Consider the following 65937-nt stretch of genomic DNA (forward strand, 5'->3'; position numbering starts at 1 on the left):
TTTCAGGTGAAGCACATTTTTCTTTCATTTTAATGATATTAAATCATTTGGCAGCTTGCATACAGAAAAAATGTTGAACAAGTACTGATTTAAAAAATTATCTTTATTTATTGTATTGCCATGCTGTACATTTTATTTGTTATGAAAGGCCAAAGGCATACTACTTTATTTATTAGTTCAAGAGAGAAAGGGGTTTACCAGGTAAATAAATTAAAGAAGAGGCTTTGGCAGACAATGTGTTACCAACTTTGAAATTCGAAGAATGATAACCAATCCATTTTTCTTATATTGGAAGAATGAGCCGGTCCCTGAAGATTTTACTCAGTCAAGTTATGCTCTGTCCAAAATTTATAAAAAAAGAATATTCGTTGAATAAAACGTTGCTTTTTTTATTTTTGCTGTTTTTTTACTACGTCATGTTCAAATAAAATTAAATACAAGTGGTAACTTTTCTCTATATTTCTCAACGCGACAATTGTTCCTGAACCGGAACTTTATAAATCGGTTTTGAAATTAAATTTAGTCGAACCGGAGCTTAACTTTTGAATCGCTCGAAACCGGAACTGAACCGGATTTCGAAGAAATTCTTGAACCCGAGCCAAACCTGAACCAAAAAAGTGAAACGGTTCGACCCCCGGATATTGAATCTTTTATTTACTTACTTTTCTCCGTTAGTATAAAACTCCTCTGCTGTCTTTAATGTGACATGGCTACACTTCTAAAATTTAACTATACAACAAGCAATTGTATGTTTGTAAACAAATCTCAAAACACTATGTTTTGCGATATCGGTGTGCTTGTTGGTATCATGTTTCTTGTTTAATTAGGAAGCCATTTTATGTCATATAATTTAATTATTTTTTTAACTCTAATATAAGGATTTTAATATGTGGTCTCTATACAGGGGGTAGAGGGTGGGCGCTAAATAAGTTTTTATATAGATTTTAATTGTCTTATGAAATCATTAAGTCTAACTCTATGCAGTCCTATGCTTTAAAAAATACGTATGACGTAGTTCATTAACTCAAGGAAGTGAAGTTACTGTTAAAGGATTTGAGTGTTTGGGTCACTTTAAATTATATTTTTTATTGTTACGCTTAGTTTGGGCTGTGTTTATCCAGAACAATCTGGTAGACGTATACGTTGTGCACAGCAGTCTGAGCCTCTGAGGTATGGCAGCCGGTTCGGGACTCGAGTAAGACTACTCCTGTCGTAGCTAATAATGTTAACGATTACGTGTTATTTAGGACTGTTAATAGAAACCAGAAACAGATTCATTTTTGTTTTAAAGTTGCAACTGTGAAGCGCAGTTGGAAAATGTTAAAGAACCTAATTTTATCTTATTTTACGTTGCAGGTTTGTGTAATATGAACGAAACCTACACTGTTTTATAGTTTTTGTTGTTTAGCTGGCGTTGAATAAGTATTCGAATAGGCCTAAATCACCACCTATTTCGCAAAAAGTATTTCATGATTGGATTCGATCCAGTTGCTAGTTTGTAAACAGCGTAAAACGCCAACAAAGACACAATGCTAACTGTGGTCAACGCTTCACGTTTTATGCGTCGGAAATCTGGATCGTTTTTGTAAGCTTCTTCCATTATGTTTCCCCCGACGTTTCTGTGCGGATACGGTTTGTCAGGAACTTCTTTGTTCAAGAACTTGCACAAACTTTCCCATCCGTCCTTTGGTGAGTGAATCAACAGCTTGTCTTTTGGTGCGTTCTGCAATTGGTAGTTGCACAAGTGGAGTAGGATTAACCATTAGGCTACTAAGGCGATAGTCTTGGGCCCTGGGAAAATTCGGCCTTCAATTCAATGTTATACACTATAAGGCTATGACACTATGTCATGTTTATGGTATTTTACAGTAAATAATTAAAAATTTTATGTAGGTATTTTTATTACTTTTTGTAGCTTGGTTTGAAAAATTAGGCTCTTCTCTAGTAAACGCCTTTGGCCTACAGTAGCTTACCCTTAATCCGGCCCTTAAGCACCACACTTAAAAATCAGGTAACAACAAGTAGTTCGTTATCTGATATTAGCTAAGGTAAACTAATAAAACTATAGTAACATTTTTCACAGCACAAAATATGAGCCTATAAGAATATAGCGCAGGGGAGAGCAACCTTCATCCAGTGGCGGACCAAATTTAAACTCAAAATATTCTCGACGGGTCGTAATAAATTTTAATCGTCAATCTTGTTGTTAATTTTTTTACACTTAATTCTATAACTGTTGATCAGAGTCGGGCCTAGGTTTTCCTGCGAATGAGAATGGGTCTAGTTATATTTAAGAAAATGGCGGTAATGCGCTCCAAAAAGGTTTTCTTTGTTTGGTGCGTATTTCGAGTCCACAGGACGTAATCTATGACCAATGAAAAAGTGTAATAAAAGTATTTACGATAAATTGAATCGATAATCAAATTTATGGTGTAAGCCTAATGTGAAAAATACCTTTAAACTCTCAATGTTATATGTTCATAATTAAAAGCCACAATGAATTCATGTGAAGCGCAATAAAATGCATTCAGATATACTACGTTGGCGAAACTTGCATTGCTATTTATTTCCAGGTTAAGTAGCCTACGGCGACTTTAGAATCTCTCAAAACGAAAACTGGCGAGATGAGTAAATGAGAGGTCCCCTGGTATAGAGGGTACTTGTAGACTAAAAGCGGGGCATATAGGCCTAAAGATTATACCTGTATCACGTTTGCGTTGTGCCTTCTGTAGGCCATTCTCAAGAGCAGTGATGGTATTGGCTGAATTTGGAACAAGTTTTGCCTGCACTTGAATCCGAAGATTGCGGTTACTAAAACAAAAATGGTGTTTTAGTATAACAGAGGTACAGCTATAGCGACACTTGATTAGAATACATTTCTTCAATTTTACCGAAATATTTTAAAATATAGCTGTTATTTAGTTTAAGATGACAAAGTCGTTAAATAAAATTAGGCAATAAATAATCATTGGTAAAAAAGAAAGAAGTTCGATAAAATTACATTTATTTATGTGTTAACATATACTACTAACAAGGCACCGAAATAGAGCCGAATAGCCATGGAGGAAGTACGTAATTGATAGCTTTGACAAAAAAACAATTCTTACGATATTATGACCTTTATCAAAAAAATTGCACTAACTGGATTATGTTTACAGATTTATATTTGACGAGAGTCAACATCACTACGTTTTAAGGCCGTGGGTCCTTTGTCTTTCATGATATGTTTGAAAAAGACATGAAAGAAAATGACACTCTTTTCTAGGTTTTAGAAAGACATATGTGTCACGAGGCTATGAAATCGTGTCCCATTGATCCGCCCCTATAGTTGCTGATTAAAATGTTTGAAACGTATATGGAACCAAATCCATATTAGACAAAGCTTTATTCTTACGAGTGTTTTGCGACCTTTGAAGTCTTCGATAGCTGTACGGCGATAAGTAGGGCAATAATCGAAAATGCCACTTGTTTTCAGCCTCCAGCTGCTTTTCCATGCTCTTTAGCCAAGTGTCTTCATCTTTTCTCGTTGTAAACACAATCTTGGCATACACAAGGTAAATGTTTAGACCAAGTGTAACCTTATTGTTTGCATCGTAGAATACCTTACCACCCCGGCTTCTTTTTAGATTTGCAGCCAAGTTTGTACGAAATTACTTACATATATCGATAAAAAATCACTTACATTTTTTAATTATTTTTTTCCTTTTATGAAAGGAGAACAAATTAAAAAAACTTCGTGACAAGCAGTTATACTCCAAGTTTAGCTTATCCAAATTGTGCTGTAGTTATCTAACTATTTCTAATTTAGCTCATGTTGTAGTTATCTAAAGTTATTTTAACATACGAGAGTTACTAATGTACCTTGGCATCAGGAAAGGATTCGTGTATTTCGTCCCAAAAATAGCAGGCGGGAATGTCTGTCACTGCGTCCACGTTTTCAAACATTCGACGAAAGTCGTCAGTAGTGGCTCCATGCAACACAATGTTGTTCCATTCCTGGCCGTGATGTTCAAAGTGTTCAGGCCAGTCGTACACACTGTAACCTAATTCTCGTAAGGCTGCCGCCATCGACTTAGTACCAGTTTTGCAAAATCCGGCAAAAATAACTTTCATTTTACAGATTGGCTTATTTTGAGCGACTGACCTATTTGTCTGATTTCACAATTGAAGTTTGCAAAGGCCGCTTCAGTCAAATGCAACTTTTACCATAAGGTTGCTTCGCCTAATGCTCAACAACGCTGCTGGACGTTTTTATCAACTAGTAACACTGATCGTTTGTCGCCAAACACTAATCAATATGTATTGTATATAGGACTACTTTAGCCTAGAGCGCTGAACACCACGCATTGTTTGTTTAACCCTGAACTGTGTTGGCTGTTGTAATGTATATAGAGCGTGGCGTTGACAACTGTTTGCTGGATTTATGGGAAACCTGACTCATGCACTAGCGGAAGTTAGGCTTACTGGTTCTGGGAATTTATAATGCGAGACATTATATTTCATTATTTGAAGTTGCCGACACTTTGCATTTTGGTTTAACTGTAGAACGTTACCTGTTATATATTGACAGTGACACTCATATTTGAAGGTGTGGGCCCCAAACAGAGGCTTTACCTCGCATTTTAACAACTTTTCAGTTATCAATCTTTACGCTTAAAACAATGGCGGACCATATAACACCTTTATGTCGACATTGTAGCCTATTGCTGCGGAGACACCCGATCCGTTAGAAATCAGTGCATTTCTAAGCAAAAAGGTCTACGACAATCAGGGCATCCAATGGCAGAAAAGTCTAGACTTTTAGACCTTGAGGTCCTGGCAATGCACTGATTTGGACCTTTAGGTAAACTCCCGGCGAAGATAAATGAAAAATATTCATTAAAAGTTCAGAAAAGATAACAAAAAATATGAGATAGGATTAATAACACTTGACCCACCTAAACCCTAACGCTAACTCGAATCCTAACCCAAATAATGTGCGTTATTTTAATAATTCTTTAAATGCTGGGGAAAAAAGCCCAAACTCGGATGGTTTCTCGTCCATTGTATTTAAGATTATTACGTCACAAATTGAGGTATTGGGACCAGAACCGTTATAATTATTAAATTATCGCAAATTATTTGGGTTAGGGCGCTGGTTAGCGTTTGGGTTTGGTTGGGTCAAGTATTGTTAAACTTAATCTTCTTATGCACATTTGTTAATGCAAATTAGTGCATTGTCCAAGACCTCAAAGTCTAAAAGTCGGACTTTTTGATCCTTTGAATGCACTGATTGTCGTAGACCTTTTTGCTTAGAACTGCACTGATTTCTGACGGATGGGGTGGCGGAGATATACACAATAAATCAGTTTCTTAATGATTCATTTCTGTTGGTGTGAATGTGTACTGTAGATTTTAGAACAAGGCACCACAGATTTCTCGGTTTGCGAAAGCATAATAACTCGAACTCAATTGGACGACTATTCCTAATGATTCATTTGTGTTGTGTCGCAGGTACAGGGTTGCCAGACTATGAATATGTCTTAAGGCCAAATTAATACAAAAAAAGGCCAAATTGATAATTACCTGTTTCTATGAAAAAAAAATAAAATATACACACATTCATATTTATCAAATTTACTTGTATTATTATTAGTTTTTAAAGAATTTCTTCTAAATAGTGGGTTTCTTCATTTTCTAATGAAATATACAAATTCTCACTGTTGTGCAATTTAACCATATTTGGAGTACACTTGAAGTCTTTACAACACATTTTTTGATCCAATAGGTGAGAACGAATTCTTATTATAGCTTCCAATAGTTGAATTTGTGTTCTGTTTCTAGGCTTTGTTTTCACAGCTGTAACCAGTGAAAATATTCTTTCAACACCTGCATCACTTGCAGGTGTTATCAGAGATGTTAAAGCATATTTGGAAAGTTCTTTAAAGTTATTGTGTTTAAACACACCTTGCCAGAATGAAAGAGAGTCTTTTGGAATGCCACTTTCTGAAAAATATTTTTCTTCACACCATTCAACAAGACTGACTTTTCTGTATTGAGATTCAATCAAACTAATATTACCTTCCATGTGATGCAAAAATGGCAAATCTTCAAAATTTCCTTTTAATGTCTGACTAAGAATTGTGCAAGGATTTAGCAATGTAAGACCTTTGAATATGTTGGCAGATTCTGGAAGCCTCTTCTCTACCTGAGTTAATGCTTCTTGAAGTATAGATTGACATCTTATTTTAACCTGCATTACTTTTTGCTTTTCTATATCTTTGCAGCTATTTGGTACTTTAGTCAAGTAAGTGCTAATTTCTTGATTGAATTTACAACCAAAGTCAACATTGTTTAAAATTTTACTAGTCTCATCTTTGTTATAAAGCCTGCTGTATAAGCTCTCATGGTGCATAAACAATTGTTTTGAAAGTTCATATGGGTCACCATTAGTTTGTTGGAATATTGAGTTTATCATTTCAAACTCTTGAACAATTGGAGTGGCAAACACAAAATATAAATAATTCATTCTATCTGCAAACATTTCTTTTAATAATCTACATTTATACTTGGCATTCAAACCTAATTTAGCTTCACAACTGCTGAAGTAAGCTAATAATTCTTCCCAATTCATCAAAATATTATATAGGACTTTTCCTCTGACTAACCATCTAGTCTTAGACAATTTTTGAAATGGAAGTGGGGCTTTTCTTTGACTGCCTTCACTTTCTGCAGTATTCATAACCTCAAATAGTGTTTTGAAATCTTCTCTTCTCAGAATACTATGTGAAAACCACAATGGCACTTCAGTGAGAATAAATCCAACATTATATGGAAATTTCGAAAATGCATGTTCAATGCAGAGACTTAAGGAATGGCATATACATTTCATTCGAACACAGTTTGGTGATTCATTCTTGATCCTGCTCCAAACTGAATTGTTGACTCCAACCATGGTCGCAGCTCCATCACTTGCAAACCCTATACAATTTTTTAGAGTTTGACCAAATAATGTTATTTCCTCTACTATTTTTTTAAACAAACATTGTGCCATTGTGTCAACAACAGGAACAAGAGACATAAAAGCTGTTTGGATTCTTTCGCAGTAATATCGCACAACTATGCAAAGGGGCTTTTGCACCGCTATATCTGTAGACTCATCCACAAGCAAAACATACTTTTTTCCTAGCATTTTTAAGTTCTGTTTTAAGTGATTTTGAAATAATATTTTTGATGATTGCGGTGCATTTGGTTCTATGCAGGTTTATATTTCCAAGAATACTTTTTTCACCATGATACTTCACCACTTCACCAATATGATCAACTGAGCTAATAGATGCATGACACGCTATTGTTAAATTTAAATCTATTTCTGCTATTTTTTCCGAATCAGAGGCTTTATGGAAAAATTTTGTAAGAGAACTTCGAGAGGAGTTTGGTATTTTATTTAGGTGTTTCTTGTTTTTTTCATGTGTAGAAATGTTGATAAGCTTTGGCAGTATATTCACTTTGCACATTACACAGTATCCACTTTGCCCGTCATCTGCACATTTTAACCACGTGTAAGATTTTTTCCAAGCTTTATTGTATTTTCGTCCAACTTCATAACTATTCTTCCACTTAGGCATTGTAAAAGGATAAAAGTATAAATCTAAAACACATTGACACCAGCTGCAGTTACAGTAAATACTTGCAGTCAACTTGGATAACCACAACAATAAATGGCGCTTGTCTCGAATTTTACCATAACGCAATTATTTGGGTTAGGGTGGGTTAAACAATATCATTAAATAAAGAATATATAAATACTTGACCCACCCACACCCAAACTCTAACTCGCGCCTTAACCCAATATTACGCGTGATTTAATATTTGTTTCAACGCTGTGGTAGGATTTTAGACCCACGCCGGTTCGGTTAATATAATCTATTATTTATTTTGAAGAGTAAATTAAAAAAAGCCAAATTTAAGGCCAAATCTAGAAAAAGGCCAAATGCATAATTTCTAAGGCCAACAGACTTAAAAAAAGGCCAATCTGGCAACCCTGCGCAGGTATGATTTAGATTTAGAACAATGTACTGAGCAGATTTCTCGGTTTGCGAAAGCATTGTAACGCGAACTCAATTGGATTTGAACCAGTCGCAAGTTTGTATCCGAAGTAAAGTGTCAGGGCTGTTACTACGCTAACGGTGAACAGCGCTTCGCGTTTTACGCGTTGGAAAGTCGGATCCTTGTAGTAAAGTTCTTCCATAACTTCTCCACCCACATTTTCGTGCGGATACGGTGTGTCTGGAACATCTTCGCCGATAAATTCGCACAACCTTTTCCAGCCATCTCTCGGCGAGTGAATTAGCAGCTTGTCCTTCGGTGCGTTCTGCAAGTTTTGTAGGGCAAATGGTGAAATTTAATTGACCTATGAAACAACGTGTTCCCCTGCTGCCTTTGTTACCGTAATAAATGAGGCTCTACAGGCCTGCCCAGTTAACCATATTTGGCTAATGCCTTCTGGCCCAACGTCATTCTAGTACCCTCAAACAAGTCATTATCACATAATTTACATTAAGTCTCATTCAAGTTACAGTATTTGTAAAACTTGTGTTTAAGTCTAATCTTTTTGAATAAATAACCCCAGTCAAGTCGTAATTAGAGCAAGTCAGTTCTAATTCAAGTCCTTGGTATATTGAACGTTAAACTATCAAAATTGGTAAACTCGTCCGATTATAAGCAATACCTCAAATTAAAAAAAACACAGAAAGTAACTTTTTGCAAGCAAATTGTTTTATGGGCAAATATTATTATCAATAACCATTTTTTACCAAAAACTGCGAAAACACTTCATTTCTACCCAAGTCATTTGTCAAAAGACTTAAGTCAAATAATTTAAAAACAGTGATTGAAATCACTGTTTTAAAAGTCATAACACAACTATGCATAAGTAGCTAAATGTTTTAGCTCTCCAAGGTTTAATACAAACACCAACAGAGCTCTGTATACCGTCACATCTTAACTAATATTATTTACCTGAATCACATCGGCGTTATGCCTTCTGTAAGTCTTTCTCATTAGAAGCTCCGGTAGCGGCTTAAGGCTAAACACGCTTTCGTTGAACTTACAGCCAAAAATTGCGTTCACTATTAAGATCAAATAAGGCTGTATAATCAAAAGAAGCTATTTTTGCTCTGCAAAGATAAACATTGGACGCAGCAACAGCGTAATAAATAAAGACTTGATTGCCATTTGATGGTGAGGGTTAAATAATATCAACGTAGCAAGTATATCTTACTGTCTTCAACGTCCAGTTGTTTTTTACAAAGTTGCTCATTAAATTGGAAATGCCTCGGACTGCATCGTGAATTACTTCTAGTAGCCTATAGGTCTTTTATACGTGTTAAGTATAACCAAGGGAATTCAAGGTATTTCGAATATGAGTTTTAAAACTGAGGCCTTTAGTTAATTTAAAGCCAATTGCTAACAACACATATAGGTGAGAGCAATTCAAAATTGAGTCACTTTATTTAAATTAACAATCATTATTTTTTAAGCCATTCTACCGTTGATTTGCGATCTCTTTCGTCTTCGGTAGCTGGTAGGCGACAAGTAGGGAAACAACCGAAAATACCACTTGTTCTCCGCCTCTGTTTGTTTCTGCATACTCCTTACCCACGTGTCCTCATCTTCTCGCATTGATAGCACGATCTTAACAAAGTAAAACCAAGTTTGGAAAGCCTTAGTTTAGGCCAGTGTTTCGCAACCTTTTTGGCTTGCGGTACCCTACAGAAATTATAAATAGTTCGCGGCACCCTTGCCCGCATTGTTTGCTGAATGGTTAACTGTAACGTTGCAATAAACAAGTTTGAAACAGCACATTAGCTGTGCAACACGGTTTAAAAAACGTTTTAAGTTTTTGCACATTTATCGTTACACACAAAAAAAAAAAACAATAGAGCACAAATTGAAATCCTAAAAAAACTTAGAATATCTCTCGTCACCCTTGAGCGTTAAAAATGGCACCCCAGAGTGCCGCGGCACCCCGGTTTAGAACCACTGGTTTAGGCACTAAGAAGTCGAAGGTTGCTTTTCCCAAAAGGTAAATTTGCATTAGACGAAGGTTATAAAACTAACTCACTTGAATTACCCGACCTTAACGAATTTATTGTTAAAATGTATAGGTGTAGCATTTTTTACAAATCACTCAAGTTGAAATATATGTGATTTGTCAAGGTTTTAGTTTTAGAGTATAAGACTCAGAGCCAATTAATTTATCGTACAGAGCCTACGATCATGAAAAAAGGAACACATTTTGACTTTTACAAAAAAGTACTCGTTGGAAAAATGCAACCACAGTCTTGTTTAGAAATGCAACTTTAGTCTTGTTTATTTAAGTGAACGAAGCGGCTGTGGTACACCCCACCCCCTCCCCTAGTTTTGGTAGGAAGTTAAATAGAGCGAAGATGTTTGCAGTCTGTGATTTGTTGAATTTTACCTTGTTTGTTGTAATGAAAAACCGTGACTGTAAATAAAATCAAGGATGAAGCTTGGGTAATGCACTCTACGTTACTGATTATATTGCGCAGTAGTTGTACTAAATTTGTTCATTATGTAACTTTCATTGTTTCATTGTATTAAAACGCCTAGAATACCTTTGCGTCGGGAAATGCCTTGAGAATTTCCTCCCAAAAATAACAGGCTGGAATATCAGTCACAGCGTCAACGTTTTCGTACATCCGTCGAAAATCGTCGGTGGTCGCTCCGTGCAGCATAATTCTCGTCCATTCCTCTCCATGATTCTCAAAGTGCTCAGGCCAATCGTACACTGTGTAACCCAGCTGTCTCAGAGCTGCCGCATTGGACTTGGTTCCAGTTTTGCATAGGCCCGCAAAAATAACCTTCATATTGTTGACAGGTTTAGCCTATAGTAAATGGACTGCCACAATCGCATATAAATCGTGGCGCCACGTACAGCCTAAAGGTTGCGCTTTGTTAAGCCTAATGTTTGCATACAGCTGCTGTACAAACAGCGCTGCAGTCATCCATTAAAGTTTCGCGTTCATGTTAACCAAAGTTCTATCATTGAGTCTTTGTTTATTGCTTGCTGAAATGATTGGTTCTTCACGTGCATTAAAAACGTAGTACGACAAAACATTTCGTCTTACTTTCACCCAGTGTTGTAAACAAGTCATATTTCAAAATGACTTAAGTCCTAGTCAAGTCAATGTAAAATACCTTAAATCTAAGTCATTTTTCTAATAAAGAACCAGTCAAGTCATCAGTTGCCCAAGTCAAGTCATACTTAGAGCAACTCAACTTCAAGCATTTGCCATAACAATAAAACGTTTATCTATTAGAATCGGTCGTAGGCCTACGATTAGGGCAATACCTGAACTAAAAAAATAATAAAAAGGCAGCATGAGGCAAGCAAAATGGTTTACGTGCAAAGATAAATATCTCAGTTTTATATTAAAAATGAAAACACTTATTTCCACCCAAGTCATGAATTGGTCTCAGGTGATCGTGGTTTATTGCCGTCTAATGCTATACATTTCCTCAGTGTTGCAATGTCTTATATCTGAAATTAAGTGAGGTTAAGTCGCTTTTATTAGGTGACTTAACTTTGCAAAATTTCATAACTTGACTAACTGACTTACACTAATCTTAAGTGTTAGAAAAGTAGTTTTTTTTGTTGTTGTATAAATTGAATATTTACCTTAATTTTAGACGTAAAAGAAATCGCTGCTTGTTTGTTTTTTCGTTTTAGCTTCGAAAATATTTAAAAGAATGCTACGATACACACTTAGTAAACTTACAATTCGGCGCTTGACGAAACAGCCCATGGGTATTATCAGCGAGAATGTTTTTGATTGTTATGACACAAACGGTTAATAGATTGTAATTTTTTTCATTATTAATCATTCTCAGATTAAACTACTCACACGGTGGCGCTAAAGTATTGCCCAAGCTGGACAACACTTGTCAGACCTCCAATATAGTTGAAAGTGTATGGCATGTAATCGATGCGAGTTTCAACTTTGTTTTTAGCGATTCATATACAGGACTTAACAGAATGGTAATATTGTCAATTGATCTGAAAATGTACAAAATGAGCGCTTTTTCTTAAATAACTAGGCGAAACAAAGTTCTTTAAATTAAAACGTTTCGTAGTGTACCAAAGAACAAATTGCAAATAAAAAAACATGCTTTTGAAACATTGGTTTCCTATGGCCCATAACGCCTATGATTTTCAAAAAAAAGATCTAATCAGGTTTAAAAGCAGCTGGAACTTTTTGATAAGTTGATATACTTTGAGCTGTAGGCAGAAATTCGTGGGTCGCAAAGCTATTTCATGTGGTTCGCAAAGCATTTCTAAACGTTACAGTTTTCTATTAGATAGGAAAGTTATTGCATTATCATTACGTAAAATTTAGGCAACAATGTAAGAAATACGTTACAATTAGATGTGTTGTGTCGCATTAACTATTTCAGTAGGTACGTCAGTAGTAAAGATGCAGGCTTTACGTAACTGTTAATTTTAATTTAAATTAGTTGCATTTTAAATATTGCTAAATAAGGTTTATTGTAATTTATTTTGAACTCTCTTGAACAATATCTTATTGTGCGCAAACGCGCCTTGAGGTAAAATTATCTTGTGTGTTGACGTGTTTTAGGTGGAATTTTAATAATTGCCTACATAAGTATTTTACGCTGAATATGTCTTATATCAATGTGTCACTGAAGGGTGACATAGCACATACAAAGAAATACCGAGCGCTATACTTTTTAGAGAAATATTTTGCCTTTTTCGCAAAGGGTTCTTTATAGTCGCCCCTTTTAGCGTAGCAGTCAAATATGTCTGCTGAACATTCGGCAAACGAATTAGGCCTTAACACATCATAATTAGGCAGTGCAGGCGATTTTAATGTGGCTAAGTGTCTGTTTACTGCACTACTGCAGTTTATCGGGATAATACTTGACACAGGAAGTACAACCAGCGTATAAGTACTTAAAATTAGTAGTTTGATCGCACTTAGCGTACGTGAGAATCTGGCGAAAGCATCAGCTAACAGTTAATAAGCTAATTAGGTGTAAAAGTTCAAGAGTCTAATTTTGTTTCGGTATTTTTACCCTCCGGCATCAATTATTACGAATTGGTACCTATTGAGTGCAATGCATTGTAACTTTAACATATTGCCTATCACAGTGCTGGTAATATTAGCTCCTGCGGCCATTTAGCATTCTACATATAAATCTCAAATTTCGGGCTGCTGCAGGACAATTGCATGGGCAGGGTTATTGGTTTCCGCCTCTCGCTTACTTATCGTAAGCATTTTGAAACAATAGTCCTGCGCCTATTCGAGTCAAGTAATTTAGAAACAATTCGGAATATTCAAACAGAGCCGAAAGTAGTAGTGTAAGGATGTGGTATTTTGGTGTCCCATTGCGTTGGGTTGGTTGGTCATTTAACTTGATTTTAGTGAAATTCAAACCGAAATTTAACCAGTAGACCCATGTTAGCTGTCAGTCTTATTTATTGTTAATATGTTAAAACATGGTAGGAACATTATGTAAAAATTTAATTATGCTTTAAATTATGTGTTCATGTGGAGTTATTGTTAAAATACCATATTTTTAACAAACGTTTTGCAGCATAGGCACAAATGACCACAAACGCCCACTAGTTTACCACTAAACTGTTTTGTTTACAAAACCTTCCGCAACTACGTAACGACCAGAGACGCGCTGCGTTTGAAATTAAAAATACCAGAGTTTAGTGTAGGAATTATAAATTGCGTCACGTTAAGGACAATGCTTGGTTGACTGTGAATCGTTACTTGTTACTTCCGTTCGTGAAATGTTTGGCGGTCACCCTAGTGCCAATGCACTTAAAATAGTTCCAGCAGTTGAGGATAAAGTTTGCCCGGGTCATGCTTTGCTAAACGAAATTTAAAATACCGGATTGCGAATAAACTCAGCAGTAGTCGGTAACATGTGGGCATTGGTTTGTGAATTTGACCTACATGTGACGCTGATATAGAATCCTACCACATTTTCGTCCGCGGGTTTATATTGCTAACATTATTTGAGTAAGAGTATGAGAGTGTGAGTCAAGTATTATTATTATATTTATTCTTACATACTTGTGCCTTATTTAAATTTCCAATTTAACAACGTGTTTTTGTTACTGTTAAAATAAATGTGGTAGGATTCTAGACCAGCGCCCTACATGTTAATTATCCCATTTCTTTATAACTACAGACTTATTTTTTTAAATCCGATAGGTGAATGTAGTTATAATACATGGAATCTGTTTTTTGTTTTGAAATTGCAGTCGACGTTTTGAGACTCAGGAAAAAGGTAAAATGCGGTTTGCCTTACATAGCTGTGGCATTTCTCGATTTTCCGACCATTGTAATTCATTTGAACACAAGCAACCCTTCAAAGTGCAACGAGTACGCTTTTCAGAAAGGCAAGTCATGTCTGTTTAAAATTAGTCCTACTGAACTCTATCAGCGTTTAAGATCTACAGAAATTTACCTAATTGTGCTTGACAAAGATGCGGATAAATCATGTGTGGGTTCTAGTTCGTTTAATCTGAGTACAACTATAAAGGAAATAATTGGAGATTTGCAAACAAATGGAATCCACAAAACGTCGTGTCATGGTGCCACAGGGATTCTTTGCGTAACCAATTTCATGCATGTAGTTGTTGGACATGTTGACATATCTTACAAACTAACAAGCCTCGGACACTCAATCTTACCCCACCTTAATGCTGTGGCCGTGGCCGAAAAAGAAAATCATATTAGTTACAGTGAAAGCTATAAAAATGTCGACACCACTCCCTTGGACAATGTTTTCTGCCCTCCACCTTTACTTTATGTTGCTGAAAGTGAAAAAAATGATGTGAAGTCTGAAGAAAAGGTGATGAGCACTGTCAAACCGACAAGCAAAAGCAAACCAACAGCTTCATCAATTAAAAAAAAGCCAAGTAGTGATGATACAACTATTCCAGAGGAAGGCAAACCCAAGAAATTTATGTCTGTTCGTACAACTGCTGACCAAACCAATGAAACCACTCAAACTGACGTGAAATCTTTAGATCAATATCCAATTTTACAAGGTTTAATTGAGGAAGTAATGCAACTGGGTCTGCAAAGGCCTTCATCTGCTCCTGAACCTAGGAAAAAAATCAGCAAAGTTCTTATTGAGGAAGCCCTCGAAAAAAACAAAGCACGTCCGAGCACAGCCAAAACACAACAGCAAAAGCCAGAGGCAAGAAATGCAACTATAGTGTTAAAACAATCCAAAGGCAAACAGCAAACACCTGCTAAAAAACCATTAAAATATCCCTTGCAGTATGGCCTCACCAACACTGTGCGATTAAGAATGGCTGTAAATGCCCATCCTGAGTCTACAATAACTCTTTCTAAAAAAACTAAAAAGAAGAAACACAAGCCTTTAAAAAAGAAGACAGCACCACAGAAGTCGTATCCGTCTATGGAAGACACCTATGTCGGCACAAAAAGCAAACTGGTCAAAATACCTCGCCACGAATTCATTTCTGAGCCTTCCTATGATGATGAGTTTGGAAGCGAGCATCTTTCGACGGACGATTTGCGACAAACTAGCACTGATGAGGTCATTACAGTACGAGACACAGGCTCGCCAAGGGCACTAAGCCGCCAAAGCATTGAAATAAGGGTTCCGACAGCTCAATCCTCTTATGCTGATAAAAGTCCAGACAAATTGAGTGAGGAACACAGCTACAAGTACTCTGATGATTTTGACGATGATCAGCTTTCTCCAGAACGATCCACTTCAGCTTACACCAACCTCGAGACTTCACCGCAAAACACAGCAGTTGAGTATTCTACAGACTTTACGGGTCACGATACTGCTGCTCCCCAGCTATCATTGGACTTATCACCGCAGCCAACTGCTTCAGAGCTTTCTGTAAGTCCTACAATTGGCGGAACTTACATCAAAACAGGCCCCAAAGATGTGTCAACAGAAAGCATATCGCCCCCTACAAGTTATCGTCCAGTAGACAGCAGTGAATCCATAAACTTTTTATCCCCCAAACAACAAAATATAAATAGCAGTGAATCCCTGAACTTTTTATCGCCCAAACAGCAAAATGTAGAAAGCAGTGAGTCCATAGATTTCCTCTCTCCCAAACTGGAAAACATTGAAGAAAAGCAAACGGACACTTCTTCATCTGTTGCCACCACAATGATGGCATCACGTATACCAGTACCTCCACCATCTGACTCCCCAGTGATCCGCTCTCTTGCATCAGAGTCAACATCCAACTACAAAAATCCCCGTCCTCCGAGTATGTCTCACTCTTCTTCCTATGAGAGAATCCGCCGTAGACTAAAGAAAAGCACAGAGAGCTCCTTCAACATGTCGGACTTAAGCGATCTGCGCACTTCGGAGCTTGGAGACATTCACACCTCCGATATAAGCACTTTGCACAGCTCTGAGGATATCTCGGGTAGAATGAACACGCAGAGGTACATCTCACCAACCGGCAAAAAGTAGTAATTTCAAGTTTGTAACTTATTGAGCAGGTGGCATAAGACAAAAAAAATTACTTTAATTTTTATATATATTTTTTCATGTACATATAATATAGTATATTATTCATTTTATTTTATTTTTACTTATTAATGAAATCAATAATATCCCTTGATTTGATTGTATTATAAATTTTAATGTTCAATTAAATTTAAACTTTTGAATAAAATTTTCTGTTCTGTATGTGTTTTTTACATTTTTCATATCAAACTTGTATTTGTAAGTTGTATGTTTGTGAAGCATGGCTTTCAATAACTTGTGTGCCGCATTAAATATATGAGCTGTTTTTTTTTTGTAATCAACTTGTTTATACAATTATTACAATCAACAGAAAAGTCTTGAAATAATTTGATGCTTCAATAACCTGTCACTGTGCTAATATGTTGCTTAATATATCTTTTTATTACTGAGTACAGAAAAATAGAATGAATTATCTTGTGATTTGTGTGTTGCTTGTTGCTGGTGTAGCCGCCCATCCTCAATGCCTCGACTTTGAATCCCCTTTCAGGTTGGTTTATTATTTTTTGCCTGCAAGATTATTTTTATATAAATTTGGGCATATTTCATTAATGCGTTACCTTATAAGTTTTTAGCCAAAATCTTTTTTTTTTTTTTTTGAGAAATGTTAATTTTTTTCTTGTATCACTTAATACCTAATAATTGTTACATCGCTTTTGTTCAATAGTTTTAGTGAGTTAAATATTAAGTAAACAACACTGGGGAATAACATATTTTATAAGTTCTACAGCTTATACTTCCAAAACAATTGCCAGGGGCTGCAACTAACCCACTACCTAACTAAAAAAAAAATATGTTTAAAAGTATATTAACGCAAGCGGATAAATGTATGTTGCTTTTAAAATGATTCAATGTTTTATGGCGTTTGTTTATTGCTGACTCATAACCAAAAACTTCATAAATATGTGCATAATTAATTAAGGATATACTTTGTCGAAGCCATGAGTGTTGCAACCAAAGTCTTCTATTTGTCTTTTGCCTGCAAGAGAAAACCAATCCACCGTCCGTTAATCGATTCCGTTTCAACTTCTTAATAAGAAATCCCGATTTAATTGCTTCCTGTCATAGTTCAACAACACAAGTCTTTGAATTTGAGTTTTTGCCGTAAACACTGCAATAAGGGCAACGTTCAAGAAAACCCGCAAAAGCACTGAAGTTTTTCTCAGCCTGTTAAGTTACTCATACACGCTTTTCATAATGGGGTGTCGATGTACGGTGATATTACTTTAAGCCGCCAATACCTGTCAATTTAAATTCCATGCGAGTTTCTGACTACGTTTGGATATCTTATGAACACCAACGGATATACAAGTCTATCTTGAAATATTTTATGCTTTAAAGACAAATAATCGGCATTTTTGTCATGCATTCAAACATTTTGCGGATCAAATCGTTTCGTTTTACTTTTTAAGTCACCACTGTGTAAATTGGATTAAACGTTTATAGAGGAGCAAATTCAAGTAGGGATACAAAAGTTAGCAAGAAAAACGAAAGCATATCTTGTTTCGTATGCTGTGCGCTCAGATTTGAGCATTACATATGCCGCACATCGCTGATTTTAGTTTGTAATTGGGGAACTCAACACGAAACACCCCCTTTACACGGCTCCTTACTACTTGATAGTTGACTGGACCTTGCGTAAATGTCCGATGTTTTGTATATGATTCCGATGTTTCTGACACAAAGTGCGGCCCACCGATTCACACCCAATTATTTATTTGTAGGTTTAAATTTTGAAAAGGTGGAACGTGGGCTAAGAATTGCAGCAAAACTTAGCTGACCTACTATACACAAGGCACAATTTGCTTTCTCGTCAACCTATACCTTTCAGACGAAAATCTTGAGGGGTTTAACATGCTGTGCTGACAGCTCGCCACGGTTCAAAATACTTCATTAATATGTATAATGGCACTTTGGATGAATATTTAACCTAATTCTGTAAACAAACCACTGGTTTAATCGTGAATTTAAACTGTTACCTTGTAAAAAAACACGTTGCCGAAAAATTGTTAACAGTTGGAATTCCGCTGTTAGTCGTTTTGGATTCCATAATATCTGTAGGGTATAACTTCCCACTCAATTTTACCTACCTCTAGTTCACAACCACGGCCAGGGAAAAATTTATATCTGGGAAATTCGTTGTGTCCTTTATAACTAACATTTGTGGTGGAAGTATAATTTAAAATGGTCCAATGTACGATTCCACTTGATAACGGTAAGGTGACATTTCTAAAAACATTGACTGAAATTCTAACAAAGGAGTTTGCTGGGACAAAGGGGTTGAAAAGCAATGCTATATACTTATCCACACGTGTTTGCAATTATTTAATCCTACTTAATTCAACCAAAATATTAGGGACATTAGATGGGATTAGTAATAGACTGTTAATACCCTCATAAAAATACACCTTTGTCATCCTGTTTTAAATGATTGTTTCGTCATTTGTTCGACTTAACTTGCTGTTAGATTTCATCATTTAGTTACCGGATATCATCATTTTAGTTATATATGGTCTGTTGTGGTATTCATTTGTAAATTTCGTCCTAGATTTTTCATATATTTTGCGCATATTTGTCTTTTACGAAACGCTTGCTAAATAAACAAATGTAGAATATAGAGATTCCACAATACAAAGTGCGCTTGGTAAATATACTTATTATAACACCTGCCTACCAAAATGTGCTTGCTTGCAGACCGACGGGCGATTTCACGCTGTGCACTGAGTACCGTACTTTCGGCTGCTGCGAGAATGACACAAGAGTGCGGCTAGACTACGAAATCGTTATTGCGCGCCTCTCGTACAATTACCAGCAACAGTGCGGCGACTTCATCAAGAACATTCTGTGTCAGGTAAGACATTTAGAGTTACTGTGAGACGGTTTAATGAGGCGTATAGGCGCTTGTGTGAGCGTCAGACACAGCGTTTTTGCTTTTTTACGTATTGTTTCTTACTTTTTCATTTTTTTACTCCTTTTCGACCAAGTTTTTGTCCATTTTGCCGAGTTGAAAGTTGGCTGGGTAATTAAAAGTCATTTTCAAGGCGACTGGGCCCTTTGCAAACACTCTATGTGACCCCTATAAAGGCATTTTGTTACGTAAATGCTATTGAAGGTGGTCCTTAAAAAAACGGTTTGTTTGAAGTGACTTGCAACTGGAATGTTGAGTGTTAGGCACCTTTTCTAAACAAATTTTGTTGCGACTGGTGTTTGCGAGACCGTTTTGTAACTTGAAGTTGGGAATGTGAGACAAACACTTTAAAAAAGCACTTGTTCTAAAAAGTAGTTTTTCTCCTCTATTGGCAACATAATCTAGTCTTAAAACTAGCTGCGTGCCAACTGAAAAACGTGTATTTGCATGTGGAAAGACGGTCGTTTCAGAACATAGCTTCGTTTTTGCCCCAAAGCCTTATGATAATGACCGGTTTAAAACAAATTTCTCGACTTAACCTTTTTTGCTCCAAAGCTTAAACATTAGTGGCAATTTGATACAAAAAAAAGCTCGGCTTTATCGTTCATTCTCTAAAGCCGAAAAATAGTAGGCAATTTAAACAAAATGCTTGACTTAATCGTTATTATGGTACAGAGCCTAAAAATAGTAGCAAGTTTAAAACAAAGGGCTCGACTCTATTAAATCGTTTATGCTCTAAAGCTAAAAAATATTTACAAGTTTAAAACAAAATGCCCGACTTAATCTTTCATCTTCCAAGGCCAAAAATTAGAAGCCAATCTATAACAAAATGCTCGACTTAATCGTTCATGCTCTAACTCAGGGTGGTCCAAGGTTGACAGCATCGCGGGCCACAATATTTTCTTTGCATATTCTTTCTTTGCGGGCCACATAAAATAGCAGTGTTGTAAACAAGTCATTTTGAAATAACTTAAGTCCCAGTCAAGTCATTCGTAAAATAACTTTTTAAATTATGAAAACCGGCAAACTTCTCCGATTATTATGAGCAACTCAAGTAAAAAATAACATAAAAGCAACATATTACAAGCAAATTCTTTTATGTGCAAAGATTGGGCTAAATAACGTAATTTTATAAATAATTGCTTAATTAAAACAATTTATTTTAACCCAAGTCATTTGTCCAAATTACTTAAGTCAAGTCAAGTCATTTGCCCAAAAGACTTAAGTCAAGTCAAGTCATTTTGCCCAAAAGACTTAAGTCAAGTCAAGTCATTTAAAGACAGTGACTTAAGCCAAGTCATTGACTTAAGTCATTACAACACTGTAAAATAGGCTACATGCGTACGAGGGCGTGAAATGTTTAAAAATCAACGTCACAAATAATCGTCCAAGACATATAAGTTTTACAAACTTTCTACTATCGTCGAACTTGTGCGCAATGAAATCGTAGAGTATGAGACTGTGGAAAATGGTGCGCATGAAGCGCGAAAAATTTTGCGTATTTGACAATATTTTTCAGTTAGAAGACAGTATTTTATAAGCGTAGAATGTTCACGGAAACAAAAAAAATTAAGAGAGATGTCGCATACTACACAATCGCCAAATACAAAGACGTTTTCGTTTTGCGCAAAAAGGTATTAACCAGATCAATTTAGCTGAAATTTCATCTTGGAATGGGTCAGTGCGTTAGGGTAAAGTCACAGTGAAACCCACATTTTTAGAAAAGTTTCGTATAAGACGCACTGCGGCTCAAACCGGTCATTAGTTATAACACACACCAAAATTAGTCGTCCGTGCTACTTCCTGCTGCGAATTTGGTGAGCGATAGGAATCTGGTTTATTTCATGGTATAACTGGAAAAATGTAATCATGACCAAACGATTGCAGTATTCTAACTGTTCGTTTGTCACTTAGATTTCTTTAAATAAACCCTCAAAGGTACGCATTGCAATTCACAGTGCTCGCGGGCCACAATATAATATGGTCAACTTAATCTTTTATGCTCTGAAGCCAAAAAAATAGTAGCCAGTTTGAGAATGTAATATAAAACTCATCCGGCGAAATCTCATCGCTTTTTAATGTTCTACCCCTACAGACCTGCTCGCCCTACGCGGCTCATCTCTACAACGCCGAGTTGTCCGACGGCGGACAGCGCGCCCCTCACGCCTTTCCGTCACTCTGCAGCAACTACCTGGTCCAGTTTCTTATGAAGTGCGGCCGTGTGATCCCCCATCTTGACGTGCCCCTACCCCTGCCTAACCCCGACCGGTCGTACTGCTACCCGGACATCGTAAGCGATCGCCGTCTTACCAGGAAACTGGGCTCCATTGGCATATCGGCCAACGGTATGTATAGGCTTGGTTTTTAAAACTACAGGATTTGCTAATTTAGTAATGCTTGGCTGTTTGCTTGAATTTTTGTATGTGTGCTTTTTTGTATAAATGCTAATTTTGGGGAAATGATGATTATTTTCAATTGTAAAATTCTTCTTACGGCAAAATCTTATTAAAGTGCCAACGTTTCAGTTACCTATTCCAGGGGTTTCCAACCTGTGGTACGCGTACCACTAGTGGTACGCAAAGTCTGTTCAGGTGGTACGCGAGCAGCTTTCGTTTTTTTTCACAAAACCCTGGATTCACAACTTTATTTTGTTTACTTAAAAAAGTTTCCCCGAAGCTTAACCTTATTGCAACGTAACTATTCCTATTGTTTCGAAACAATGCGATCTTCAAAATGCAGGCCATGTCATTTGTCGACAAGGAGCACAGTTGCTTTGTAAAGCGTACAACGCTGTGGGATAGTGGTCCTAGGTTATGTCAAATGATTGCTCGTGATAGATATAATCTACTGCTTTTTAGCTTAACACTTGACACTACAGAGCGTCCAAGTGGTACGAGATCGCAAAAAGATTAGGAATCCCTGACCTATTCGGACAATCTTCTTCAGGCCAATATAATTGCAACTATGGGCGGAAAAAAAATATACCAGAACTAAACAAACAATAAAAGAAAAACAACAATGGACCACGTTGTAAAGTCTGATGAATGGTTATTGTTTTGTTAGATATAATGTTGGATTTTTGTACGTATGCTTAGTTTATTTATATCTGTTCGCTTTTCTGTGGGTCACTTCGTTTATTTTACAGCAGCTTGTTTTATGTGAAAATCCTGATTTAATTTCGGAGTTCAGTTATGTTTAAAATAGTAACACCACGTAGACTAGGGGTTCTTATGCTGGGGTTTATGGACTCCTTGGGGGTACGTGGGATAGTTTGCGGGGGTCCATAAAGGTCTTATTGATTCTTAGCGTTTAAATAAAATAACAGATTAAATTTTGTCAACGAAAATGTTTATGTAAAAACGCACCTTGGCGCCTTCTTCTTGAATGTATTTAGACTCTGTTACAGTTTCCATTTGTGGGACCAAAAACAGCACATTTTAAAGCATTTTTGTTTTAGGGTTTATGACGTCATATTGGAAAAATGGTCCGCGCAAACCAAAATAAAGTTTTCTGGGTCCGCGTTAAAAAAAAGTTTAGGAACCCCGGACATAGACACAAAATAATTATGACCAACACAAAAATGTAGCATCGCTGCAATAAAGAAAAAAATGAACAATTATTGTTTAATCTGGTTTGCAAACAGAGAAAAGACTGTTTTATTGCGAACTATGGTACAAACATAACTAACGCCGTGCTGTGTGTTTTCCTAACATTTTACCACGAAAAAAACGCATAAAACAGACAAATTGAACCGTTTTCTTTCATGAATGGAGACGCTACATTCATGCAAAAGCTTGTTTTCTATTTTAATCGAAAAAGATACCCTGGGCATTTTTGGCGTTAACTGGACAAAAAACTCAGATTAGGGGAAATTGTTTTGGACTTCCGTGCCCCGGGGATAGGCTGGCGCCGAAAATAGTAATTGATACGTAATCGTAACTTGCCAGGCTGCTTTTCACTGTTTTATGTTTCACTAAATTTAGTTTTTTGAAAAAAGCTGTTGTTTGTTTCCCAACTTTTTTGCTTTAAATGTGATATTTGGCCAGGCCGTTCCAATATAGGTGTTTATATATTTTTTTTCAATAAATTTATAAGGCAGCAGCCTACATCTACTGGGTATAGCTTCAAAAGGTTTGTTATTGAATGTGCACACACACAATTCAACATATAATGTATGTTAGCCACAGCCACACATAAATACACAAGATCCAAATTTTTCTTCTTTAGTTTTTCGATATTTTTGAGTTTTGCGTTCAATTGGAGCCACTCTTGTCATTGTGTGTTCCCAGTTTATTCGAGGTCCTTTCACGAGTGGAATAATTAGTCTTGTCGTAATTCGTCGTCAACTTGATTGACAGGTGTTTTGCCGCACGCAGACTTAAGTCGACTTAAGCGCTAATTTCGTATTGCTGCTAACGGGAACAGAGTTAAATAGCTACAGCTTTTACGTTAAAAGCCTATAAGCGTTGCCGCGCGTTGGATTAGCGACGAGCGTTTGAAATGCGCTTAACCGCCTTTTTTTAATCAAAACACATTGCCTGCCTCACTAAAGAATTACCAGTTATTGGGAAACTTTGAGTTGTTTCCCCTTCACGTATAATTGGCAATCGCCTAAATTCTTCTGTTTTGGGGTTTGTTGTAATTGCAATACTTTTTTATCTATAGCACGTGTTAGAGACAAGCAATAGCCAAAAATGCGCTCAAACGTCACTTTTTTGAATAGAAATATATTTGCGGTAGCACTGAAAGTGTAATGATTTCCTTTGATTTTATCAAATTCTCCTTTTTTCTTTTGACGTGTTGTCTTAAAGTTGTATGTCCATCGCTTTAAAGGTTGTTTGTCCATCGCGTTGTAAATACACATTTGTGAATTGCTTAAAAAAGTCAAGAAACGTGATAGGGTGAAAAGCAGTTACCTTTAAACGTGGTTGAAAAACGATAGATCATCGTTACGTGTTGTTTCATGGCCTATACTTATCATTTAGGTAGGCCGAATCGCATGACTCGGCAAAGCGGCGTCCGAAAAAACGCTAAATGTCAAACCGCTGAAAAATAGGGTGCTAAAGAAAGCCCCGGTCACACTTATTACGCATTTTTTGCGTGTGTTTTTTTCAGGAAATAATTTTAACAACGCAAAGTCCGGTGATTTTGTTCGATTTTTTGCCAAATTACACGCCGTCGGAATTGCATGTCGTCCTTCACGTCTGGTGATAGCGATCTTCGACTCTCGTGTGTAACCCATATACGGCCATTGTTGCGTTCGCGCCTCCGAGCTAAAACGTAGTTTTTTTGCCTGAAAAGGAAAATCGGCGACAGTTTTTTTTTTTTGCCTTTCAGCCGTACCCGAAACACTATGGCTCAACATGCATGGCTGACAATAATAGCGAAAAGTTCAGCAAAACTTATTTTTTTGAGTATTAACATGATTTTTTAAAGCTGTAAGACGCCGTGTGAATCACACAAGTGAATTAAATTGTCTCGAAAATTCACGCCTGAAATCAGTTTACATATTTCTATGTAAAAATCAGAAACTCATGGTAACACTTTTTCGATATTTTGGTTTTTATTACTTTACATCAGTGGTTCCGAACCGGGGTGCTATTGCTAACGCTTAAGGGTGACCCGAGAGATATTTCGACTATTGAGCTTTCACGTTTGCTCTAATATTAAGCCTCCCGGTACTCTTTTTTGTGCACGATTAGGAATCAAGAGAGTTTTTTCAAACTTGTTGACATAATGTGTGCTATTTCAATCTCGGTAATTGTGATGTTACAGTGAATCACTTGAAAATACTAATATGGGTGCCGCAAGCAAAAAAGGTTGGAAATTACAATTTTACATGAATATTTTAAACTGCGAATTTTATACTTGTTTCAAGCTATAGGAGACCCAAGCCTAAATCGAGCACTTTGATGCAATTAAAGACATGATTTTGTGCATCTTCGTCTTTCTAGCCAAATATTATAGCCGCTTTGTTGTCTCTTCCACTAATGTTTTGCAACAAAGCTGGTTAAAAATGTAAGGGTGATCAAACAAAAAATTAACCGCGCAAAATCGGCCCTATGTTTTTGAGCAAACTTTCCAGCCCCGGGCTAATCAACTTTGTCGCTCCGATTATGCGTCACAGATTAAAAGGGCAAAACGTGCGGCGAAATGCCGCAAAGAAAGAGCTCACTTGCTTTGCCCTTTGTGTTGATTTTACACGACACCCGGTCGCTGTTTTGGCCTCATGGCGCCCTTTTAGTGTCAACAGCACTTGCTAAATCCCCTGGTCTTACAAGACTCGACGCGATTTTAATGCGACGGAGAATCTTTATCCCTCTCGTGTTCGAATTCCCACGACTTTGCGGTTTAAAGTTGCCTCGTTAAGCGCACATGGGTGACCATTGAAGCAAGTGTTTGTCTGGCCGGCAAACACAAATGTAAACACAGTAAATTGACTGTTTTTAGCGCTATTCTCATACGCGCCTGCCCTTTCTCGTGCATTTTTTAATTTAGTTTTTGAACGCCAATAGATAGTTTTTGAACTCCTATAGATAACAACTTGTGATAAGAAACGCCATAAAAATGATTACACGCTTCATTCGTACTAAAAATAGGATTTGGTAAAAAAGAACTTTCAAATTCGACTGCTTCAAGTGACGAAGAATCCCGATCATAAACGACTCTTCGAAGCCTTCGTTAATTAACGCATTTATTTTTTATTGCAGAAAAAGTAACGCATTTCTTGTTTTTTTTGCAGAGAATTGCATTCAGCTTTGCGTTAAAGAAGTGGCGAACGACATCTACACACCGGTGGCCGCTACACACGCCAACGATGGAACGCACAGGTCGGGTTTATCTCAATAGACTCGATTGGCGACGAGACCCTATGGTAAAATCAGTGTGAAATCCCTCTAAAACTCATGCAGTGTTGAAAAGCCTGTTCGCAAACCGTCCATAACGCCTATTACCTTTTAGCTAAAAAAATATTTTGCACAATAATTTGCTTAGTGTGCCACAAGATTTAAGGAATTGCTTAATCGTATGGTGAGAATTAGGGATGACCAATAATAACGGATCGGAGCCGATGCTCGATGCCCAGTGATCCGATACCAGGGTGGTATCGGTGCCGACCGATACTAGGGTGGTATCGGTGCCGACCGATACTAGGGTGGTATCGATGCTCGACCGATACTAGGGTGGTATCGGTGCCGACCCAATACCAAATTGAAATATAGAAATTTTAACCATAATTTGTAATTCAAAGCAGCGATTTATGGTTTCAAAAAGTAAGTTCGAATTTGATTCCATGTGTTAATATTGCATACGCAATTTTTTGAAGATTTTCACAAATAAAGCTAACCATGTGACTACTTCAGTCGGCGACCTAACCAAATTGAAACGGCGACTTAACTTTTGGTCGCCACCCATTAGTTAAGAAACATTGCTGTAGAGCAAGTCTGTCTAACTGAAACAAATCAGTTAAAAAATAACAAAAGTAATATATAGGTTAACAAATTTTAAATAAAGTTATTTTTTCAACTAATAACTTGTAAAGAAATACATGTAAACGGTTTAATTTCATCATTTTGTTTGTTTGAGAATAGTAATGACGTCATTTGGTATCTGATCAGATCAGATCGCGATATTATTTGTCCAAAATATCGGGTGTAGGCATCGCAATAACATATCAAGTGTCGGACATTCCTATTTATATTTGTTAAATGATGCTTGCTTCTGTTTCCATTTATTTGATAAAATAATGTTATTTGCATTGCTGGATACAGCACCGCCATGACTATATCAAAACGTTTTTTTCAAATCACTTAAAACGCATTCCTAACCGAGCTTCGGCGTTTCTTAACCTTGCTTTTAATGCCAAATGAGGATCGATAACCGTTCAATTAAATCAGATTTAAAAAGTTCATTGTTAATTTTACCGGTTTAAAATTACCCTTCGTTTCCGTAACTACATATTTACGTGACCACGCGTTAAACGGGTAGACACTTCTCGCAAACGTTTACACAGCAAGTATAAGCGTTGCTTTGTTGAGTTTTAAACTGCCAATTTAGCGCAGCCGCTGTTTATAACTATGCCGACATATGAATTACTGGTTGTCTGTCGATTTTCCCAATTTGAACCTAGGTTTCCTTTTACCAGTGAAATGGAAGACGTAATGGAATTTTTTTTACACCGGTACGTAGCTGAATTCCCGATTGTCATATTGAATAATCCTATGTATAAAGTCATATTAGTGCACGGATTTACGGTTAAGGATATGAATTAATATGTATAATGCAGTATTTATCGATAGTTCTGCCGAAATTTAACTTAAATTTTAAATTTAGAAAACCTTGAACGCAGTAACAAACTTTAAAATGTGTACAATTGAGAAGATAAAACTATGCCACTCGACAAAGCCTCCTAGTAAGAACATGAAATACTGTATAAACGGCTTTGACTTCGCTCAGTAAACGTTTTTGAAACAAAAAATGTGATTGCTTTTAAATTCTAGACAGTTTAGTTTTTATGCAATAGTTTTGATCTCAATGTAATAATATTTTGCCTTTTTACAAACTGTCGTGGGTTTCAACGGAAAAGTTAATGTTTATTATTTACGTTGAATACTTAGTTCCAAATTCCATTTAGTAAGTTAAGATTTCAAACTAGTAAATTTAGAAAAAAATATCAAAGTGAAATACGCGTTTTCCTTTGATCCGATATTATCAAAAATCCCTATCCACAAGTAATATTGATCTTAACTAATTTTTATCGCAAACAGGTTTTTCGTCGCCGAACAACGAGGAGTGATCTGGGTTTACCTGAAGAACTTCACTCGCATTTCGCCGCCGCTGCTCGACATCACGTCGTCCATCTACTCCAGCAGACGGTAAGGGCTTTTGATGTCGCTTTTTGTGATTTTAATTTGTGTAGAACCGCATCTATAGGTGACTCGAGCCTCGTTTTTAATTTTACTTTTAAATTTCGAAAACCTTTTCAGTGGTTCTCAGCCTTTTATAGCTTAAGGCACCCCTCAGAAATAATAAATAGATTGCGGCACCCTGCAAGGTTTTTCCCGTTGGTAAATCACTAGAATGTCACAATAAACGGAACTGGCACAACACACATCAACTCTACACAACATAGGAAGTTTTAAGTGAATTTATTCCACTCTAATCTTACACAAAAAGTTGTAAGAGTTGAGCAAAAATCTAATTCTTAAGATTCTCAAATATCTCTCGGCACCCTTGAGCATTAGAAATGTCACCCAAGGGTGAGCGCGACACCCCGGTTGAGAACCACTGATCTAGATTCTAAAATTGAAGCTGGTTACTTGAAAAGTGCCCGAAAGTACCTTTGAATAAACACAATTACTTTTAATGGGCAATGTAAATTGGCCGCCTATCATGTCGACAATTTCCAAATATTGATTTTGCTAATGCTTCTCTTCAATTAAGCAAACAAGTAAAAGATGCCATCCTTTCTTTTTATCCCCATTGCAAAAATTGTTTGCAATAAGACGATTAACTAACATTAAAGTGGATGCAAATGTTACGTATATATATATATGCCGGCTTGATGAAAAAAGTATAACACATCAAATTGACCAGAACATTTCCACTTAAATTCAAATTGTGCCATTTCTTATCAAAGCTTTCTAACTATTCTGTAAGATTCAAATCAAAGCTTATAGATTCGAAAACGCGAAAGATTTCTTCCAAATTTTCAATTTAAAAATAGCTATTCCCAATTTACTGACGTCCAAAGCGTGTGTGCCGGTGAATTCGCCTTGGGGAATTGGGCGTTCCACAATAAGCGACGAAACTTCGCGCAGCGCAGGTACAGAATGCGAACTCTGCTAGTCTTGCGCTGTTGGGTGAGTCATTCGTTAGTTTACTGAACAGACTGAGCTCATATACAACTTGGCAAAAATTATAATATGTTTGGTTGCTATGTGTGTGTATTGAATTGCGGGGGACGCCAATGTGAATTCGCTTTGGGAAATTGGGCGTTTCACTTTAAGCGACTGATTTTTATGCAACGAGCTCTGCTGGTCTTGCCCTGTAAGTTCGCTCCGATGACTCATAGGAAGGTTTACTAAACAGACTAAGCGCGGTTACCACTTGGCAAAATTGCAATATGTTTTGTTACTAAATACTCGTAGGCGGCAATGAGAGAATGTTGAAGTGCGTTCCTCATTAGCGGCACGTGTCGATTCTACAACAGCAATCAAAAATTATTTTGTGCAGCATGCGACGCGCAAATTTGGTCTAGTTATGGGTTAAAGTAAAAACAATACCGCCGTTATTACAATTCTCTTATTTATTTTATTAATTTTCTAATTTAAGGCAATTAATTTGTCGACACCACTGCAGGAAAAACCGCGTTTTTCTTTGAATTAGGCAGAAAGAAAGCCTTCGTGTGTATTTTAGCAGCATTGCGTTCTTGTGTGCTGCTTTTGATTTAATCCACAAATTCCTTACACAAAAATTCTGCCGTAGGCACGTAAGTTTTGCAATTTAATCGGTCGGAAGAATTTCACTTGGCGTTGAAAAATAGAATTTGCCCGCTGAGAAATAAATGTTGACTGTAATTCTTGGCAATTAAAACTCGCGATCTATTAAAAAACGATTATAAAGCCAAACGTTTTACGTAGATCTTATTAAAATAATTTTCTGCCAGTTACCCATTTAAATTTTGTCGATTTTTTTCCTTAATGTAGTTTTACAATTGACTAAGTAAGGAGATGACTTTGCGCTTATTGTTAGCATTACGCAGTATAGACGTTTATACCAAACCATAAAAATGCAAAAAGGTAAAAAAAATATCCGTTACTCCGGTAAGAAGCCGCTGCATTTACATAACCTCAGTTGTGCGTTGTTTCGCTAAAGGTGCGCAAATATGCGGCCCCCTTTAGACCTTTATTTAACGATTTTCTTCTTGCGCATTTCATAATAAGTAGTTGAATTTAGCAATTAACCTGTACATAGTGTGCAAAGAATAACGGAGAGATGCTTTTAGCCTATGTCAATTAGTTTTTTCGTGTTTTAGTAAATTTCTAACGAATTTACAAAGTTTGTAATTCTTTCACGGCTTTTCAAACTCATCCTGAAAAAAATATCCACGCACACTTAAAGAAAAATTTACTCAGCCAAAGAACTTCTTAAAGGAAACACCATGGCCTCCACATGTCGACCGCATGATCAAATCCAATCTCATGCCATCTTCGTATCTTGTTTCGACGCGATGGCCAAAGGGTCACTCCTTTCCTCGTTCAGGACCAAATTGCCCGGCTGCGAAAATCTGTTGGGCCGGGGACCAACGACTAGATAAGCGCCATCCGAACGCTTTAAACAAACCCTTGTAAAGTACAGATTGGATAGAGCATCACTATCGAATAGAATCTGGCCTTTTCGAGCTTTCGTAAATTGGTTTAGACTTGAGTAAATTGCTTTGGACATTGGTTAAAAAAAATATGCCCGATTTAGCGACACGCGATAGCCCTTATCTGACCGCTCGGAAAAATTCGAAGCTTATGTTGAACTCCCTGTTATACAATATTAGCTTTGATGCAACTGCAGAACCGCTTTACGGATAAATCACTTTTTCACGTGACGCCTTTCAATTTTGCAATCTAGAATCTAGGTAACGTCTTTCATTTTTTGACGTCTTGTCTATAACAATTTCTACCCACTAAATGAACTTGATACAAAGCTTAGTGATTCGTAAACTGCATTTCGGTGCACTAGCGTGTCTCGAGATATTTTTAAGTGTGTCGATGATCTTTTTGTAATCATAGAAAATAACTTTTTTGTGTAGAAATACAGCCAAGCATCCAAAACTGAATACACACTATACAGCAGATAACTAAAAAAAAAAATTATGGTACTACCTCATTGTTTCACCTTGTATTTAGGAAGATGATTAAGGTATGATGTTATCGTTTTGTATAGGAAGTGTGCCGCAAGTCAAAAAAAATTTAGAACGACTGATCTAGGCCCGTTGGAATTGGTGGTCTTTGTTTGGAGCCACAACAAGACATGCGCTTATCTCAATGTCTCCTTTTAAAATTGTATGACTCTGTTATGACTGTAGTTTTCAACACTTCCAAAATCGACTACAACGTGAAGATCTGGTGTCCTTATGGTGCCGAGTATCATTTTGCTGTAAAGTAAACTAAAACTTGATTCGCTCACATATCAGATTGTGCAAATATAAACAAATCAACAACAAAAAAATCAAATTTAGCGCATATTAATAGTTGCAGTTGTACGTAGCAGAAATATAAATTAACAAAAAATTAAGGTAATGTGGTGTTTCCGTTTTGAGTGAATCTTTTTTAATCTCCAATATAATATAAGTAATATAATATAAGATTTTTTAACATACACTTTACGATTTCTTCAGCTTCTAACTATATACCCACGAAAAACTGATTTAACAAAAGGTGGCGGCGTCTGTTTTGTACTTACTTGTGTGAAGTAAAAATGATTCTCATTTGACCTCGAATGTACTCGGGAAACACTAGGAAAGCCCTGCTACGCTCGTTATAGATTCGCAACCATTACGTTGCACTATATTACGCTAAGTTAAACAATTCAATGGGATAACCCTTACGTAATCTAATGTCATCAGGGCCAATGACATCGGACACTGTAATCACTAAAGGTCTGAAATAAGTGTCCTGAAACAATCTTTTAATAAAGATAAGATTTCCACAAAGATAACCTTCGACCCGTATGACGTAAGTTTACTCTTGCCCTTTTTAAGGTTTGAAAGTTAAGCAGTAAAATTAGTTATTTTAGGGGGAAATTGTTAAATAAGACTTACTTATGGTAGAGTCGACTGTTTGGTTTTGTGATCGGAAGACAGATTTATATCGCAAATTGTTTTAACCTTTATTCCAAATCATTTAAGATAGAAAACAAAGGCAAGAAGAAATGAAAGATATAGGTTAAAGCTGCATTTTTTTAAATAAAAGTAAATGTTTTTGAAAGAGTGCTGTTGGTTTTACAGTGGGCGTTATATGACATTCAATATTTTTTAATATGCTAGACCAGTGGTTTTCAACCGCCGGTGCCGGTCCGCGTCAACTTTCCTGCCGGTCTGCCAAATATATTACAATTTTAAAACTACAAAAAGCAAGATGTTGAAGGCTTGTCCATCAAATTTAGAACTTCGCCAGCTTCGTAATTTGCAACAAAGTGACGTAACATAGAGTCAATGGCCTACTTTGGACTTTGCCGTACGTCACAATGCTGCAAGTGTTTTGCTTTTTAAGTCTTAAATTTTAGGAACAGTTGCACGTGAGAACTTTAATAAAACCACGTATAACACGTATGATATCAAAGAGACAGCAGCAAATTGCTCATTAAATGGAAGTTTTCATTCTTTGCTTTTAAGTTGCATATGATTTGGATTTTTGAAGGTCCACTGGTCCGCAAGATTTGTTTTGAAATTTTACCGGTCCGTAAGATAAAAAGGTTGAGAACCACTGTAAAAGCTGAGTAGCGTTGGCTATCTTATTCCCTCAGGACACGAAAAATCCGGTTATTAATATTTAAAACACAGTTTTGGACTATTTGTCTTAAACCCTTACATAACCTCCAAAAAATATTAGGTTAAGCCCTGTATTGACTCTATGCTTTCGTGGTTCGTTTAATCTTTAACCTTTAACCCCGTGTACAGGGCCTACGACGAACGTGGACTTCTGGATTTCGTTTTTCATCCCCGATTCGCGTCCAATCGCTTATTCTACGTCCTCTACTCGACCCGCCACAAAGGCAAGCACGTGTCAAGGGTCAGCGAGTTCAGGGTGAGTTTACTGTAACGCGTGACGTCATCAAGAACCTATGACGTGTTCCTTTGATGGAGTATTTCATGAAAGTCGCCAACTCGTCACTAACAGCCCCAAAAACAGTTGAGACAACAAGCGGTCCTGTTTATTGATAGTATGGCGTAATAAATCAAAGCCCATAGGGAAGTGAAAATAGCATTGTGTGACCGAATAAAATAAATCTTCAGATATGTAATTTATTTTTGAATAAATTTTCATATATGTAATTTCTTTTCAAAAGTCCAAATCTCCAAAATTATTTCCAAAATTTACTCATGACTTCCTCGCCCGTGTTAAAAACGGTTTAAGATGCATTTTTAACATTAGCAAGATAATACCGAGTTTTCCATGCGTTGTATTACCTTTGCCACACTTTGAACCCACATCAAAGAACCCACATTTAGACGCGCAGATATTCGACACAATCGCGCATACTCAATTGCGACGGCCTGGCCCGTCCGACAATTCGCACCAAGATAACCTCTGTATGTATGCGATCGCGTAATCAATCACTTGAGTCAACTTCCAACACCGGCTATTTGCGGTTTCGCCTAGGAAGATTCACTTACGCCGAGCCAAGTGCCCGCCAATCGTCGCCTTCTGGCCCAAACACCTCGTCTGGCAAACGAGTGCTTCTCAGTGGTGCCCTATGCCTTTCCCCGCGTCAAATAGGCGCTTTCGTACGTGTACAACACAAACCGATGATGATGTCGGCTTCCTGTGTTTTTGCAAAAACAAACCAACACCAGCGGTTTGTTCGCTTCGATCGCGTCGGGAAAGTTCGCCAAATGGCCGCTTCGGCCAGATCCGCACCTGCGCAGTGGCAATTAATCCCGTGCGGCTGGGCCTTGGGAAAACCCGACGCCAGCAGGACCCGGAAATATACTTCTGTACGGGCTTTGATATTCATTCTACGTCTAACTACAAAATCCAGCCACTATGCTCCAAATATTAAACTCGTTTTCCTTATTGTTTAGTTCCTTGTCTAGAGTTGAAGAAGATATAAGGACAGGTGTTTTTAGCGGCCTGCTCCTTCGGAGTTAGCTATATACAAGGAACGTGTAAGAGACATGTGGAAAATTACATGGAAATTTTGAACTTGGACAAATTTTGCGTCAAACCGCTGATACGTGGAATCCCCATCAAATCAAAAAGCCATTAACCTCGCGAAAAAGACCAGCACTTTCTTGTGCAGCTATTTCCGTTCATAAATATTAAGTTGAAGTTTTGTCGTATAGCTTTTTTTTAAACAGGCTTTCTTCTTTACTTTGTAAAACAGACTTGAGTTTACAAAAAATTAGATTTAATCACGGCGCAAACAAAGATCAAAGAAACCTAAACGTTTGAGCGAGTTCTCACGGTTATTTCTTTCTCCTTTAATACTTAACGTAGCGTATTCCACAGCTGCGAAGTTTTGCGGCGCACAGATTAGGAACCGCTAATCTACCTTTCAATCAATCTTCACAAACAATCTGTAAACAAGAATTTGGTCGAAAGCATTGTAGTATAGGGACGGCCCCGAAACCTTTAAAAGGCCTAACGTATTTTTACAACATGTGTGATTTAGGGCTGCATTTGTGACACTGCACCACTAAAACTCCGTATGACAACCAAAATGAACATCGGCTGCCGGCGAAAGTTTATGTTTGCTTTTGCACTTCTATAAAAGTGACAATATTACAAACTATCAGGTTTTTAAATCGCCGAGTCACTCACATCTAATACACATGTTTAACGGCGATCTGGCCTTTATTGTTCTTACCAACTATAACGACACAGCAAGTCCAAATTAGGCAAAAAACATGAAGAATGTATTGCAAACTACATAAACTGTTTCACAACGCTATGTAATAACAAGAAGAATAAACGAGAAAATTGTTGTACGAGTTAAAACTAAAGTTAATCGCTAATTTCTTTCTCAAATGTATTAATTTAACACTAAGTTTCAACCCAAGTCAGTTGCCCTAACGACTTGGATCCAAATCAAGTTGTTTGTCCAAAACACCCAAGTAATGTCGAATATTGAATTCATTTGTAAAAGGGACTTAAGTTAAAGTTATATAAAGACAAGTAAAACAAAATTGGTACGACCCTGGCGATTTTTAGGTAATCAGGTCCCTGCGGGCGAATTTTCTCCAGTTTGACCAGTCCATCCTTGGTTGTTGGTTGTGTTGTTTGTGGTATACACACTTTAGCCTGAGGTGAACATCGAGGTCATATAATGTTTTGCCGCCGCAGCAAAATAAGATCGCATTAACCTGTTAAACATGGTTTGGATAATGACATCGAAAAACGGCCCACGGTGGTTTTAGCTTTGGTTCTGTGTCCTGCGACACACAATACACAACTTGTCTTATACCTTTCCAATGTAGGAGATTGAATGGGATTTTTGAAGTGACATATACATTCATCTTGATATGCCAGACATACCGTGCAGTATGCTCCCACGCATATGATCAAACCATCACATGACAAAGTAAATATCAGTGGCTTTAAGAAAAAGAAAATCATCGCCTAAAAATTTGCTGCTGTCTTATAAAATTACTTAAAACGGGCACGAAACGGCCGTTAAAATTGGCTTGTGGAATATAGGGATAGCCGATAAGATTGTATCTGGAACATTGGATAGCAGTTGGTGAATTATTGGCATTTATTAGGTTGTACGAAAATAGCGCTGCCAACTCAATACCTTGAAAAACTTGACATTTCGGCCATGCTATAGTCGCCTGAACTTACAAAATAATAGTTAACGTATGTAATATATGGAAAGCAACTTTTAACCTTGGGTTAAATAGTTGCAGTTTATTCATTCCCTTCTTTATTTTTTGTCAATTACTATTGGAACATCTGTTTAATAGAAATCCTAATTGGTTTTGCGCTTTTAAAATGTGAATGAGACCCAATGTACATGAAACGTGTGGGTGACAGAGATCATGATTTCAAAATATCAACCTTTTCCCTTGGTGCTGAAGTTGCCGTGAATCTAACACTGGTTTTAAGATCCTTATCAGCGTCTGACTGGTTGCTCAGCCGGCTTACTCTTCTTTCTCAATTTATTTGTCACGAACTCTGCTAAAACGGCTCACTTGCGCTACCTATCGAGCTATGTAAGACCTCTGTGATCAATAGAGCTGCACAAGACCCTTATGCTAACACAAGATCTCCATGATTTTTTTCGATAACACCACTGTTACTGCGCCAGACATAATTTAAACTATTTACATAATCGTACACCTATTAAACTTATACTTTTTAGCTACAACGCTAACATTGACTCGATTGATAACATCGTTTTTACTTTTTAACTATATCACATGAATTGATTTGTTTAATAACATCGTTTTTATTTCCCAGCAACAACACTCACATTGACTCTTTGTTAACTTCGTCGTTTTCGTCTTTTTCACTTCAGGTTGGCAACGATATGAACCGCGCGATTCGCATGAGCGAGCGCGTCGTGCTAGACTTGGCGCAGCCGGCGACCAATCACAACGGCGGAAAGCTGCTCTTTCGCGAGAACCTTCTTTACGTGTTCACAGGAGACGGTGGAAAGGCGGGAGACCCATTTGGAAATGCGCAGAACAAGTGAGATACGATTATATTTTCGGAAGTCATTTTTTCCAGTACTTGCTTACGGATTATATAGAGACCCATTTGGGAATGCTCAGAACAAGTGAGTTGCGATGAATTTTCGAAAGTCATTTTCTCTATTACTTGGTAACTGTTTATGAGGGCGCTTGTCGACCTTTTTTAAGGAGCGTGTTTTCTAGATGTAAGTCAAATATTCGTAGTACCTCTAGCTTGGACTAATTTATACAACGTTTTTATCATCGCAGCACGATTACTAGATTTTAGTAAATACATCAAAAACGTAACTTTTTCAGTTTAAATCAATCGTTTATACTAAACCTTTAAAACAATATCTGATTTGTTCCAGCATATTATTTAAATACATGGCCTGCGGGTCACTCATTACATAACACTTTTCAACTATAACACAGGTATACTCAGGGCCGGATTTTACCTTTTAGAGGCACTAAGCACTTAAGACGTTATTGCCCAATATGTGTTCCTCACAAGATATTATCCATCGAAAACATAGAGAGGTTTAAGATGTTACTTCAATAAAAGTAAGCAAAAATTGGTTCAATCAGGCCACTATTGGGTCGACTGACCAAGCCGATTTAACACTGAAGGACCATTGAAAATTCGGCTATAAAAATTTCTGTAGTGCCCTTTTCCTTGGTGCCCTAAGCACGTGCTTGTTTTGAGTATTAAAACGTGAAAAAAGCCTTTTCAAGTCTTTTACGACATTACATTTATCGTAAATAACAAAATTAACGTGGGTGCTATTTTGTTCGATCCTAGCGCTAATGTTCTGCCTTAGTAAAAATATCTGCCTGATTCTCAAAAATACCAAGAAACGTAATTATAAATATTAATTATTGACAACAACAACGAGCTTGCGCATTACAATAATTTACTTGCATTATCGACTAAACAATATACAACTAATCAAATATTTTTACATAACACTTTCACGAATCACAGAATATATCTTCAAACCTGTATCATTGCATAGCGACAATAACAATAATATAAAAAATAAAAAAAATTGCTTATATCAACAATATTGGCTTGATCTCACATGTTTGTCATACAAACAGTCGCGAGGTGAATAGCGTAGTAACCGGCGCTTATGAAATGCACGATTGTTTAAAACTCATTGGGGGTACTGAGTGTTTCTAAATTAAAATTCCTCGTGTTAAATACTTAACGGCTAAAGATGTTTCAAGGCCGCAACAAAGTCGGAAAACTAATCCTTTCCGTGCTTTTTCGTGCAGACGTTCGCTACTGGGCAAGGCACTGCGAATTAACGTCGACCGACGATCCTTTAACAAGTCCTACAGCATTCCCCTGGACAACCCCTTTGTGTTCCAGACTGGTGCCAGCCCCGAGGTTTACGCCTACGGCCTCAGGAACCCCTGGCGCTGCTCTATAGACAGGGGAGATCCTATAACGGGTGAGTTTAATGTTTAAAAGTTTGTTTGCCAGTACGCATTTGGTTGTTGTTAAGTGAGTAAATCACACCAGCGCGTTCTTTTGTACTAAATTTCAATTAGAATATTCACTAGGTTTACTACAATATCGAATTATATCTGGACTGTATTGTTTTCTGGTTTTTGTTTTTTTACTTGTAATTTTATTATGTCACGTGTTTTTCATGATACTCCTGTAAAAAAAACATTTGTTTGAATTAAAATACAACACTGTCTTCTGGGAGTAACGTTTCCCAAATCTTCTTATCTGGTTTATTGCATATATTTCCACTATAACTCAACGATAATGTACTTGCTCAACCTATTCTACTATCTGGAGAAAGTTGTTTAACCCTATGCCGGACATCTTCTTTGTTAGGAAGTGGGGGATGTGCGATAAGCTACGAGTACTATGCATAATTGCATATGTACCATATGCTAAGAACCACTGCTCTAGTACAAATAAATATTTTATGGTAAACACGATTAGGTTTGCCTGATACTTGGCATTTATGGGACGGTCCCCAAAATTTATCCAGCGGTTTCCCAAAATTTGGAATTGCAACTTTTTTGGTATTTAAATGAAACACTTGCGGTCTCTTAAAACTACTTAGCGGTCACCCCAACCAAACCTTTAAAAAACCCTGGATACTACCACTTGGCATCGGGTATGGCTTCTATTCGATATTTTTGGCATCCCTCTTTGGAATATTTTGCACCGGATCTAAAGGTAAAGCGCTCGTTTATCCTTCAGGTGCCGGGGCAGGTCGCATTTTCTGCGCCGACGTCGGTCAGAATCAGTACGAGGAGATCGACATCATCAGCAAGGGGGCCAACTACGGTTGGAACGGCTACGAGGGGCACTCCTGCTTCAAGAAGAGCCTTTGTGACGTCATACGTGAGTTATTTATCTACGGTAAATTCCCCTTTCAGAGCAAATATGGTTGGCTGGCTGTTTTGTGACCCTTAAAAATAACCAATGCAGGCGGTATCTAGATTCTAGATAGCCGATAAAAGTTACATTTGAGACGCATTTGTTTCTTTCTTTTTACTGCCTCCTTTACCACTTCACTATTTAGTTTGTCCACTCTACCTTGATTTGATTTTTAGTCAAGTTGGCCGTTTCGGGTTTGTGCGGCAATCTTACGGGTTCGATTTATGTATGAAGATATTTCTAGTGATTTAAGGCGATTTGATACAACCACCATAGAAATCATCGGTTGTCTTTAAATCGTTGGTTTTGCATATTTATGTATAAGGATGTCCGATGCTTGACATTTTAATCTGATACCGATACCCGACATGTTTGACAAAATGTATGGCGATCCGATCCACTACCAAATGACGTAATTTATTAGAACAAATAAGAAAAAAATATTAAATTAAAAGGTATACTTTACCTATTTGTAAGGCTAAAATTTCTTTAGTTTTAAGAATTTCAGCCTTCAGTTGTTAACCTATCTCATTAATTCGCCGTTCAAGGTAAAAAACAATTCGCTGAAACGCAATTCACAATTTAGTATCGGATCGGCACCGATACCACCGATACCATCGGAATTGTATCGATACTACCACTTGGCATCGGTTATCGGCTCCGATCCGATATTATCGAACATCCCTATTGATATAAGCTCTTCGATATTCTGATTTGCTGACTGGTGTCATCTACAAAATACCCCATTGGATCTCCAACCATGCCAAACGTTCAAACATTGATTTGGTATACAACTTAGTATTGTAGTATAGTGACAGCATCAGGTCCGACCCAACATTATCGATATCCTTTTGATATTTCTGTCTACGTTTTACCAGATAACCACATGCCGCCGATCAGCGTATACAGCCACGGCGAAGGGAAGTCGATTACCGGTGGATACGTGTACAGGGGATGCCAGTCACCCAACCTCAACGGAATGTACATGTTCGCAGACTGGGACAACGGGTGCGTGAATTTCTCGCTTGTATAAAATGCTACCCTTTTTTGTATTTGGATGCAATTCGATAATACACATAGTAATAATTTTTGTTTATTTGGTAAAGTGGCCTTTTTCGTGGAAAATTTAAAGGAAATTCCCACTAGTCGTCATGTAACCATAGGTAAACAAACTATAAAACGGTTTAATTTTAAAAATATTATAAATTGTAAAAAGTTTATTTTCACTTTTATGGTAAACTTCAAACAAAAATACCGGTTTTGTTTGTACTAATGGAAGCAAAGTATTAGTATGGTTGTTTCTCACATTTTCCAACCCTGAGCCTGTGTAGCTCGGTTGGTAGAGCGACAGTCCCGGTATAGCCGGAGGTCGTGAGTTCGAACCTCACCATAGGCTTATTTTTTTCTAGCCGGGCTCGCATGTATAGTATATCCTTAATTAATCGACATGTTCGGTTAGTCGGTTGAAGACTTGAGGTGTAGTTTTTCTTTTTATTACAATTTTCGAATTTAAAAAAAATTCTACTCTCACAACTAGAAATGTATACATTTAACTTAACTATATGTTTGGTTCACGTTTTTAGACGGATGTTTTACTTGAGGGAGAACGGTGGTATTTGGACACGTGGCAACATCTGTATGGGCGGCGACGATATTTGCGTGAACGGCGGACTTACCAACAAATACGTCAAGTTCATCACCTCCTACGCCGAAGATGAGACCGGTAAGTGATTTTCAATAGAAATTTTATTTTCAAAATATACTCAACATTTTCGACAACCCGGCCAACCCAACGCTGTATGGTTTGACGCTAAAGCACAGTTTTAGCGCATGTTTTAGAGGTAAACATTTTATCAAAGTACTTGGTAAAGAACTTGTGTATTGCAATAGTAGATTTATTTTATATTTGACTCCATAGTTCAGCCTGAATATACTTTATTTTTCACCTAATAACAAAATGTAAACCTATAGGCCTGAATCTAGTCTTTTTTTAAAACATGATTAATGGAAGGCTGGAAATTGAAACCCGATGGGGGGTGTGGTCCGTTTTGAAATTAGATGGCTGATTGTAAATTTGGATCCGAATCATGCTTATTTTAAACCTGATTTCAAGTATGAATTTGGTCCCTTTGACTTTTAGTGTTTTTTTTTAATTGCAAAATATCATACCTGACACGAAAAAAACATTAAGGCAGTGGTTCCCAACTAGGGGGGAATTTTGTAAATTCTAGGGCTGAATTTGTGTCACAATATTAATCTCTTACTGGTTGTCTGTGCTATGTGTTATTGCTGCATTTGCCACAAATGAGCTGAGAAAAAGAAACTTCCCGTATAGAGACTTATAATCGAGAGTTTAATTTCTGTTCTAAAAATTACATTAAAATAATAATGTAACGATATTTTAGCAAACTAAATTTGTAGGGGGAAATTAGACTGGAATATCGACTAAAACGGTGCACAGGACAAAAAGTAGAGATCGACCGATATCACTTTTTTTGACCGATACCGATTTTTTTATAAACCTTGGAACTGTTCAAAACTTAAATTAATTGTAAATAAATCAAATAACGTTTTAGTTTATATACCTATATTAATTAAAAAATGGGTAAGTTGTTTGTTGTACAGAAAAAATTATGTCATATTTTCGTAATAAAATATCGGCTTACATTTACCGATATATCAGTAGAAGTCAATTATCGGCCGATATTTATCGGCAAACCGATATATCGGTCTATCTCTACAAAAAAGGTTGGAAACCACTGCATTAGGGTAAAAATTCGAAGTTTTTTTTCAAAATAAAACTGAATATCAAAGTTCAATTCGCGTATAAGCACTTCATTCATTCTTTTTCATTCACAGGCGAACTCTACTTCCTTTCGACTAACTTCGCCGGCCAGCACAATCGAGGCGGTCGCATCTACAAACTTGTGGACCCAGCGCGCCGAGGAAACCCCCTCAAGTGCGAGCGGCGCCCGGCCCGCGGCGTCGTGATTTCCCGGCGCTCGGTGCTGCACCCCTACGTAGCAGTTTCGAGTAAGTTGTCTGCGTTTGCCAATTTTTACGGGTCTAGTAGGTTACAACCTTGCCAAATCGGCTTGAAAATCTTTGAAAACATATCTTTATAAAAACAAAAGTATAAGTTTAAGGCTACTGGTTAGCTATAGTAAAAATAAATGTGTGTAAAGTTTCGGTTTTCAGGTGAGATATGTCGGCGTATAACCTCAAGGTGTTTTAGTAGTTTTAGATACTAACTGGACTCAAAATAGCTAGCGTGTACTTAGTTTGATAAGAAGTCGTTTGACCGCCGCAAATAAAACGAAAATGCACGCAAGTTACACCAAAGTACAACACGTCTAAAATAAGTAACCTTCGGAAACCTGAGGCGTTCGATGTAATGCACAGTTAAAATTCTCTCCACTGGATTTTTTGTGAGCGAACAAAACATAAGAAATTGGCATTAATCAGTGCCAATTTAGTTAATATAACCCATGTCTTTATATCGCTTCCGCAGTGTTCTCAAATTTGAGAAAATCTTTCTTTGAACCAATCTCAATAAATCTAACCATGTGAACTAGTCCAAGCGGCGACCCAGACAAATAACACGGCGACCCGTTGGTTGAGAAACACTGATCTAATCCTTCTTTACCGCAGAAACCTCGCTGGACGTGCGACTTCGCGGCTCAGCGCTGCCCGACCGCGGCCGCGTCGAAGTGCGCAAAAACGGCGGCGCGTGGGGAACCATCTGCGACGATTTCTGGGACCGCAACGACGCCGACGTGGTCTGCCGCCTTCTGGGATTCGCAAGCTCGCAGGCCGCCCAGAGACGTGCCTTTTACGGACGCGGCAACGGACCGATCCACTTGGACGACCTGCTTTGCGACGGAGATGAACGGACGCTCCTGGACTGTCCGAATCGCGGTTGGGGAGTGAACGACTGCTCTCATTACGAGGACGCGTCTGTGATTTGTATTTAGTCGTTGTGTTTTCGGTTAATTTGGAAGTTTTGATTTGTGTTTGATTGATTTTTCTTAAACGTGGACTTGCCTGACGGATATTGACTAGCAGTCCTGTGTTTTTTACTATTTTGAAAGCCGCCCATGGTGGTTATATTTGTGTCGTCACCGTTCTCTCTCGCGTCCTATAGTCATCGTTTTGTTTGCCTTTTTATCCTTTTTTACTTGAAACCTGCCCAGATTATTGTTAATTTCCGTTGTTTTTCTCTCGAAATCAGCCAATTGTTTTTGTTTTTTGCATCAGGTCCATTTTTCTGCTTAAAAACAGACTTTGCCGTCGGCTAAAAAATCTGGCTTGTGTTACGTTTGATTTCGATTTGTCGCGCAAAAAATTATCGTGAGAATTCAAACTTTTTACTGATATTCACAGTTCGTCTCGTTTGTGCTGTACAAATCTGACCTTCGTTAAAATATACTTGCTTACTGATAGGTTGGAAATTTGACTTGCAGTTCAAGTCACGTTCTTCTTGTATAAAGCCAACACATTCGTCGTTTTAATTGGCCGATTGGTTCTGGTATATGCGAGAATTCAAATTAAACTTTTCCATTGTTTTCTTATGGATAGTAAACCAGTTTTGTTTTTTGTTCCACTCTCCTAAAAGATCTTGCCGTCCATTTTTTCACCAGAAAGTCTTTCATTATATAAGCGCCCCTTGCTTGCAATTGAGGATTTCGTTTTTAAGAAACGCGCTTGTCTTTTGTTAATATTTACCGTTGTGCATTTTGTAAATTTCTTCGTTAATTTTTAACAGTTTAGCATTTTTTTAACTTTTATTGAAGGAGATTAGTCGTGTGTGCCTTTTTTAGTGGGTCATGGTCGCTTTAATTTGGTTTACCTAATCGAGTTTTAAAGTTAAATTCTGCTTTATCTTAGTTTACTGTTTGTGGCCAACTGAGATTACTACCTGTTACCGTTTTTTTCAAACGCCATTGAAGTATATTACTTTTTTTGTTTTTTAAGAACAATCGCCATATTGCTGTTTTATATTGTAAATATGTGTAAAATCAATTTCAGGTTTACAGCTTATACTAAGAAATGCAGTTTCTCACGCATAAACGAGTTCAAAAACGTTATTCTATAATATTCGGAAACTATTCAAATCTTTGTATTACTGTAAGTTTTGTAGTACTGTAAGTTTTGTAGTACTGTAAGTTTTGTAGTACTGTAAGTTTTGTAGTACTGTAAGTTTTGTAGTACTGTAAGTTTTGTAGTACTGTAAGCTTTGTAGTACTGTAAGCTTTGTAGTACTGTAAGCTTTGTAGTACTGTAAGTTTTGTAGTACTGCAAGTTTTGTAGTACTGTAAGTTTTGTAGTACTGTAAGCTTTGTAGTACTGTAAGTTTTGTAGTACTGTAAGTTTTGTAGTACTGTAAGTTTTGTAGTACTGTAAGCTTTGTAGTACTGTAAGTTTTGTAGTACTGTAAGTTTTGTAGTACTGTAAGTTTTGTACTACTGCAAGTTTTGTATTACTGTAAGTTTTGTAGTACTGTAAGTTTTGTAGTACTGTAAGCTTTGTAGTACTGTAAGTTTTGTAGTACTGTAAGTTTTGTAGTACTGTACAAAATAATCGCTGTTGACTAAATAAGATTACAACCTTGTACATTTCAATCTATCTTACTTTTTTTTACTTTTTGCAGGTGTATAAAAACAATCACTTTATTGCTGTAACCCGAATCATATGCCGCGGAGATTGTTGTTTCAAGTGTAATTACCTTATCACACGCGTGCAGTATTTAATCGACTTCCATTGCCACGTGCCTCACTTTTATCTTTCGAATGCTTCCGTATTAAGCTGACGCTCACCGTCCTATTACGCTTTGCAGTTAAGTTTCACTATCGTTCAGTCGGTAGCTGCCGTGTTTTCTGTCTGACATTTTCGCTCGTACTTTTTATCAATAAAAAAAAAAACTTTACGGATTTGGCAGTTTGAGAAGGAAATCTAACAAACGCCAAACAATTTACAGAAAATGTGAAACCCCCTTTAACCGGAATACATTTAACATTTGAAAATTGCTATATGATAGGCACTTTGAATTACATTATTTTTTATTGTTAAGAAAGATATTTTTTGCACGTGCATTTTGAAGAGCTTGTGGGCATAGCAAATATAATTCTGTTTTACAGAAATGCATACTTACAGCTTACAAGTGACGGCGGAGTAGGCTGTTATGGTGATTTTTGGTAATAGTGGCAGTTCAAAACTTTGTTGATGTTATTTGAACTGAAGTAAATATTTAGTTTTAGATCCTAATTATACTGATTGACTTATCTGTTTAAAAACCCTGCTATATTCAGTTAAAAACGTCAAAAGATCATTTGAATCAGGGGTGGGCAACGTGCGGCCCTTCAACCTCTTCGAGCTATTTTTACCTAAATAAGGCTATGAGCGTGCACCATGTTGGAACTTTTGCTCTATCAGTTTCCTGTTTGAAGTGCGATGTAACCCATAGGCTGCACAGCTACACTAATGCATTGTACAAAAATGGGAACCATCTATTACAAAACAATCTTCATTCATAAAGTTTTACTCGTGTCATGATAAAGAGTTTTTTTTTGCAACATTTACACTTGTCTAGCACGGTCAAGGTGTAACATACTTTTGGCACGCATATTGACGGAGATGTTATGTTTAACAGCTGGTTTTGAATTAGGACTGTTAATTAAATTGTACTGAGCCAATCCGTACCAGAAAGGCGTCATTGGAATTAAAATTTCCGAATTCACAAGTAGACAGCACTGCCAAAACTGCCTAAGTTGCAACCTAGTAGCTCATTAGTTTTTCTAGTAAAAGCTGTAAATATGAATTAGTGTTCATTTGATATGCGTCCCTCCTGTAAGCATTACATTTCCTAACTGGCCCTTGTGTTAAAAAGGTTGCCCACCCCTGATTTCAATCATTCATTACCACCGCAAATACCTGAGCAATCAGCATTTTTTATCACCTTAAATCTCTTTAGCGCGGTAAGTGGTAAAATAAAACATAAATATATTCCTACAGAGAGCGATATGAAGCTAAGTTTACACAGCCCAGGGCACTTAGTTAATAAAGCGCACGTTTAATCCGCATTAACCATTTAGTGAAACTATCGGAACAGTGCCGGAAAAAGTTCTACCTGCGTACCTGCGATTAGCCGACGTGCTTTTCGATCGTTAAAAGACTCAGTGAGCTTAAAAATGTTTTTTAATACTGACCCTCTATATTAAGTGCTTGTTAATTTCAACCGTTTGTCCAATGCCTACGGCTTTATTTGGTTCAATTTGTCTTTTCAATGCTAATATAACGTTTTTAAGTGTGGCAATATTAGCACCACAAATTAGAAATTCATTAATTTTATTAGATAAAAATCCCTTGCAAATTGTATCGAAACTTTAGTCTCGCAAAAACATTTCGAGGAAATAGTTGTTTTTTTATTGAAACAAATTTTAACCTTGTTTTGAAAACTTGTTTTTCCTTATGCTAAAATCAACCGGTCGGTTGCAGGCACTAACTTTCTTGCCTGCTCAAAATTTGTTACATTTTGGAAAAGGCTTACGAGAAAACATCTCTTTAATTACTTGGCAAAACGACCTTAATGGTGTTTAACCATTGCGATGGTATAACAAAAAAGCCAGTTATGTTTTTCTCCAGCCACATGTCACCGCTTTGTCATTATGGTATGTGCTCTTATCTTATGTTCTTAACCTTATTTGTCGCCACATTATCTTTTCTTTTCGACTGGGTGAAAAGTAAAAAATATCTTGTTAAAAAATGTTCGTTCCCTGCTAAAAAGGCGGCAAAAAATTAGCTAAACATGCGTCAAAAACCTGATCGATGATGCCAAAATGGTCCAAACTAAAGACGTCCGATAATATCGGATAGATTCCCGTCACTAAATGATGTCGAGTCATTTTCGATACCAGGACGGTGCCAACGACAAACCCATACCAAAATGCTTTATGCCTTGTCTTGCGATTTAACGCATTTTTTTCATACAAAAAATTCCAAACCAAAATTTTGGCTTTTCTAAATTTAAGATACAAAAATTTGATTGTTTTCTCACTTCGAACAGTAGTCCAACACCTGTGTTGCTAATAGCCAAACAAATTTTGTGCGAGATGCCGTAACAAGAGCTTTTACGCAACAGCAACAGCAGCCATGGGCGCTTGGCTTGGCTCAAACTGGCAAGGTAGGTCGATGCTAACTGGCTTGCTCGCCGCGTGACCCGTTTAATGGATGCAGGTTTATTCCTGATCCTCAATGCCGTTTCCCCGGGGAGCAAATCGCGGCAAGATCGACGGGCTAAAATAAGCGGTTTTGTCATCTTGTCGGGCGTCCGCGAATAGAATTATTTCTATATGTGTACGACGCTGCATTGCGACGACAAAATTAATTAGCATTTAGATCGCGCGACGAACGCATGGCCAAAGTGCTGCTGGCATACGCTATTGATTTTTTTTTGTTCGAAGCAGGCAAGAACTTCAGCGTTTATAATGTAACTTGTTTTATGACTCCACGGGTATGCAGATCTACAATTTTTTTGAATTATATTAGTAAATCAAACGACAGATTACTGTACAATCATATTTATCTTCATATTTCGGATATTGGATTAAGGCGTATTTGTTTTTATGAATAATTAGTATGGTTGATTTTAGAAGTAAATTTCACTTTCGAATCTGCAACACACGGCAGTTTTAATGTCTGTTCGCATTGAGTTAATACATAAATAAAAACAGGCAGCACAACAGCAACGTCTCTTTTCCCCAAAAACAAAAATATCCCTTACTGAAATGACACGATTGTTATATTATGGTTGTTTTGCTCTCCAAAGGATTTTAAAAATATACTGCTATAAATATATATTAAAAAAGATGCATTGATTACTTTTAAATTCACAGAAATTGGGGTATTACTTAAGCAAAGATAACATTGGTATATTAAGTAAAGTAATTAAAAAGTGCACTCAACTGGATAGAGGAATTTTGGTATGAATTTATGAGGCGTAATAAATGTGTAATTTCAATAAAAATCCAATTTTCATCCTACCAAAAACACAAATTCGTCTCAAGACGAATCAGTTTGAATTGGAAGCACTTTCGCGACAATCGTTGAAATCAAACACACAAACAAGTACACACGCACACACACTCACCCACACGCACACACACACAAACACACACACACAAAGCAGATGCGCATCCGTCTCAGCCCGACGGCGACGAGCGAGAGAGGCGCGATTTCGATCCCAGTAAGCCGGTCTTGAACTTAACGTTCGACTGCGACCTTTGCCTCACCCAAGTTGTGCAGCAGCTGCTCGGTCCTAGCAGCAGAAGGAGCAGCGGCATCATCCCCTTGCGACCTTCATGTGCCGCCTGCGCCGTTTCCTACGCACAAGAGGCGCTAATGCAGTCGGGCGGCCCCACCAACTATAGATGAACTGATCATATCGATTCCTATATTTTAGCTTTAAACCTTAAATGGGTAGTAACATTTTTGGTTGTAACTACACAGCCCCTTGGAAACATTTAGAAAAAAATGAGTTATCCTTAATGCAGCTAGAGGGCTTGGTTAGAGGCAACCTGGAAATAAATTCAAAACAAAGAAAAAAAAATTGTCCCCCTGCAAACTATACGAAAAATAATGTCAGACCCCAGAGCCATAATCCAATTGTCCATTTAATAAAACGCACAGCAGGTCACTGTGGGTGTCAAAGAGCGTCAAATTTAAAAGCCAAACATTTTACTTGAAGCCTCTCATCGATGCGGAAATACTCGAACACTCAGACTTACTCGATTCGGAGGGAGAATATCTTAAGTATGACCAATTGGCAATAAAATACAATTTTAAACCGAATAACGAATCCTTTAAATTCTTCATTAAAATGATTGCTGCCTTAACACCCGAATGGGACCACACTGACGACATTTCGAAAAATAAAGTGTGTTTAGTTAACAAATGTACGGAACTATTTCAAATGTGTGACACACCAAAGGCTATGTGCAAAAAAAGTAAAGCAGTTTTCACCGGTTCGCCCGGAAAAGCAACAACAAAATTGGGAACGGGATTTAGGCTTTTCTCCAAATACAACTCCTTGGGAAAACTGTATTGTAACGTCTATAATTCCACAATGGAAACCAAACTACACTCGTTTCAAATTTAACTTAACCTATAGGCTACGTGCCGTTGTAGAAAACGAAGCATTACATTCCTTTGAAAAAACTGACTCCGACCGATGTGTTTTCTGTCGAAATGCCCCTGAAACTATTTCGCATATATTTTATAATTGTAAACATATTGAAAGCTATTTGGGAAAAATTAAATTTTGGATCTTTTCAAAACTTTTGATTTCCTTACAAAACAACAAAACAAGTAACTTTCCTGTTTGCAACTGGTGCTGACAATGATTTGTTGAATTGTTGTTTTGTGCGCGGTTCGTTATGTACCTTTGTAAGTATGCAAAGAAGATATCACCAACGCTTTTTATGTTAGACGCTATTTTTATTCTCGTCCGTCTTTCTAATTTGTTGTTTTAGAGTAATATAACAATTAAACTACACAGCAGCACACGGATGAACTATCCTTGGTTGCTGTTGCTCTCTGTCGAACAAACTTTAATATTGTAATTTTTCAGGTTTAATTTCCCTGAAAAACTTACTGCTTACTTATGATTGGATACTCACGTTAAAAAGAGCAAAAATATACGTTAAAAGTATTAGTCAGGAAATAAATATTTGTGTTCTTATTATCAAACGCCGACAAAACTAATAACGAAAAGGACAATTTTACACGATAACTCCTTGTGACGACATCACGTGGCCTATGTTGCTCACGTCAGCTCGGGGTGAATCGCTTACGTAAATTTCAACCGCCAGGTGTCCTCTTGCCTTCCGGAGTTAAGTTTGATCGAAAAATTGTTGTCCGGCTAATTTACGAACGACACCCGCGGCCAGTGGTAGTGCATTAACGTAAAGGCGGTTTCACAACCAGTTATGACTCACGCCTTTTAAAAAATTATGCGGAATTTGTATCAGTGTTATGCAATACCCAGAATTTTAAATATTCGGGGATTTTTTATGTTTACACACGTTTTGTGTGACTTTAAAAAGTTTGCGAGTTCTATCTGGCACTATTTTTTGGCTTTTCACTAGCTAAAAATCTCTTTAAAAATATAGACAAGCCACCTCGCAAATCAACTATTTATCAAAGTATTCTAAGCCCCGTTATATTCCCTTCATATTTAGCAATTTGCAGCTATATGCATACGCCTTAAAAAGTCCCATTTTGCCAAATATTGATCGGTGTTCGATTATATTATGGAGAAAACATCTTCCTAAAAAGCAACTTACATTCGGGTATTTCCGCATCATTTTCATATACTAAAAAAATTGGCTCTTAATAATAATTTTTTGCCCAATATAACAACCCAATTTAGCCAGATTCGTGAGTGATAACAAAACTTGAACGTTTTTTTGCCCGACATTTCCCAGATCAACTATTTCGCCAATTCGGTAAACGTGTTTTTCGTCAGGCAATCGAAAAAAATGGACAATCGACATCAGTGACGTCAAAACGTCCCCGGACAAACAAATTTCTCAGATTTTTTCAGAAATTCGGGTAATTAATCACGGGATACCGCGCGCAACCGGCCCGACCGTTTTAAAAGTTGATGGGACCGTCCTATAGCGGCCGTGTTTGTGTTCAATGCGGGGACAAGGGTTAGCTACGACGGGGATCAACGAAAAATCGATGATCGATTTGTGCGCGGTTTCTGTTCTAAGGCTTGATCAATTCTGTCGCAAAATATCAGCGTCGCTTTCCAAGTTGAACGCGCTGCAAGCGGCAAGGCTTCGCTGCTGCTGAGATGCTAATTGCTGTCTCTAACATAAAGGGAGGTGATGGTGAATATTGACCACCCTAGTTAATCTAATTACAAAATAAAGACAAAAACTTTGCTTGTGAATTTTTGCTTGCGTTTTTGTAACAATAGGTTTGCACCAATGGTACTATTAGTTACGCAAATAGTAAGAATTTGATAAACCACCTCCTTAAGTACTAGCCTCGAAAAAGAGGCTACACCTTCCATACTCTTATAGATGCTGTATAATTCATTGTTTTTAAATGACTTGATACTTTTCTGGTGTTAAAGATGGTCAATTGGCCATCCGTTGAATTGAAAAGATCCCAATAAATGCAATGCTGATCATCAAGCCAATCAGTGTACTTTGTAAAGGATTCAAGCCAGTAAAAGTAAAAACAAATAATCAAGATGTAAAGAAATTAACAAAATTCGTGGGGCTGAGCCTCTATAATTTCCGCTATGCCCTATACATTTTAAGTTTTTTTAAAAGAACACACAATTAGGTCGTATTGTATCTGTACTTGTCCAAAAGTGTGGAATAAGTGCATTTCTGCAACAGTAAGTTCCAACCAGGAATACTTAAATAAAATACATAGGTGACAACAAAACTAACAAGCTCAGCGCAGCTCGTACTAAATAAGATAAACTTTGTTGTCATAATTATATATTTTTTGTTATTCGGACAAGGTGGTGCAAAATTGTCAGCTTATAGGACCACAGACTTGTTGGTTGTTTTCCGACGGCCACACACAGCACGCTATGAAATCCCGCGCTTAAATTTGCATCACTTACTAAAATTTATTAGCTTTTATGAATTTTTCTTTAATTTTGTTAATATTGACGGTGGGCGAAGGCAAATTTACAGGGTTTGAACAACTCTCTATTCAGTATTGATATTAAATCGTGCAGCGATATCAATTGTTCTCAATAAAACCAGTGTCTGTTTTAAAATTTGGGGAGATACTGGTAACAAAAATAATTAATCCTAGTGCCTTTCAACCCTGCTTATACCGATCAAATACTACCCCTCCACACTTCCACATCACACCAGCGCCTTAAAGTCATTTTCAAAATCCAGTCTTTCCAAAGGCTTGGAAAGACTCTCCCAAACGTCACCGTGCCTTTGCGGCTAAAGGTAATCAAATTATCTTGTTATCAGCTGTTGTGAGTGCTTGGAAACGCAGTTTTGTTTGCCCGTTACCTTTGTGACGTAACAGCTAGCGTGGCGGTAACCCGGCGAGTCTTACTTTTCCAGCAGTAGGCTATTGTAGTTTTGTTGGAGGAATTTATAACCGCTACAGTCGGGGCGCTTGATTAAAAACTTCACAAAGCAGTCGCTTGGTCCATTCAAGGCAATATTCCGTGGCAAATTATAAAGCATCAAGCACGCTTTTGTGGTTTATACTTGACCAGTTTGAATGATTATTTTAGAAAAACACTATATCCTTTAATTTCTCAAGCTTTGGGCTTTAGGATTTTTAGCACTGTTTGGTTGTTTAATATTAGTCAATATACCTCATTACTGTATTTGTGTTATTTTGGCCTCTTTATGGGTAAATGATTGGGACAAAGTTAGCTAGTAAATTAGCTGTTTATGAAATCCTTATTCGAAAAATTATCCAGAAACCTTTTCAAGGTATTGCAAGCGACACCCAAACTACGTGTAATTTGTCAATCATTTAGCAGCTATATACGACAAATCTAGTTACAATGCTGGCGTAAATTAGCTATCAATGTTATGACAACCAAAGTACTGCCATGTCGACGTAGAACATGCTGGTGAGATCACAAATATAATTTTCCAGCAGTACCGATTTGCTTAAAATTTCGGCTCAATTTTTTTCAGTACGCTGTGCATTCATTCCAACAACGAACCTTTATTGTTTGGCTTGCTGTGGCTGTAGTAAGCACAACGGTTGTAGTTGGCTTTGTGTGAAGCGCACGCTTTGTCGGGGCAATACACGGACAGACGTAGCGCATTTTAATAGCGCTCTTTGCTATTAAAAATGCCGTTGGGTAAGTAAGGCTCACTGTTGCAGCGTTTTTAAGGCATTGAACACCCACAGGCGAGCGGCAAAGTCGGCTGCGCAAAAACGACGACAGGCCAAAGTTCGTTTTCGCGTCGACAAAAATCGTCAACGGCGCGCGCTCAGATCGATTTGCCGGAGGAACGCGGACCCCGGTTGCGTCACAAACGGTCGACAATGGAAAGCGGACGACGTACAAAGACGGATCGGTTACGAGTTCGACGAACGAACACGGCAAACAGCGCGTCGCCTGCGTAACCTTAATCGAGCCGAAAGCGGCAAAACAATGGGGAAGACCGCCGCACTGAAAGCCCCCCCTCCCCGTTCCCTCTCAACCAAACACACACATCCAGTCGAGCAGACCGCGACGCCCCTTTGGCTTTGTTTGACCAAGCGTCGATTCGTTTCCCTGTTTTTGCTCGACGCAACGTGAAACAAACGCGACTTGTATAGGTAGGTACAGAGAACACTGGCTGTTTTCGAGCAAGGTTCTTCAGCCTAGCGTAGCGAATTTAGGGCAAAGTAAGATGGGCGTGATTTAGGCTCTGACGTTGTTCGACGCTGTTGGAAGTGAAACGTAACGGTGTAGAGTTGCTGTTTTTCGCAGGTCCTTGCTCGCTTCGCGTTGCGACGGTGCGGCGTTGGACGGCGGCCGAGTGGCTTTCAGATTTCTCCTTGCGATAAAAAAGAGCCTACGCGCGCAAATCCGTCGTCAAAAGGCCGTGAAAAAAACGAACGGCCTTCTTAAGGCGAGATTTGACGACGCTTGAGCCGCCGCTTCAAGCAACATCAGCAGTGTGCCAGTTTATTGCAGCAACAGCAGGAGGAGGAGTGAACAGGTCCAAGTTATTTTCGTTGGACGTTTCGTTTCGGCGCCTGGTGAGATAACAAACCCACGCATCTGCGAGTGGCTGTTAATACAAGGAACTTTATTGTTTACTGCCGTTACGGAGCACAGTTAAAACGATATTGGTCCGGTGACGAGTTCTAAGGAGAAATATTTTTCACACCTGTTAAAGTTGATGTTCTAGGCGATTGAAATGCAGCAACTACTCATGCGTAGTCAGGGAATATTCACAAAATTGCAAAAAATTGAGTTAAAGTGAACGAATACACGACACCGTTCTCAAACAAAATTTATCAAGTAAAGCAACTTAATTTTTGAATAAAAGCACAAAACATAGATTTGTGAAACTATTTTACAAAACAACTGTCCGGTCGCCTTTTGAATTTATAAACGAAGACACGCATCGCTCTATTAGCGTAACCTAAAAAGTAAAAAAGGTATCGCTTTATTAACGTCAACATTGGACCTCGAAACGGGGCAATGTGAAAAACGCACGACGGCCGGGCGAAAAAATGAGGTGAAAGCAAGCCGGGCGCATATTTGAAGCGCTCGTACCGCGACCGGCAAGAGCTCTTAAGGTGCTGGTCGGCGCGCTACGTACAGACGCACAACAGTCGCGCACACCTACAGGCCTGCCTATACCTGCGTCAGCCAGTCAAACAATGAGAAGGCCCGTTTCGCTAGAGCGTAGACCACGCAAAGGCTGCTGAATATATACGAGAGCGAAAGAGCAAGCGAGAGATCACATGGACCAGCGTGGTGCCCGGCGCAAAAAATGCGGGACAGCGACGAAAAACGCTGCTGTTTCTGGCTTCTGCAGGCGTCGAGGCCGCCACGGGCATTAAAATCCAACGCCACATAAACAAGGCAGCAGGCGCCCGCGTCTAATCGCCAGCACTCCAGCGACTTTGCTTTGCCAAGTCGACGTTATTTTGCTGTCGATTGCTTGAGGCCTACTGACGGCAAAATCTTATCGCTGTTTGTGTTATAGGGCTGAGTGTGGACGACGCTGAGGAGACAGTTGCTTATGTTAGTCGCCGTTTGCGCTTATGCTGTGAAGTGTAGCTGTGTAAGTGTAGTTTTAGGAACAGTCGCCTGCAGATGGTGTTTTGCCTAGCGGCTACTGGTTTTGCTTAGCGCGTGAATTTAACTTATTTAGGCATATGTCCCCTTGTTTAGCGGGAAATAAGTTATGCTAATACCGCCGTCTTTGTTTGTTTGCAACTTTTCCGCACTCATTTGCTTTGGTGAGGATGCAAGTGGTTTGTTTGTAATTAAATCCTACACTAGGCAGTCTGAGATACAAGCATTGCGACAGAGCCGTGTACAATGCAGCATCCTGTTTTCAGCCTTCTATTCAATCGCCTACCTATTGTACTTTGCCGCTATTTTGAAGCGTTGTCACGAGGCCTATCGCTTGCCTACCGAAGTCAAATTAGGTCGAGTGTCAATAAATAACCAGTCAAACTGGGAGGAATTTGCAGGCAAGGCGTATAAAAAGCAGTCGGCGCCTTGATTAGTTGCATTTTGATGCAATTTTGAGAACTGTAATTGTCACAAAACAGTAATAAATGCGGTTACAAAGCTGCACTGTTAAACAGGAAAGAAAAGGGGCAAAACTGTTTTTAAAAACAACCGGTACGTTTTGTAAATGGCCAGTGTAAGGCGGCATGTTGTGATTTGCTGGCGGTGGTCGATTTGTGCGGCCAGGCGTTCAAATCGAAGCCGATTCGACCTCGCTGCAAAAGGAACGCACACAGCTGAAAAAGAACGTAAATACGGCCTTCCAGCGTCGCCAGACCCGTGGCAGCAAATTACAGACTAATAGCATGCGTGGCTGCGTCAAAACAGGGCCACGTGAAAGGGGCAAGCGACCATTTGCGACGAAAGTAGGGTGCCATTGTGGTCTTGTCTCAGCGGAATTTTGTCCAGTCCGTGGGCCGATGGTTTGACTTGTGTGACCTCGATTGACCTCGCCGGGCGAGTTACTGCATTTGGTTAAAACCTGAAACCTAAACAAAATGACCAAACATGTGCATTTATGAATTATAAAACATATAGTGTGACCTTTGATTTTTAAAACAATACAGTTTTCCTAACTGTTAAGCTGTTTTAAACATGAGGGACTTCTAGCGTGTTGCAGAAAAGGTATACAGTACAGGTTCTATAAAGACCTACGAAATAATTGTTCATGTTGTGGATACCACATGAGGTTTCTACTGGAATAGCCTTTTTAGGATTGCTTATTGTATATTAATTGATATTAGCCAATCACTTCTTCTTTGTGGTTTGGTGCTGGAATGGTAGCTATGCTAATCTTGGGATAGGCTGATATACATGACAATTTCAAAAGCACCGCGCCCTTTTACTCAACAAAAATTACGTGCTATTTGCGACGCTCTGAGGTAGTTTATTCATGGACCCTTAGAAAAGTGAAATTATCTCAATAATTGAAAAAAAAACATTATTTAATTGAGAACTTTCTTAACTTTAGATAAACAGCAATAAGACTAATTCCCTAAACCATTCCCAAAAAGGAAAACTAAATTGTAAACATCCGAAATTTACAAGTTAAAAATTGCCGCAAAAGGAAAACTTAACTGTAAATATCCGAAAACTAGCAAGCTAAAAATTGCCGCAACAAGAATCAAATCAATATTCGTTAGCTCGTTCTGGAATCACATCAATTAGTCAGTCATTTTATGAAAATAATGTAAAATACTTCACCATGCAAACTAAAAACTGGTATAACTGTCATTTTTGTCAGTATACTTGCAAGGCCGAGGCAATATGTTTTCATAATTGCCTTTATTTAAACTTACTGCCGTTAATTTCGAGGGGGTGTACTTTCACAAACATCTCTAGTTAGCCAGAATTTTAGATGCTCATCAGCCTTGGCGCGTAACTCGTCGTAACCAAACCATAGTAAGCCAAGCGACATATAGCACGTGTTGCCTTCGTTTTCAGTTGCGCCGCCCTTGGGGGCTAAGCATTGCTCGTCGCTCATCGCTTTTCATCAACGTAATATATACGCGTATCGATTTTCTGGGGGGTGGGGGCCGTGTTGTTGCCGTGCCGCCGGGTCACAGCAAATTTCGTGATCGTAAATGTATTGAACGCGGCTGCGGAATAACAATGCAAATTTTAGGCGAAAAACGAGACTCCAGCTAAAATAAATGTGGTAACTTTGATAAAGTGTGCTCATTTTGGCGGGAGGGGAGCTTTATCGTTTCCAGTCTATATACAAGAAAGGCTATTTAGACTAAAAAGTATTTAAAACCAGTGTAAGATTGTTTCGGGTTCTTTGAACTTTGTTCGATTTGATTGCAATCGTTTTTTACGTTTGCTAAATCAATGCGATGTAGCCACTGCAACAGGATTTTGTTGTTTTACATTTACAAGGCTGCTGCTTTCGCCTGCACCCGATTAAGGGAGACAGATTTCAGTTTAGCCACCTTTTCATTTTTATATCTAGCGATTTGTTTAGCTAAAATTCGAGGTTTTCGACCCTCTGGCCCATTTTAACCAAAATGTTCTGCTCGAAATTCCGGAAAACGGCAAACGTTTTACGTACACCAATACAATTTTTTCTGTAAATGGCAGGTTAACGGTGTACCACCGTAGATGTTTTTTACCTGTAGCCCTTCAAAACGTCGAAAGATTTCAATCCAGGCGGCCCTCTTTTTCTTTCAATATCTCGCGATTAAATCGCTGCTGCCCGGCTCGCTGATGAGCTATTAGTTGCGCGCGCGCGCCTGCAATTTAATCAACGTTTAATGCATTAATTGATCAGGGGCCATCGCGGTGCTACCACGGCTGGCGGTGTCCGGCCACCCACCACCCACACCAGTAGCGTTGGCACCATCTGGCCGCGTTTTCGGCGCCGAAATCTTTCCTCGCGGGCCTGGCAGCGATCAGTCGGGACGCCGGCTGCTGAATTATTCAGGTCTGCGAAACGCAAGGTTGCCCTCCTAACGATCGCACCCTAATCGAATTACGACTCTTCGTTTTCTCCAACCACCCCCCTTCGTCCAGGTATAAACCGACCCTAATTTTTGGTTTTGTGAATGAACTCTTGGGCAGAAAGCTGTGTGTAACGATGTCTTATGGTCACAATCAAATTGCATTGTCGCTTTATGGCGTGTTTTACCATATATGGTCAGTGTATTTTTATTGCAATAGCTACGGGATGATCTGTAATCGGTTAATTTAACCGCAGCCTTGGTTCCCATTGTTGAACAATATTCGGAAGTTAATTCTCACACCTGTGATTTGACTGTTTTTTTTTTAATTTTATCAGTTTGCTGTAAATGCTTAAATGTTTTAACTACTAGCAGATAATTGCCTACAAGGGTTTTTTTACTCTATTAGTGATATTTCACATTTTATTACATTTAAACACAAACCCAGGAGGCCAAATATTAATTATTATTTTACCAAGATGGCTGAATGACCGAACAAATATTGTCATCGTATTTCAAGTTAGCCATTTAATTGTATTTAACGGGGGATTCCATCTAAAGATAGAAATAAGCCTATAGGGGCATTCAATTAAGGATTTGTATCTAAGTGGGTGCAAATGTGTTTGATCAATACTAGGGGTGTCCAATACGTACTATGCCCAGTCAAGCAAAATATATCAAACTGAAACTTTCAGTTTATAAGGCCAAAATCTTGTTTAGCCGCCAATTCAGTTGATAAAATCTACTGATTTTTATAAATTTAACTTTCAAGATAGAAGTTACTGCATTGTATCGCAAATCATGGCTAAACTTCCTACATTAATTGGGTAACCGGCGCCGATGCCGCCCGAGTATCGGACGAGTATCGATATTTCGATATCCGATATTATCGGACATTCCTAGTAAATACGACTTAAAATGGGCTCGTTAACAGTTTTACATATGTGTTAGGTGTGTTTGAATCTTGACGTTATATAGTTTCACCAAACCACAAAAATGGCTTGTAACAGGTCTTGAAAGATTGGCGTTATGTAAAATACTCTACATCTCGAAGGTGATGGATGGGATTACATAATACCTTTTTCGTTTCGATAATTTGGACAGGCGGAACGGCTTACATAACCGAAAACCCCATTCCGTCCTACTGAGATGTTAAATTGAATTCATCTGTAGCGCCTATCAATCACGGGCGTCGTTTCTGCAACGACTGAGCTTCAGTATCCGGGGTGACACTGCTGGTAAAAAAAATACAGTTCTTGCCAGTTATTTTTAACCAAAAATTAGGAAGCCAGTAAACTTAGCAACGTTGAGTATACAAACTATAAAAATACCTAAAAAAACAGTCTGCCCCTTTGGTCCGATAAAAAGAAAGAAGAAAATAGCAATTTTCTGTAGAAGATTAAAAAGAGCAAAGCCGAAGTGTGAAAAAACGTTTTTCCACCACAACTGTTTGTTTTGACGATTTTTCTGGCATTGGTGGATCAATTAAGTAAAACTAAAACACATGTCAGTCACCTTTTATTAATTTCTATATATTTATTTATTTTTAAAGGCAATATCGATAGTTTGTACCGTGTAACAAGTATTTTCCCTGGTACTTTCCTGGCAATAAAATGGTATCTATCGACGTAAGAGCAGGCAGGGGTACTTTATCGCGTGGTATTTTGTCTTAATAGTTTAAATTTGAAGAGCAGAGCAAAATAGCATAAGTTTTAGTAAGAAGTTTCGTTACGTACTTGCATTACATCAGTTATACGGTACAAGTGCCTATCGAAACGTTTGATAGAAGTACGTTTCGAAAGTATTACAAGATAATTAGTTCGACCAATTTGGTATTCCTATTCAGGCTGCATTATAGACGCTACCAACCCGACCCGTGCATATCCACTGATCCCAGTTTAATGGTAAGTCTTTCTTCATATTTAGTTCTGCATGTGGGCCAGTAGCTTATTTCACTGAGCAACTCATAATTTGGTGATGCTCAGATATACTGGTCATTAAGCTAAATGTTATGCCAAATTGATCATTATGGAGCATCACTGACACAGATAGTGCTGTCTATTAAACAACAATCGCAAATAAAACAGGCTGCGTCCCGTTTTGGCTAGTCGTTTTTCGTGGAAATCATCAGTCTTTGTAAGCTGTCACCAGCCACAACATTCCCTATTCGCCGTCGCGTCTCTTCACGTTGACGTACAACTGGGGGCAGATTAAATCTGGTCTGGCGCACAGACATCTGCAATGGGGATCTGCGGGCTTGTTTTTCTAGTTGTCTCGGTCGTCTATTGTCGGGCAGCGAAACATATCGATCGCATTTGGTCCGAGGCGAACTTGTTTTCATTAGTATTTTGATTCGTCGAACCTTTCCAATCGAGCGAATTACCTATAACCCCTGAACGACTTCCTTTGTTCCTCGAGTCATTTTTTCGACGAGTTACGGATTTTTATACGGCACGCCTTACCCTAGGACAGTGTTTCTCAACCTTTTTTCGCAGCGGCCCAAATTTTAAGCTGAAGTATAACATCAAAGCTAGAATTTAAAGTGAAATGACAAGACATTGCTTGATGGGTATATACATGTTAAAAGCATCGTGAAACATGTTTTGTAGCGAACCTACATTGTTGCGCTATAGCTCGGTGTTCTTTCTACGAAAAAGTACGAAAGATGGGTGGAAATGCAAATAACCGTTTTGAGATGCCTCAAATCCAATGCAACCACCAACTAACTTTTTCACGATTAAATAACTGGCACGTGCAGCGTCGGTCAGTGCAAGCAAAGTCGGGCATTTATCCTTCTGTATCCACCAGACAAGTTTTCCCAAGGGTTTGATAATTGCGATGCGGTTTAGATTACTTTCGGGGACGAGGGGGATTCAAATTAAAGATTGGGATTTAGATTAACGAACTCCCACAACTTAAAAAAAATGGTTTACTCGAAAAGTGTTAAGGTTATTCTATGTCGATGTAGATTTTAATCCTTTTTAATCGGCGTTGCTTCAAATTTGTTTTATTTTATTACAGTTTACCATCTGTTTTGACTTGTGCAACTAGACTACAGCCATGAAATGGTAAAAAGTCGCTTTATTGGTTTTAATAATTGGTATGATCTATTTTCAAAGATGTTTAAAATCTTTTTGATTTTATCTACACATTTAACTTATTTTTATTGTGTTTTGACAACGAGGCTAGTATAGTTTTAGATTAAGGTCAATACGATTAGCACGCCGCCTTAAAAATCGCCCCTCGCACTTAAAGTTGCACTTAAACTTGTTTCCCCCAGCCGAGCGTCCTTCCAAATCCAAAAACGGCGCTGCCACGCTAAAGATACGCGCCGCAAAAATAGCGCGCGCTTACCCAGGATCGAGCGTCGCAACGGAACGAAAAGCTTTGAGCTTTAAGCCGCGCAGTTAACCTGTCATCGCCAGGAGCTTTGCTTCAGCCTGGCGATCGCTCTTGATCCGCTATCATCACCCTTGTGTTGGGCGCGGTATGAATGGCATCATCAGGGCAAGTGCAAGTCCCGAAAACTAGCAGGTGACCCGAAACAGGTTAACGAGTATGTTAGACTTGCTTGCATGGCAGACCTTGCTCTATGATATCCTTCGAGTAGTCTATCACCATTTAAATATATAAATTCAACCTGAATCTGTTGATCTTCCTAAAAGCGGCGATTCAAATCTTCCGAATCTGTACTGAAGTATATTTATCCCTGGCGATTTTGACCGTTAAGGCATTTTTAAGTGCAAGAAACCTTAAAAGTATATTATTAAGGTTGGAACAAAACATGTTTTTTTTAGTCGGGTCGCTTAAAACCCTGAAAAGATCTATCGCTACGATTTTGAAATGCATTTTACTAATGTTGTTAATTGAGTGGCGTCGTTGTTGTTCTTATAGCTGCTGCAATCTTAGCTGGTCAAGCATTCCACTAGTTACTTTTCGTTGCAATGTTTCACCCTTGATGGAAGCGCTGGTCGTATTGGTCTGTTGCTTGCTATAATTTGTGGAATCTCTCCAAAACGTAAACGACGGTCACATTAAAAAAAATTGTGCTTTAATTGTAGCATCGTATGAAGCTTTGCTTTCCAGAGTTCACTCAGAGTTAAAGTTACAAGTTCGTTGTCAAAGGTGTCTTAGGAAGAAGGGTTCCAGGCAAAAAATGACGCTTATTCACTGGGACGACAGGTCTAAGTAAATGTGTGGCCTAGGCCAAGAAATACAACAGTCCTATCATTTTTATCTTACATTACCGTCTTACTCTTATGATGCAGTTTACTTACATGGAGTTAATATGGTATCAGGGCGAAAACTGAACAAACTGTACAGCCTTTTACCTCTTCACAAACTAATAACAGCGGCACCCCAGATGGTCGAATAGTGCTTGTCATTGACCTTCCAATTTCAAATGGATTGATTCACTACCGAAAGTGATCTTCTCAAGGAGACCACTTCAGACGGTTTTATTCCGAAATTGCGCAATCCCCAGCACTCTCGAAAACCGGGGGAGGGGGGATTAATGAAACGAGCGCAGATCGCTTGCGTAACGCGTGTAGCGCAAAGCTCGCCAGCAGATATACACCCCCCTCCCCTCTATTGTAGAGCGCGCGCTCTGGCGATAGGCCAACAGGCGCGCCTGCTGTACAAGTTATATCTGTATCTCACCTCTGCGGCGCGCCAGCGGTGAGCGGCGATGGAGCTTTAGCGTCCAACGGCTGAGTTTGACCCCGGCCGCTCTACTGCATGGCGGCATAGATAGTGAGCGGGTGACGCGGTGGGACAGCTGCGCTTTCTAAAACCAGCGGCGAGCGAACGCGTGTTGGCCCGGGCTACCGGTGTAATGCTGCTCGCTATTAGCCCGTCGATCCGCCGCTGGCACGCCTCAACTTAACAGGTCCCCATGCAGCCCCTGTGCGCTTATTGCTTCTGCTGCTGATAGGATTTTTTCGCTATGCTGTTAACCTTACGGACACTGCCAAGACCTTCGTTCGCTCGCCTTGCCTGTTTTGTGACTGGTCGACTTTGGTTGCCAGCTGGTCAGCTGCGGCGGCTGCTGTCGGGAGTGTTTATTGGCGACAGTCGTTGCGCCTGTTGTAAGTTTAGATTGGCGAAGTTGGCAAGCTGGGGACCTTTAGTTTGCCGGAATTGCAGGTTTACATATATGGATTTTATTTGCGCTTACTTAGATTCTAGGAACAAAATGAAGTCTCTCCATGTTTATGTATATTGTTTCAAAGTTTTTTTAGCCATTATTATTTGTTTTTGTTAGAATGGTCAGGGTGAAAAATGTGTAGGAACTTGTTGGAAGGTGTGATCAGTGTTTTAGTTGTCAGCATCCAAAATAAAATAACAAAAATCGGCTTTGAAAATCGCTATGCCAAATTTGCAGTTGGCGAAAATATCGTTTGAAACCTTTAAAAGTGGGTTCCTATCGGTTTTCACCCGATCGCGTTATCAGCCGAACACCCTTAACATCGTCCGATTAGCCGCGAGAGAGAGCGTATGGCATGTGCGTGCCGCCCTCGCCAGCCTTGACGTTCCAAAATAGAAAGTTGACGCCTGGCGTCCCGAGGGAAGGCCTGCGTGACGTCGAAGCGGGAGGACGGCAGCGCAGCAGTTGCTCTTCGCTCGCCGACGATTTGACAGCGCAGAGTCGAGCCCGTCCAGGGTGAGGCTTGTAGCATTGCTGTGCGAACTCGGTCGCTCCGCCTTTGCGGCTGCTGCTGATCTTAGGTGTACGCTGCTGGAATTTTGCCGTTTTTTGGCCAGGATTTTCGAGTTTTGAAGCAAAGTAGACTGCCAGGCGTGGTGCGATGTTTGTTGAGTTTGAGTTTACAGTTTACAGTTCGTAGTTTCTTGCACGGTCAAGAGATTGTTTTTTTTGGCAGCGAAACACTGGCTTAGCTTTCCAGCAACATGGCAGACTTAGGTTTGCAGCATTCGACTAGAGGCAAGCCTAATTTATGAATGTGTTTCGTTTAGATTGGTTAAATTATATTTAAGGTATATGTGGTTGGTTATGGATTGTTCTGCCTTAACAGGAAACATTGTTTAAGCCAGTTAGATTTACTTTGTAAAAACTTCTTTGAATTGAAACACTTTTGTACTGCAATTAAAGCAATCAGATAAATGTTTAAAATTACTGTAACTCGTTATTCTTTCACCGAAACAGTATCATACAGGAAGTCTTCGTAGTTTAATTAAAAAAGCATCCTTCGTTATTTGAACCTGTGAGAAACTGTGAATATCGTTCGGTCCGTTTTGATTTCCTTACCGATAGATAGAGACATAACAACTTCCTGCACAATAGGTCGATTTTGAAAAATTGGTGCGAAAACGTCTGGTTGTTTATTAGCAGCGACATCGGGCTCATCACGGTTGCGTACAGCCGTTTCCAATTGTGAGGCTGCTTCTCGAGGCGACAGACAAAGCTCGCAGCTGTTCGTTTTGCTCCGCGAATTGCTCCCGCAAGGCTCAATTCGTTTTGCCGAACACGCTTGCGGCAAGATAAATTGATCAGGCCGTGAACCCCGCTGATTAATTAACGACCTATAAGGGAACGGGAAAACTTTGCCTCGCATCGATTGTCGGAGTTTTTCTTAAATCTTCTCTCTGTCTGCAAGTTTGTTTTCTCGTAAACAGGTGAAATCACTTTTGGGGTTTTTCCAGTTGTTTTAGTGACAACTGAGAGCAAAACAAAATACAGTGAGAACTTTCGTAAGATTTAAATTGGTTTAGACTCTAGACTAGTGGTTCTTAAACTCTTTTAGCTTACATCACACTAAAAAAGTTAAACAAATATTCGCAGCATACTTTCTACCAAACTGCAAATTATAATTAGGCAATCGTCCTTACTACAGGGCAAGGCAATAGTTAACTTTTCACATGTGTATTATGAATTGAACTCTCACATGGTTGTGTGCATGCGTATTCGTAATACAAGTTTATTTCTAAAATACAAAAAAAGATCCGCTTTCGTGAAACACTTTAGAACCTCTCGAGGCCCACATGTGTTGCGGCAAATAGTTTGAGAATCACTGTTCGTGACATAGGTTATGATCTTTATTCTACATGCATACGTTGGCATCTTGTTTCTTCGTCTCACTTGCTGTCATATGGGTCGATTCAAACTGAATTTTGTTCTGCGGTTGCTGGTTTTGCATTGAGCAATGTTCTTACATCAAGTCAGGAGCATACTTTGGCCAGTGCAGATAAAGTTTGCACTTTTCAACAAAGATGAAATTGGATTTAAAAAATTAAAAGCCGGCCAAACACTTTGCAAATTACAACACTACAAAACATTGCCGAAAACTAATTTAAAGGGCAACAACTATAACTTACATAGCAAAAGATATTCTAGCAGTTTTAATGTATAGACACCTTACTCAGAACTTGAACTGTGGAAGGTGGTTGGCTTAAAAACTGCGACCAAGTGTTGCCCAACCCGCACGATTAGGTTCGACACAAGTGGTTTCATATCAGCTTACACATTGAATCCTGGGGGAAATTTCAACACATGCTCTCTGTCGTTTTCAAAGGCCTGTGGGATATCCTTAGCATCGTAGTTTAGCTGCGTTAGTTAAACGAAAGGCGGGCCAAGTAATTAAACCTCGTACTAAAACCTGGTAAAAATTAGGATAATAAAAAAACATGCGCGTTTTAAGGAACCCCAGATTTTTAAGAAAGCCCAATTTTGTTACGCTGGACACAGTCCAGGTGCCGTGGCCACTCACAACGGTTAACTGCAAAAGTTGGGCCGTGAAAATGTGCACAAAAACAAAGGGGGTCCGTTGCCTTCAGGCGAGTGTTCAATAACGCCGAGACGAAGCCAGGGAGAGAAAAGAGTGTTCATAAACGTCTCGACGGCCGAATATATCTTCTTGCGATCCACCGCGTCGAGCGCTTATTGAATCTCGGCGGAGGACATGAATTATTTATCGATCGGCCTGTTTGCCGCGCCTCTGTATGCCCGGGTGCCATGGC

The 65937-nt window shown here is 38.3% G+C and overlaps 4 protein-coding genes and 1 pseudogene across 4 annotated transcripts; 2 read left to right on the forward strand and 3 right to left on the reverse strand.

Annotated features, from left to right (window-relative positions):
* Positions 1 to 1441: 1441 nt before the first annotated feature.
* On the reverse strand, positions 1442 to 4113 carry LOC146167018 (uncharacterized). Its single transcript, XM_083385224.1, has 4 exons — positions 3862 to 4113; positions 3395 to 3539; positions 2702 to 2811; positions 1442 to 1723 (listed from the first exon to the last, which is right to left on the reverse strand). The coding sequence occupies exons 1-4, from the start codon at positions 4111 to 4113 to the stop codon at positions 1442 to 1444; spliced, it is 789 nt and encodes a 262-aa protein (XP_083241350.1).
* A 1525-nt stretch (positions 4114 to 5638) lies between these two features.
* On the reverse strand, positions 5639 to 7592 carry LOC146167019 (uncharacterized; annotated as a pseudogene).
* A 452-nt stretch (positions 7593 to 8044) lies between these two features.
* LOC146167020 (uncharacterized) lies at positions 8045 to 10871 on the reverse strand. The gene is made up of 4 exons (XM_083385244.1): positions 10620 to 10871; positions 9531 to 9675; positions 9001 to 9110; positions 8045 to 8353 (listed from the first exon to the last, which is right to left on the reverse strand). Exons 1-4 carry the CDS (start codon positions 10869 to 10871, stop codon positions 8045 to 8047), a joined length of 816 nt encoding a protein of 271 aa, XP_083241370.1.
* A 3386-nt stretch (positions 10872 to 14257) lies between these two features.
* Positions 14258 to 16518, forward strand: LOC146167021 (uncharacterized). Its single transcript, XM_083392039.1, has one exon. It carries the CDS (start codon positions 14272 to 14274, stop codon positions 16516 to 16518), a length of 2247 nt encoding a protein of 748 aa, XP_083248165.1. The 5' UTR covers positions 14258 to 14271.
* A 450-nt stretch (positions 16519 to 16968) lies between these two features.
* LOC146167022 (HHIP-like protein 1) lies at positions 16969 to 44344 on the forward strand. The gene is made up of 13 exons (XM_083392048.1): positions 16969 to 17062; positions 19267 to 19423; positions 21576 to 21825; positions 26223 to 26310; positions 28246 to 28353; positions 33153 to 33279; positions 36713 to 36885; positions 38145 to 38323; positions 39094 to 39237; positions 40152 to 40281; positions 40857 to 40996; positions 42133 to 42306; positions 42925 to 44344. Exons 1-13 carry the CDS (start codon positions 16980 to 16982, stop codon positions 43245 to 43247), a joined length of 2076 nt encoding a protein of 691 aa, XP_083248174.1. The 5' UTR covers positions 16969 to 16979; the 3' UTR covers positions 43248 to 44344.
* The last annotated feature ends 21593 nt before the right edge of the window (positions 44345 to 65937 follow it).

Source organism: Ascidiella aspersa, chromosome 1 (assembly GCF_963924565.1).
Source record: "Ascidiella aspersa chromosome 1, kaAscAspe10.2, whole genome shotgun sequence".
NCBI classification, from domain to species: domain Eukaryota; kingdom Metazoa; phylum Chordata; class Ascidiacea; order Phlebobranchia; family Ascidiidae; genus Ascidiella; species Ascidiella aspersa.

Coding starts and splice junctions, on each gene's coding strand:
- LOC146167018 (XM_083385224.1), bottom strand. CDS start 4,113: ATGAAAGTTATTTTTGCCGGATTTTGCAAAACTGGTACTAAGTCGATG. Junction 3,540..3,861: donor AATCCTTTCCTGATGCCAAG/GTACATTAGTAA, acceptor GTGTATGCCAAG/ATTGTGTTTACAACGAGAAA. Junction 1,724..2,701: donor ACAACGCAAACGTGATACAG/GTATAATCTTTA, acceptor TACCAATTGCAG/AACGCACCAAAAGACAAGCT.
- LOC146167020 (XM_083385244.1), bottom strand. CDS start 10,871: ATGAAGGTTATTTTTGCGGGCCTATGCAAAACTGGAACCAAGTCCAAT. Junction 9,111..9,530: donor AAAGAGATCGCAAATCAACG/GTAGAATGGCTT, acceptor TGATCTTAATAG/TGAACGCAATTTTTGGCTGT. Junction 8,354..9,000: donor ATAACGCCGATGTGATTCAG/GTAAATAATATT, acceptor CAAAACTTGCAG/AACGCACCGAAGGACAAGCT.
- LOC146167021 (XM_083392039.1), top strand. CDS start 14,272: ATGGAATCTGTTTTTTGTTTTGAAATTGCAGTCGACGTTTTGAGACTC.
- LOC146167022 (XM_083392048.1), top strand. CDS start 16,980: ATGAATTATCTTGTGATTTGTGTGTTGCTTGTTGCTGGTGTAGCCGCC. Junction 39,238..40,151: donor GAGCCTTTGTGACGTCATAC/GTGAGTTATTTA, acceptor ACGTTTTACCAG/ATAACCACATGCCGCCGATC. Junction 40,997..42,132: donor CTACGCCGAAGATGAGACCG/GTAAGTGATTTT, acceptor TTTCATTCACAG/GCGAACTCTACTTCCTTTCG.